Consider the following 72,089-nt stretch of genomic DNA (forward strand, 5'->3'; position numbering starts at 1 on the left):
TTTAAATCTCAAATCAAATCAACCACAATATTCATCATTACTTAGCCACATCTTTTACTTCCATCCATTAGAGTAACTTAGATTAGGAATTTCTATTACTATCAACTAGTTATTTAGAGTAGGATTGATACCTTGCTAGCCACTATACTAATCAATATAAAATAGGCTAAATAAGATTTGCAAAAGATACGTAACACAAACAACGACAAAATAATTACGTGTTTCATGCTTTTTCAATGGCGCCTCTGCCCGCTCTAAATTGATTAGGTGATAGAATATTTAATTTAGATTACTTTAATTTAGGAATTTATATAATATAAATTGTATATTTAGCATAATTAGATTAATTTAGCATAATTCAATTAGATTTACATAGTAGAAAGTATTTTCATAAAGTTTAGTATTTGTTTAACAGAAAAGAACAGTACAGAAAACATATTTATAAATTTTAAAGAATTCTGAAATTTTACAGAGTTGATATGTACAGCATCGGTAATTTACTGAATTGTTTTTGAATTTTTAGTACTTGTCTTACCTGGGTAACTAACATCATCTTTGCAGTACCCCGTTTTCAGTTTTTAGGACGCAAGCATCTGTAAAAACAGTCAAGCAGAGTTATTTGCACAATATAAAAAAATCTAAATATTTTACAGGAGGAACCTCGATTCGTCAGGAGCTTCCAGTAAAAATTTGAGTATTGTTTGACCAGTTTTGACTACTTAACTAGTTGTTTGTTTTCAGTGTGTTTCTGCAGCTTTCAGGACCAAGGTCTCAGGAAGAACAGTCGAGAAAAAGGATCGGTAAAACTCCAAATAATCCAAACTTTTTACAGGATCATCCCTGACACGTCAGGAGACTCCAGTAAAACTTTCGTGATTTTTAGTGCTCTTTTACTTATTTATTCAATGGATTGTTTACAGTGTGTGCAGAAAACTTCTTCACTGGACTCTGCAGTATTTAACAGTACAGAAGAGGAACTTAGCAAGCTCTGATTGCTCTGAAATTTTATAGGCTACATCCTGGACATATCAGGTAGCTGCTGTAAAAATTTCCAAATTTTTGGACTTGTTTTTCTTGCTGTAACAGTAAGTACTTCTCTTCCACCGTGAATCTCCTGTTAGCGGTTTCATAATTAGCATTAATAGTTAGCATCATATAGTTTGATAATATAATTTAGTTAATTAAGTGCATATTAGATTATTTTATATAGCTTTATTATCTAGTGCATGAAAACTTGGTTTTGTGATTCACCTCGTAAACGTTTAATTAGAAGAGCTAATTCTTGTAACAATCTTCCAATTATGGTTTTGGAGGAGACCTTACCATCAAACTCAGGATCTGATTCTGATTCTGAAACACACACACCACTAGTAAACTTAGAGGATACACCAGAGAGAGTACCATTAGCCGCCATGGCTGATCAAAGAACTCTTAGCACCTTGTTTCAACTTATCGCAGTTCAACCATCGAACTGCATAGTGATGCCAGACAATAACAATAACTATGAGATTAAACCCACCATTCTTAATATGTTGCCAAGATATTATGGCAAAACAAATGAAGAACCGTATAATCATCTGAGTAAGTTCTTGAGCATATTAAGTACTTTTAAAGCACCTCATCTTTCCCCTAAAGAAACTAGATTAAGGTTATTCCCCTTGACTTTTGAGGATGCCGCACTACGTTGGTATAGATCCCTACCCTCTAATTCTATAACTACTTGGGAGCAACTATCACAAAAGTTTATGAAACAATATTACCCTTTACGTAAAACTGAGGCCATGCAATTGGCTATTTCAACCTTCAAAGGGAAACCTAATGAAGAGTTTCATACAACATGGGATAGATTTAATGATTTACTTGTCCGTTGTCCACATCATGGTTTTGACATACTTAATATAGTACATTACTTTATAAAAGGTCTTTCACCTATGAACCGTCAGTTAATTGAATCAATGAATGGAGGAAGATTTACTAGTCTTACTCCTGATGAAGCCTACACTTTTTTGCAAAACTTTTCTGAGAGTTCTAAGGATTGGGCTAATGGTAGTGACCATGAGGACATGGCACGGGTAGATAGGGGGATGAGTTTTAGTAAACCTGGTATGTATGAGGTTAAAAACGAACTCAATGAGAAACTTGAAGGTGCCATTGCTAGTTTATCCACAGGAATTGAAACTTTAAACAAGAAGTTTGATTCATTTACTTTAAATTCTCCAATGAATAATCAACCTCAACAAGCAATGAATGTCAACCAATTTTGTGAAAATTGTCTTACTATAGATCACGACACCTCAGTTTGCTCTATGTTTGTTGCTCAAGGTACTAATGATGTTTGTGCTTTTAATACATTCAAAAGACAGGGTTATCAAAATAATTTTAACAACAACAACAACAACTATAACCCAGACCTTAGGAATAACTCAAACAATTCATGGAGACAAAACATGTCTCCACAGCAAAATCAATATGGTTTTCAAGGTAATCAAGAGAACAATAGGCAACAATACATGAATAATAGAGGCGCAGTAGCACCTTCTCCACAGTATTACCCACAACAACAACAACAACAAACAAACATGAATAGAGAATTAGCCATAGATCCTATGGCTAATTACCAAACCCAACCCAATACCATAGATGAAACCATGAAAGCTTTAGCTACCAAGACCGAGAATAAATTCAAAAGGATTGACCAAAAATTTGATGTTATGACTCAACAGATGAGCCAACAATTCAATCAGATACTAGCTAGTCTAGCAGACAGACCCAAAGGAACCTTACCAAGCCAACCTGAACAAAACCCAAAAGGTAGAAATGTTTATCAAGTTGAAAGCACCCCTTCATCCGCATCCACAGAGGGAGTTAACTCAATATCTACCCTTAGGTCAGGAAAGAAAGTAGATAACAAAGTTGACACACCTGATTCTGATGAAGTTGTTATAACAAAAGATAAGGAAAAGCCAGTTGAAACTGAGAAAACCAAAGAGCAGGTAACCGAAAAAATTCCACCAGCACCATTCCCCTCTAGGTTAAAAGATAACAAAAAGGAAACACAATATAATGAGATCATGAATATTTTTAAAAATCCACATATCAATATTCCTTTTCTAAGCACAATTAAACAAATGCCTTCCTATGCCAAATTCATAAAAGACCTAGTAAAAAAGAAAACAAATATCCCAAAAGAAGTTTTCCTTGCACAAGGTTGTTCATCTTTTCTACATAACCAAGCCGTAGTAAAACATAAGGACCCCGGTAGTCCTACAGTTATGTGTAGAATAGGAGAGGACTACACTGATCAAGCATTATTGGATTTAGGTGCTAGTGTGAATTTATTACCTTACTTAGTTTATAAACAACTAGGGTTAAAAGACTTGAAACAAACAAATGTTAGACTACAGTTAGCTGATAGATCTATTAAGATTCCACGAGGGGTAATAGAGGATGTGATTATCAAGGTCTCTAATTTTTATTACCCCGTTGATTTTATAGTTCTTGACACTTTACCTACAAATGGAAACCAAATTCCTATCATTTTGGGTAGACCATTCTTAGCAACATCAGAAGCTCTAATAAATTGTAGGAATGGGAGCATGACAATAACATTTGGGAATCTAAAAGTGGAAGTAAACGTCTTTAAGCTTATGAAACATCCTGATGATACCGAAGGGGTAGATGATATGTGTATGATTGAGGAATTAGCATCCGAAACATTTGAACAAACTTATCCATAAGATCCACTGTTAATGTGCCTATCACAATTAGTTATTGATTATGAAAAGGATAGTGTTAGATGTCAGGTTAATACGTTGCTAGATGAGAACATTCCAGGTGCATCTAATAAATTTAAAGAAAAGACACAGGATATAATTGAACCACCTATATTAACGGAACCACCTAGGCATGAGTTAAAACCTTTACCTGCAAACTTAAAATATGTGTTCTTAGATGAGGCAAAGGAATTACCCATTGTGATAGCTTCAAACTTAACTAGTAAACAAGAAACTAAACTATTAGAAATTCTAAGAGAAAACAAAGAAGCTATAGGATGGTCCATAGGTGACATAAAAGGGATAAGTCCTTCAGTTGTCCAACATAGAATTCACCTAGAAGAAAATGCCAAAACTTCTCGCCAACCACAACGACGTCTAAATCCGAACATGAAAGAAGTGGTACTTACAGAAATAATTAAACTTCTAGATGCCGATATTATATACCCAATATCAGATAGTAAGTGGGTTAGTCCAGTACAAGTAGTACCAAAGAAATCAGGTATAACGGTTGTAGCCAACGATCACAATGAGTTAGTGCCTACTAGAGTGCAAACCGGATGGAGAGTATGTATTGACTATAGAAAGCTAAATAGTGTTACTAGAAAGGATCACTTTCCCTTACCTTTCATAGACCAAATGCTAGAAAGATTAGCCGGCCAAGCATTTTACTGTTTCTTAGATGGATACTCTAGATATAACCAAATCCCTATTCATCCTGACGATCAAGAGAAGACTACATTTACATGTCCCTTTGGAACATTTGCTTATAGGCGTATGCCTTTTGGCTTATGTAACGCACCTGCTACCTTCCAGCGGTGTATGATGAGTATTTTTAGTGACATGGTAGAAAAATTCATAGAAATCTTTATGGATGACTTCTCTGTTTTTGGACCTACATTTGACGATTGTCTACACCATTTATCTTTAGTCTTAAAAAGATGTCGTGACACCAACCTAGTACTTAACTGGGAGAAATGTCATTTTATGGTAAAACAAGGGATTGTTTTAGGTCACTCCGTGTCTGATGCGGGTATTGAAGTGGATGGAGCAAAAGTTGAGTTAATAGCTAAACTCCCTGTCCCAAAATGTGTAAAAGATATTCGAGCCTTCTTAGGACACGCCGGTTTCTACCGTAGGTTCATTAAGGATTTTAGCAAAATTGCACGGCCTTTAACAAGTCTCTTAGCCAAGGATAGTGATTTTGAATTTGGGGAAGATTGCCTTACCACATTTGAACAACTTAAACATGCACTCACAACCGCACCAATTATCAAACCTCCTGATTGGAGATTACCTTTTGAAATTATGTGTGATGCATCCGATTATGCCGTAGGAGCTATTCTAGGCCAAAAAGTGGACAAAGTACCTTATGTAATATCCTACGCCAGTAAAACACTTAATGATGCCCAAAGAAACTATTCCACAACTGAAAAAGAGTTGTTAGCTATCGTCTTTTCCCTTGACAAATTTCGTTCGTACCTTATTAGATCTAAAGTTATAGTTTATACTAATCATGCGGCGCTTCGCCACTTATTAGTTAAACAAGATGCTAAGCCACGTTTAATTCGTTGGATCCTTCTTTTACAAGAATTTGACTTAGAAATCCACGACAAACAAGGAAAGAAAAATGTAGTTGCTGACCATTTATCTAGGCTAGTGTGTGAGTCTCTCGTAGAATCCCCACCTATTCGAGAAAACTTTCCTGACGAACACCTCTATAATATTTCACAAGTACCATGGTATGCTGACATCGTGACTTATTTAGTGACAAATCAAATCCCATCTCATTGGACCAAACCAGAGAAGGATATTTTCTTTGTCAAAGTAAAAGATTATTTTTGGGATGACCCCTACCTATTTAAGTATTGCCCAGATCAGATAATCTGTAGATGCATCCCGGAATTTGAGCAACAATCTATTCTATCTTTTTGCCATGACCAAGCTTGTGGTGGGCATTTCGGTTCAAGAAAAACCACTGCTAAGATTTTGCAGTGTGGATTTATTGGCCCACCATGTTTAGAGATGCTATAACCTATTGTAAAGCCTGTTCTAGATGCCAACATTTAGGAAAAATAACCAAACGAAATGAATGGCCCCAACAATCCATTCTCATATGTGAAATTTTTGACGTATGGGGTATAGACTTCATGGGCCCTTTTCTTCAATCTAATGGTTTTCTATACATCCTAGTGGCAGTTGATTATGTGTCCAAATGGGTAGAAGCCGTAACAACAAGGACCGCTGATCATAAAGTGGTCGTAGATTTTCTTAAAGTGTATATTTTACCTAGGTTCGGAACTCCTAGAGCTATAATTAGTGATAATGGCTCGCATTTTTACAATCGGGTATTTGGAAATCTAATGTCTAAGTACGGCATAACACATAAAGTTGCTCTTCCATACCATCCACAAACAAATGGGCAAGATGAAGTTTCGAATAGGGAGATTAAAAATATTCTAGAGAAAACAATTAACCCTTCAAAGAAAGATTGGTATTTTAGACTTAATGATGCTTTATGGGCTTATCGTACTGCGTTCAAAACTCCTATAACTATGTCCCCTTATCGTATTGTCTATGGCAAGACTTGTCACCTACCTGTCGAACTAGAACACCGAGCCTATTGGGCTGTTAGAGCCATGAACTTTGAATTAGATAAGGCTGGAGAACAAAGAAAGCTACAGCTAAACGAGTTAGAAGAAATACGGAGTGACGCCTATGAAAGTTCAAAGAACTATAAGAAAAGAACAAAGCTAGCCCATGATAAACAAATTTTAAGGAAAGATTTCTACTCAGGTCAGAAAGTTTTACTCTATGACTCTAGATTAGAATTATTTCCAGGAAAATTGCGGTCTAGATGGTCAGGTCCTTACTTTGTAAGAAACGTTACACACCATGGTGCAATAGAATTAGAGGATCCAAAACGAGGTACTAGTTTTAAAGTAAATGCACACCATTTAAAACCATTTTTAGAGCTACCTACACAAGATATAGAGGAAACTTTACTTATAGAACCAATATACAAAGACATACCTGATCCGGAAAACAATCTATGGGATAAACTACCCACGGTGTTGCAAGATTATATCCTTGTACTAGCAGAACCAGTTACAATAAACTCCATTCATTTCTTATTTTCTGCCACTAGAAAATGAAGGATAGAGCAAATCAGACCACATTAGAAGATGAGCCTAATTTAGTTAGGGGGGTAAACTTAACTTTCCCCTCTCTGTGTCGGCTGGCGACATTAAACTTAGCGCTTATGGGAGGCAACCCAAGTAGTTTAAATAGATAGTAAATGATTCCTTTTTTTTTAAAAAAAAATGGTGATGTTGTGCATCATTGTTATTGTGTGCTTATATAAGGTAAAATTCTTCTTTGTTTCGAACAAGTTAGGTAGAATCCTTTTTAGTTTCGGAACCAAATCCTACTCTAAGTATCCATCTAGTTAAATGGGCCTAAATACCATAAAAAAACCCAACAACTAGGGTCTTAGAAACAAAAAAAGAAAAAGAAAAAACGATCTTCTTCTTCTTCCAGCCGCACCACCACTCCCTCATTAATGTAACCACTTCACCACACCCATCAACAGGCGTTGCAACCTCCAGTTATACCCCAAATAATCATTACCAACTCTTGCTAATCGGCAAGAGCTGCTGCCGCTTAGTACAAAATCGATCAAATTCCGATTTCATGGTGAATCTACAGTAGTGATTCCGATTATGAAAACTCTCTTGATGGCGTGGTGAATCTGTTTCGCTTTTGATAAGGAAAACAAAACCATAAATTAGAAAAGAGAGTTGAGTTAAATTAATTAGAGATTGGATTTCTGTCTTTTCTTTTTTGTTGGCTGTTGTCGGAGGAGAATGGGCGAAACGTGAAGGTAGTCAGGGGGTATTGACCTGTGAGGAAGGAATGGTGCCGTAGTAATACTTGTTAGGCTTGAAAGATTTCGGACAAAAAAGTTTTTGTGTACAGGACGATTTATTACTGAGCAAGTATTTGCAGTATTGTTCTTGTGGTGTTGTTGTGTCATCTTACCCTCTGTTTGGCCGTACACATTACGACAACTCGAGAACAAGTTCGCAAGTAGTTGAACATGACGACCGAACGAAAGATTCATGCTGAACTCTGTTATGGAGAGTTGTTTGATAACAATGCCATGAACGGATTTTTTAAACAAGAATGTGAAAATCAGGGTTGGGACTGTCTCTTTTATTCTAATGGAGACAAATATCATGAAGGTATTGTTCGACGTTTCTACGACTGCAGAATCGATTATGAAGAGGTGAATGGGAAAATGGAATTGTATTGGGATAATGACTCTGAACCCACCATCATCACTCCTGATTTTCTAGTAGAAAAAATGGGAATTTCAGCACACTATGGACCACAAACAAAGGCAAAACAATCATGTGATTATCGAGTCGTGCTTGGAGAAAGAGTAGAAGTAGATTCTGCAAATCGTGTCCGAGTTTGCTCCCTTCAGGTGAATCAAATTTTGACATATTGTTGGATTTGTTAATGTGATTGGGTCGAGTAATTTTTCTACAATCTATGAACCTGGGGGTCATATCCTATTTATGTTAATGAAGAGGGATAGCAAAATTTGTTTGGGAAAGACTATAAGGAAGAATATTATGGAGAGGAAGAATGCAAATCATGGGTATCTCATCCTTCCAGCTTTTATCACTAGGCTTTTGTGCGAGTTAGAATTGTTTAGTGCAGAAATAGTTGAGGCAAAAGGAATAGAACTTAAAGAAGGACAGATTCCCAGGCAGATTTTACACTGTCCACCTGGAATTTGGGAGCCTAGTTTATTGACAGACGAGGGTGAACCAATTTTTGGTATGACACCAGCTCATCACGACCCTGATTCACCACCTTCTTATTTTGAAAACACTAGTGTCTTTGATGCTCAAATGGATCCGAATGTGCGAGACATGGGTTTAACACTATTTAGGGGTATGCACAAATTGTATAATTATCAGAAAAACAAGGAGGAGATGAGTATTCAGCGACATAAGGAGTTGATGGAACATATTCTTACGCTCCAGAACAACAAAGCTGAAACATCCGTTCAAAAGAGAGGTCGTCCAAAATCAAAATAGAGTCCTTTATCTAGGATTATGTATTCCAGTACTTTTTAATATGATCACTCATGTACTTGATTGTCTATTATGGTTTTATCACTCTTATTTGTAGGCAGAGACAAATCTTGTATTCCGTGCAACAATGAAACTATTAATTTAAGTTATTATTATTATTATTATTATTACTGTTATTCATTGCTTAAAATTTTTAGTCATGTCATTTGTACATGTGACTCTTACATTCTACCTCCACCTTTTTGGAGACGTATAACTCTATGGACATGCACATGACAAATATTTAGTCGTTGTAGTAATTTTAATCCTCACGAATCATTACACTTATTTCTTTTGTTTAGGATATACATTCTACAGATTTTAGCTGATGTAATTTTGCACGCATTTAAGGTAATATCCCTCCTTATCTAATCATTTAAATTATGGTAAGCTTTCAGTTATTTTATTTAGTCATTGAGGACATTGCCTAATTTAGTTAGGGGGGGGGGGGGGGTGAGAATCAAAATTTTGCAATATTTTAATTACAATATTTGGAAAGCTTATATGTGAATTATGGTGATTCTAGGTGAAAAGTATATTTTTATCGTTTAAACTGGCTAATGAAATTGGAAATTATAAGTCATAGTCAGGATTAGTAAGACTTTTAGACTAAGTTTCTATTACTAGAAATAGATCTCACTGATAAAAGTCTTAGTCTATAGTAAGTTCATATAATACACCACTAGAGGAATTTCAAATGAAAAAGCAACTTAGACTTCTACCAAACTAGAGGATTCTGCATTGGAGACTTGACTGTGAGACTTGAGCCTTTCAATTTTAATTTCTTGGAGAGTTTTACGTAAATCTGAGTCCAAGCTGACTCAACCATTTTTCTGTGCTTAAATTCGTTGTGTAGTCTCATTTATTCTTGATTTGGTCAATCACGAGGTGGCATCAACTGGGGAGATAGCCATTAGGTCTTGTAGTCTATTCAAGCAGAATATCATACTGATAAGTCAGGTAGTGAACCAATTAGCCTTTATCCTACCTAGTAGGATTATCATGTTAACCACTTTTGAGCCTTATATATTAAGCCTTTTATTCTTAAACCAATCACCTTGATAACCCATAAAAATAGAAGAATCCTAAATATTAATGTTAACAACACTAATACGTAATCCTACCGTTCTTATGGTTTAAATCAATTCTTCTTACTCTCAAAATATAATCATGCAATATAACGAGTAAGGATTCGTTCCACTCTTAACTCTCTAGACTTAAATTGAATTCAACTAATCAAACCAAAAGGAACAATGGTGAGAGTAATGATTTGATGTGAAATTTCTATACTACCATTCCCAACACAAGAACAATAATAACAAGTCATAATTTAATAACTAATTTAAATTTAAGTTAATCTAAATTTAACAATAGTCTAAGAATCAAAATGAAGACAACCTAATTTATGAATTTAATGAACAATAAGAACAATGATTCAAAATGAATTTAAATTGAATTTAAAACAACTAAATATAACTAAGAATTGAATCAATAATCTAAATTGAAATGAAGAACTAATATTTTATTCTAAAAACTAAATATGATTCTAAACTAACTAATTGAATGTAAAAAACTAGATTTAGATCTAAAAACTATTCTCTAATGGCTACCTTCTAACCTAACTAACCCTTAACAAAGAGCTAAGCTTTTGTTTTTATACTTTTAGATCCAAAAATTGTGCATGGGTTTGGAGCCATGTTTTGGGCCGGAAAATCGGGCCCAAAACCCAATTTCTTTAGTCCAAAATGGGCTCTTCAGTTGCAGTTGGCTTGAACAGATGTTTCGTCCTTTTTGCTCTTCTGATTGGGTCAAGGCTTGGACCATTGGAAAGCTCTTTCCGAGCCGGTCGTTTTGACATAAGGTAGACCCAATTCCGAGGTCTGAGTCCAAAGATACGGCTTTCGGAAATTCTGCTGACTTTGTGTGATGTTTCTGCCCGCGTTGACTTTGACTTTTCAGCTTTGACCGGGCTTTCGAAAGGCTTTGTCTTCTTGAATCTTGGCCTTTAATCATAGAACTCCTTAGCAACTAACCAACCACTGCTCCTTTATCTCGCTAAAGTGGTACATTTCTGCACATAATGGACTTTGAAGCCTGAAATGCATAAAAACACGTAATCAGTATTAACTCTTAATTATTATTCACATAATTGGTCTAAAAGTATGATTATTAAAGGGTTAAAACTATAGTTTTGGGCTCTTATCAAACCACCCCCAAACAGCATTTTGCTTGTCCTCAAGCAAATATGAGAAATTAGAATAAGTGACCAAAAATGGAGTTCTAACTACTCTCGTTTCGCTGAGTGCGATTGCATTTTCCATATGCAATAAGACCTTAAACCACTAGGAATTTCCTAGTGGACGAGTTATAGCCTCGTGAGAGTTTTCCAGTGAAGGTACTCACAAACTTCATCTATACTACAACGACTAAGAAATAAAACTATTGTTTCCTCATTCATGTATCAACTATCTATACATCTCACTAGCAAATGAATAAGAATAACCAAGTCAAAAACCTAAGCTAATATATGCATAATAATCAATCATCTACAATTAACATATATACAATGAGTAATACTATGAAATGTATGAACATGTCCGTTTCTGAAACTCGGAATAGCGTCCTTAAGTAGGTTCTCACAATAATAGTCAAGATACAACACTCTAATTTTTCCACTCAAGTTTTATTTACTCGGTCTTGTGATGGGCACACTTTACCTTACAATCTAAATGACACACAAGGAAGTCGGAGTCGATCAAACACATTTGCCACTTACTATCACACTAACCTATTCCCAATTGAGCTAGAGGTTTTTATTAGGTGTTGTGAGGATTAGGAAATGGTTTAAGAAGGAAGGAAATGGATATTCAAAAAGGACAAGTCCGAGATAATAGAGTCTTCATATTATGTAACTAGAGAAAACCTTGTTATTTACCTTTGCTTCTACACTTTGTTTCCATCCTTAGCCATATTTTTTTCTTTTTCCTTGGCTTTTGACTCATTTTATTCTATTTTTTTTGGAGTTTTTATTTTATTTCTATTTCTATTTTTCTTTTCTTTGGATGGAAACTTCTTTTCTTTATTTTCTGAAGCAACTAACTAATTTTTGTTTACACAGGTTTTTCTCTTCTTCTTTCTTCCTCATTCTATTCTCAGACTTATTCTAAATTGGGTAGGTTTTTTTTTTTTTTTTTTTTTGTTTTGTTTTTTTTAACAGGGTAACGGATTTGCGGGTTTATGAAAGGCTAAAGAAAGGCTCGAGGGGCTTACTAGCGGAAAATAATTCATAGGTTTGAATTTCTGGCTATATCGATCCAAAGAGGGCCTAAATTCTCGCTTAGGATATGGTTTGGTGATCAAGCAAGTGGACGTGTGGTTTCTCTATCCGGATTTTACTTCTCCCTTGTGTCATTTCTCAAATGTTTCACTCATATAAGGCTTTAGGCTATATTCTCACAGGATTTGTAGAATAAGTACTCTAGCCTAGATTTCAGAAACTTAGTGCTAACAATCATAGATACTCATGTAATATATTTATAGATAGATGCAAAGATTATTACCTACATATTAACCCAAGTTTCTAAAAATTATTCTAATGCAAAAGCTACGTGAGACTTCTAGATTATTAAGAGCATAGAGGAAGAAAACAATACCAATATTCCTAAGTGTATAATATAACTTATTTATTTATATTTTCGAATTTTTGAAATTTTAACTAGAAAACAAGTGCACATTATACATATCTATATCCTAACAGATGCCTTAATTATACGTGTTTCTATACCCCCAAACAAGAAGCATGCTTTGTCCTCAAAGCATTTAAATAAAGAGGGTAGAAAAATACCATGGAAACGCGTGAAATTCTGAAACATCTGCAAAACAAGGTTAAAACATACTAATATAAAAACTGACGCAACTCTATAAGAGTTCCAGCCATTATGGGGTTAACAGAGTTAAATAGCTTGGGACATAAGCAGACACTAACTGGAATTAAAAAACTTACCTTATCTCCCGCTTTTATTCATCATCCTCCTCATCCTCTTCTTCTATAAAGAAGTGAGGTTCCTTCGCGTCCTGCCATGCTATGATAATTTGCCAGGCTTCACGCCATTTATCATCTATGGTTGCTAACCTATTAAGCGCCACTTGGTCCGACGGGGTGTAGGGTGCAACCTGATGAGGTTGTATCCTCCACCCTTGCCAAGTCATTGCACGAAAAGATCAAATAATACTATTGGTGGGTCACACAGTGTCGACCGTAATCCAATCCGTGAAATGTGTACAAAAAATAGGGAAGAAACATAGCATAATATGGGAAATTAGAACAGGCATAAGAAGGTATTTATGCCTCATGCTATGGGCTCGTGCTAAACTAGACATCAAGGTTCTGGGAAGGTCATGACACATACGTCCCGTGGCTAAAGCAAAGAAGACGCTGCAAGTGGCATCATTCACAGAAGAAAAACGCCATTCCCCTAAAATGTTTAGCATGATCCAAAACATAACAGTTCCTATGTTCATGGACAGGCTACCAAAGGCGACGTTATATTCCCCTTGGTCCTCGATACGGAAAATGCCTGCCCCACACGACTCATGCAAAAACTCATAAGTGTAGACATGCATATTATCTACCCAATACCACCATGGGTCTTGTCTTTCAGCGGGCATAGCAAGTCCAAGAACAAATGCTAGCAAGAACCATAAGCGGTTCCCAGCCTACGTATGTGATCACCTCGCGAAACCAAGCACCATAAGTAGTGCTTTGGAACAAATCTTTGAAAGACTGTTCCGGTATTATTGTAGGAGATGTCATCTCAAAACTATGCTCTGGAACAGGTGCAAATGACCCGGGAACAACCCGCAGAAAACTGGAAATTTTCTGGTCTACAGAAGTCAGGGCGCAGGTGCGCTCCACTTGGGCGCAGGTGCGCCTCAGGGGTTTTTGACTTACAGTGTTTTGGGCACGAGTCACGCTCAACTTGGGTGCAGGTGCGCTCAGTGTAAAATTTTCAGAAAATGACTAGGGCGCAGGTGCGCTCCAATGGGGCGCAGGTGCGCGCGAGTTGGGCCCAAGCCCAAATTTGATTTTTCGACTTTTGTTGATTTTGCCGGTTCGTTACCGGTTTGATTTTTGCGAATGAGATATGGAAATGATCAGGAGAGAATTTCCAATCCAATGATCCATAAAACACTCTATTTTCCAACCATGGGTGACATATCAGAAAATGGAAAATGCCTCGAAGTACGTGTATGACGTAAGTTATGCGAACTAATAAAATCTAAATTCATAGATTATGTCAACCCAAATTGGAATACTATTAAACGGCCTAAGCAACTCTAATGGGACATAAAACATTCTAGGACGGAAGCACGAACACCCCACCCCCAAACAAATTTTTTACAATAGAGTTTAGAAAATTTGTTTTTTTGTTTTTTTTTTTGAAAGTGGGTCTTTTAAAGTCAGATTCCCGAGACTTCCTAGATTACTATGTTTATTGCTTTAAACTTTTTTACTTTTTATGAATTAGGTTTAATATAAAGGAAAACAATAAGCAATAAAGACATAATTCACACCATAGAGAAACATGACTCAAAAACCGAGAAAACATACAAGAGTGGAAAACGTGAATTATGTGAAACGTGGACTTAGGATCCGGTACTTACAGCCACACACTCCATAGGGAGGACCCGGTTACCTGAATGGTGCACTCACCAATATATGGAAATGAAAGGAAATGCACCAAACACCAAAATTGAGTCGTTTATAGTCATATACTCGAGACTTTATCTAAACATATGTATGAACATGCAGTTTATCATATATCAACAACCGAAATAGTTGTGGATCATTCCATAAATAAATATCACAGAAAACATATCCAAACACAATCAAGCACCAAGATTTCCTATGACGCAACCTAGTGAAATGAAAGCGAAGTCGGATAGACCTATAACGTAACCTAGCATGCACCTTCTTTTTCATCTTTGAACGAGAGGGTGTCCTAGTGAATAAGTGTGGAAAAGTGAATGGTTGTGGAAGATATGGTGGATATGGATAAGTTGTAGTAGAAAGGAATGGAAAAAATGAGGATGTGGGTTTAGCACAAAACTCATTCATGGTGTAGTTAGGGACTGTCTCAATTCTGAAAATGAAGGTGTCAAATGGTTTGTCCTTCTGAAGTATTTGTTTGCTAGGAGAATTTAAAAAATTATGAAGCACAGGAGAAACAAAAGGATCGAGTGCAAACTCGAGATTCCTTTGAAAAGGTAGAGGGCGAGGAACATTCGTGATGGAAGGTGAATGAGTGACATTGGGATGTGAGGTGGGTGAATGGTATTCAACTAGTGTTCTTAGTTCTATATCATCAGAGGCCTTGAGATATGCAAGACATTCCTCAATAGATGGGTAAGAAGAATCACTGGGATATAGGGTGAAAAATTCTTCTTCTGTCATGGCGTCAAGAGATGAGTGGATGTCAATAGGAGGGGACTCGCGAGGTGGCTAAAAAAGGTTATAAAGGAGTCGAAGGAAATCTTCCTCGATGTTATCTACGTCTAGGGAGTAGAAATTGTGATCCTTGTCTTCTTCCATAAGAGGGGTATCTACTAGTGTGGGGACTAAAGCGTCAGCCGCACTAATGTGAGGTACAAAACTCTCAATGGACTTCACTTCTCCTTCTATAGGCAAACCTAGTTGTCCCTATTTTGTCTAAACATGTTAACTTCTACAGAAAGATTTCCAAAAGAAAGAGTTATTGAGCCATCCCGACAATTGATTTGGGCATTGGCGGTTGCCAAGAAAGGACGCCCTAAGATGATGGGAATGGAATCATGAGCAACTTCTGTGTTGAGAATAACAAAGTCGGCTGGATAGTAAAAATCCTGAACTTTAACGAGAATATTTTCAACTACACCCTTGGGATACTTAATAGAACGATTGGCTAACTGCAAAGTCATTTTGGTTGGTTGAAGTTTTGTTAGACCCAGTTGTTTATATAAATAAAAAGGGAGTAAGTTAACACTCGCTCCCAGGTCTAATAAAGCAGTTGTTGTAAAGGTATCACCAAGGGTGCATTGTACCGTAGGACGACCAGGGTCCTTGTACTTAACAATTCCGTTATGTTCAGATAAAGAGGGATATTGTTTAGTTAAGAAGGCTTCGTGGGGTATGTTGGTTTTCCTCTTCTTGGTGCACAACTCTTTTAGAAACTTAGCGTGTCCAGGTAGACTTTTTATAGCATCTAGAAAAGGAAGGTTTATAGTCAAATTTTTAAACACTTCCCTAATCTCATCAAAATTCTCGTCCTTTTTAAACACAACTAGTCTTTGGGGATATGGTGTTTTATCGCTATTTTTAGCAGAAGGGATAAAAGTATTATTAGTCTTTGCTTTATCTCTAGCCGTTTTCCATCTAGGTGTCCATATTGGAACCTCTACCGGTGTAGGGTCTTCACTTTCTATTATTGGGTCTTGTAATGTTTTCCCTTTTGGTTGTGGTTTAACTGGTACTTCTACAGTTGTAGGGTCTTCAGTTTCTATTATAGTATTTGGTATGGTATCATTTTTAGTTTGCGGGTAATCTTTAGGCATAGTCACTTGGTTATCAACTACTCGCCCTGAACGAAGGGTAGTGACTGCCTATAGGTCCCCTTGGTTTATATTACCATTACAGTAAATACTGTTTATTTCAAAGGCGGTGTTTGTTGACTTAGGATTAGGCACTGCTTGACTTGGAAACACGCCGGTTTGGTTATTATTTTGGTTAGAAGATATGTCAATAACCTTTTGGCACAAAGACTGCATCATTTGCATCGTTTGTTTCATCATATTAGAGTTTTGATCATGCTGATCTTTCATCAAGTTAGAGTTTTGTTGCATAATTTGATTTTGTTTTTCCAACAAGGTCACTACTACTTTGTCTGTAGATGGTTGTATTGGAATTAAAGCTTGTTGAACGTTCATGTCTTGATGTTGATAGTTCTGGGTTATGGGTACTAAACCTCTATTCTGGTCACCTAAGTTCCCTTGTCCTTGATGTTGAGTTAACTGGTTGAAGTGTGATGGTTGTGGTGGTGTTTGTGCATAGACAAGAGGATAATAGAAGTCGGAATGCTCAAGACTACAACAAACATTACAACGAGTAGAGTTAATGTTCATGACTGGAGTGGGTTGTTGTTGAACAGAGATGGCATCTACCTTTTTAGTGAGGGCATCGATAAGAGTTTTAAGCTCGGGATCATGTTTAACCTCAAGAGAAGAAGGAGAGGAGCGGGAGGAATCGTTACCTCCCCAATTGTTGTTCTTCTTAGATTGATCTTCTAAGAATTTATAAGCCTCCAAGGCTCCTTTACTAAGAAAACTACCCCCAGTCATGATATCTAGAACCTCCTTATGATAATGTGAAAGCCCCTTGAAGAAAGCACGAACAAGCGTGTCTTTCGCAAGATTATGATGCGGGCATTCAATGAGAAAATCAGTGAAACAATTCGAGGCCTCTAAAAAGGATTCATGAGGATTCTGGCTGAAGAAATGAATCTTGTGAAGCATTTCATCTGTCTTCAGTGGTGGGTAAAACTGTTCCATGAACAATTGAACAAGTTGAGCCCATGAGTCCACAGAGTGTGGCGTTTGGGCAATTAACCAAGACGCCGCCTTATCGGCTAAGGTGAAAGGGAATACCCTCAGTTTAATTTGTTCCGCACCAACCGTAGAATGGTGGAATGTTGTTAGGACTTGTTCAATTCTACGAATGTGCTGATAAGGCTAAACCATGAAAAACGGGTAACAAATTAAAAATATTTGGGGGGATTCGGAAATCCCTCACTGGGTCTGCTAGAACGATTCAAGATTTGAAGCTATCGCTCAAGGCTTTGTAGAAGTCAGAGAGAGGAGTCTCTCTTTCTTCAGCCATTATATCAGGTAGTGTGTGTGGAATAGTAGCTAGAGGTGTAATAGGTGGTATACTAGATAGACGTGTTTGTCGACGTTGCTGTGTAATTACGTTAGTTGTGTTTCTTTGACCAGACCTTAATCTCATGCAAGACTAAGTCGAACTTAACTAAACATGCAACACTCCAAACAATTCTGATATACTAGTAGAAACCTCTAACTGGAGATGCGAGGTGTGGAAGAAAGGAATACCTGATTGCGTCCTTGCTTCGCTTACGAATAGCGTCTTGTATACGCGATCTCAGTGTTTGTATGATGTTAGAAACACTGAATGACTTGAAGAAATGAAAATTTGGAACAAACCTTCACCGCAGTGTTTTTCTCTGTGAATCCGCAGCCCCTATGCCTAAAACAGTGAACAGTTCTGAAAATTCAAGAAATAAGAATGAAAAATTAAAAGGGTGGGTGGGTAGAGAATGGGGGATTGCCCCTTGGATTCAAGCAATTGAATTCTTGTCTTGAACGAGATTAAGATGGCAGCGGCGCCATTTGATAACCCATAAAAATAGTTAAAACATCAATATTAATGTTAACAACACTAATACGTAATCCTACCATTCTTATGGTTTAAATCAATTCTTCTTACTCTCAAAACATAATCATGCAATATAACGAGTAAGGATTCGTTCCACTCTTAACTCTCTAGACTTAAATTGAATTCAACTAATCAAAGCAAAAGGAACAATGGTGAGAGTAATGATTTGATGTGAAATTTCTATACTACCATTCCCAACACAAGAACAATAATAACAAGTCATAATTTAATAACTAATTTAAATTTAAGTTAATCTAAATTTAACAATAGTCTAAGAATCAAAATGAAGACAACCTAATTTATGAATTTAATGAACAATAAGAACAATGATTCAAAATGAATTTAAATTGAATTTAAAACAACTAAATATAACTAAGAATTGAATCAATAATCTAGATTGAAATGAAGAACTAATATTTTATTCTAAAAACTAAATATGATTCTAAACTAACTAATTGAATGTAAAAAACTAGATCTAGATCTAAAAACTATTCTCTAATGGCTACCTTCTAACCTAACTAACCCTTAACAAAGAGCTAAGCTTTTGTTTTTATACTTTCAGATCCAAAAATCGTGCATGGGCTTGGAGCCATGTTTTGGGCCGGAAAATCGGGCCCAAAACCCAATTTCTTTAGTCCAAAATGGGCTCTTCAGCTACAGTTGGCTTCGACAGATATTTCGTCCACTTCTGCTCTTCTGATTGGGTCAAGGCTTGGACCATTAGAAAGCTCTTTCCGAGCTGGTCGTTTTGACATAAGGTAGACCCAATTCCGAGGTCTGAGTCCAAAGATACGGCTTTTTTGAAGTTTTGTCGACTTTGTGTGTCAACGCGCCCGCGTTGACTTTGACTTTTCAGCTTTGACCGGGCTTTAGAAAGGCTTTGTCTTCTTGAATCTTGGCCTTTAATCATAGAACTCCTTAGCAACCAACTATTGCTCCTTTATCTCGCTAAAGTGGTACATTTCTTCACATAATGGACTTTGAAGCCTGAAATGCATAAAAACACGTAATCAATATTAACTCTTAATTATTATTTACATAATTGGTCTAAAAGTATGATTATTAAATGGTTAAAACTACAGTTTTGAGCTCTTATCACACCTCAAACCTAACTCCAGACAAGGAGTATACCCCATATTATTAGCCTTATCCATTTTTCTGAGGATTTCTAAAGAACTAAAGAGAAAGCTAGAACGAAGAAGATTTTGAAGGAAATTTTACCAAAGTCAAATGAAGAAAATCATTCCTTTTGCTCAAAGAAAAAAAAAAGAAATATAAATAATTGAGCAAAAGTAGTGATAAAGTTCAAGTGTTGCAGTCTACAAGTGAAAAAAATTTCCAAGAAGGTCAAAAGCAAAAGGTCTTTAGTATATTCTCAGAAATTTTTGAATCCTTTTTACCCTTTTCTTGTTAACCTGTCCTAAGCCCCATTTTAATACCCAGACTTATCACTAAAGTATGATATAAAGTGTAGAATAGGTGAGAGGATGCTAAAGTGAAGGACCCGACACTTCAAATGTGATTGACATTCTTTCCATGAGACTTTATTTATATATTTGAAAATTTCTGTCTTTTTGACTAAATATGTGGGATGTTCTACTTTTTACTTATTTCCCTGCATATGGAGGTAAAATAGAAAAAACTTATCTGAGAGATTTTTTGTGAGTGTATGAAATGGTGAGATTTGAAGTCAAAATACTAATCCAAAGGTGAGGTAGAAATTCTGTTGCTTGGAAAGGAGAAAAAAAATCAAAATGGTTAAAAATGAATAAGCTCTAGTTAGGATGATTAGTCAGTCTTTTCTATCTTTATGAATAGAACCTTAGCCTAATGTTTTATGATCATGGGTGTGATAAGTAGTAACTTTTTGATTTAGACATTTTAACTGAAAAAGTTGTTTTCTCTAGATTTCACCATAGTTCATATGTAAAATTGATTTTGTGGGTATATCAACTGAAAACCCTCACGAGGCTATAACTCGTCCTTTAAAGGTAACTTAAAGGTTTAAGGCGTTGTTGCATATGGTAAATGTAACCGCGATGCTTGCGAAAGTGAGTTAGTTTATTATTTAATTAGTATTGTTAGCTTTGAACACTTCTTTAGTATAACATATATTTGCTAAGAGACTAGCAAAATGCTAGTTGGGGGTTGTGATAAGTGCTCAAAAGAAATGATTTATAACCCCAATTATGTGTATGTTAGTCTCCATTTTATATTTAAATATTCTAATACGATGCAATTTGATTTTTTGCAGGTCAAAGAACCTAAATGTAAAATATGGAGGGAAAAGAAGTCAAACAAGTCAAAAAGGAGTCACTGGGAATTACAGCTAAAGTCCTAGGGCAAAAATGTCATATTTGTCTCCATAAGTGCCAATCCTAATGGGACTCTGAAAGAGGATAATAATTGAGTTAGAAGAGTCTTCAATATGATCTCAAATCCTTAATTTCAACTTCATAGGAAGATGAGATCAACATGGAAAAGAAGTCAGAGTTTCACAAGAATTAGGAAACTGAAAGCTGTTAGAAGCTACAGCTTCGGAAATAGCCTGTAGGGCAAAGTGGGACACGTCCAACTTTGGTCCAATCGAATTTAACTTTTCCAGGATTGCTTCTAGAACGATTACAGAGAGTTTGACACCAAATAAACATAGGATTCGGATCTCTATCCAGACGAGCATGTAAGCCAATATATAAGGCACAAAAACCTCAGTTAACATCATCTAGGAAATTTAGTGTTTTCATCTTAGATCTAGAATTAAGAGAGAAGAAAGTTCAGACCTTTTCACCATTAATAGCTATAAAGATGATTCCTTCTCATATTGTGTTCATAGCATAGTATGAGGAGCTAATCTCCCTTCTCTTGGGAGGGGAGATGAAGCATTTTTCTTATGTTTTAGTTTAGTTCTTCTTCTATCATGTTTTAGTTTAAATTCCTCATTGAGTTTCTTTTTATTCATCTATTGATCTAATGCTCCTGTGGAGGTTAGGAGATCTTAGGGTAATTCATGATTGTGTAGAGCCAAATACCACAAACCCTAGATTCTTTTCTTCTAGTTTTTAGTGTTCTAGTGTGATGATTGGATTCTTTATGACACCTCAATTAGTTGTATGGTTAATGCCACATGTGGATTTTTCATGGCACCTAGAGTTGTATATTGAATGCCACTTAAAGCACAATTTGGTTAGATAGAAGATATCATTGGAGATTGAAGAAGTATTTGATGGAAAGATAGAAAGCACGTTGAAAGCCACATATTATCATCATGGTTATGAGCATAAGGTTTGTAGGTATGATGAGTTTCTATTGGTGATTTATATTAAGCATGATAGGTAGATCTATTAGACTAATTCTATGATTTTGGTGGATTCATCTCTCCCAAGATATTCTCTCTCTTGATTCATATTCATATATTTAAATTAGTTTATTTTATGCATAGTTTAAATCTCAAATCAAATCAACCACAATATTCATCATTACTTGGCCACATCTTTTACTTGCATCCATTAGAGTAACTTAGATTAGGAATTTCTATTACTATCAACTAGTTATTTAGAGTATGATTGATACCTTGCTATCCACTATACTAATCAATATAAAATAGGCTAAGTAAGATTTGCAAAAGATACGTAACACAAACAACGACAAAATAATTACGTGTTTCGTGTTTTTTTACAAATCACTCATAGGGCATAGAGTCCAAATGGAGAGAGAGACGGTGGAGGGGGTGAGCCCTTTGCTGATACAAGGCTAGAGAGGAGCCTGGGTCAAGATTACGCATGGGGCATAGAGTCCAAGTGTGGAAAGAGACAGCGGAGGGGATGAGCCCTTCGCTGATACAGGGCTAGAAAGGAGCCTGGGTCAAGATGAGTGGCCCCATGAAACTTAATGAAGCCATAGAGCCCACGGAGTGGGATGATCCCTTCGCGGATGAGAGGCGCAAATCACTCATGGGGCATAGAGGCCAAGGTGGAGAGAGACAGCGGAGGGGATGAGCCCTTCGCTGATACATGGCTAGAAAGGAGCCTGGGGCAAGATGAGTGGCCCTACGGAATGTAATGAAGCTATAGAGCCCGCGGAGTGGGATGAGCCCTCCGCGGATGAGAGGCGCAAATTACACATGGGGCATAGAATCCAAGTGTGGAGGGAGACAGAGAAGGGGAGGAGCGCTTCGCTGATCGGAGATTTGAGGGAGTCGTGGACAAGATGAGGTGCCTCGAGCGACCTGAAGAAGCCTAGGTGTCCGCGGGGCGGTACAAGCCCTTCGCGGAATAGAGATACTAATAACACGCGGGGCATGGGGACTGGCTTACAGTTGATTGAATGGCCAAACGAAGAGAAAAGGACAGTGCAAACGCTACATGTGTTTAAGACAAGGAGACTAGACCACAGAAGAAAGGTGGGAGGGGGAAAGATTGTGTGTAGAGATACAGTGTGATTCAAACGAGTAGCAAAGTCAAGAGATAAGGAGATAACTAACATACCAAACAAAATCAAACATCACATGAAAGAGATTAATATCTAGACACAAACAAACACAAGTGTACTGCAATTAGTAGCCGAGATGGGGTAAAAGTGACTTATTACAAAAAAGTACGAAAAGAGTAGTTCTAGTGCATCTCAGAGGGAGAGTCAGTGTTGGACGTTGCAGTAATGTTCTCCAAGGTTACGGTAGAAGGCTCATCTATAGCCGCGGCAGGGTTAAAGATTTCTTCATGCACCGGGGAGTGGGGAAGGGTCTCGGTGGCCGTAACTTCTTCCCTGGAGTCCTCAGGGGAGGCTACCACGGAGGTGGTAGGCCTATTAGGAAGAAGTCGTCCTTCTTGTGTGAGTCGGGCAAGCTCCTCCTGGATCTTCTTGGTTACCCTTTTGTCAGCAAGAAGCTTGAAGCGTTCGCGAAGGGCAGCCATATCATCTTGTTGTTGTTGTAGTAGGGCGGCGGTAGCATCTTTATGCTCTTTATGGAGGATGTCAATGGCAGCTTGGTGTTATTGAGCTAAGGCAGACAGATTTAGCTGATGTTGTTCAAGGAGCATTTCCCGCTAACGACTCAGGCAGTCATTGACCGTATCCATGTACTTCTGGTGAGAGGATTCCGCGGACTGTAGTTCATCCTAGGCCTTGAGCTTAGCCAAGTTAGCAGTTGCTAGATCGGATTGAAGCCCTGTGTAGGCAGCCTTGAGACCGGAAGGGCCATTGAGTTCTTTTTCCAAGGAGGCCAACTTGTTCTTGGCTCTGAAAAGACCGCGGATCATGAAAGAAATGTCCAAGCTCACCTAGAATCAGAAAAAGAGAGGTAAAAAAAAAACATTGGGGTGAGAGAGGCGATGAATGTAACGATTCCCAGTTAGTGTACAAAGAGGTACGGTGCTGATCAAAAGAACCCCCATCGGCATAGGCGATGTCCTTAGGCAGATGGGCATTGTAGAATAGGGAGTCCGCCCTAGGCGATGTCCAAGGCGGAGTCAGCTTTTGTTACTCGACGATTGCGCATGTTGAAGATGGGACAAAAGTCCTCTACAGGAGCTGATTCAGAGACCGGAGCTGCCGGTGGAATTGGTTCTTTGCCAGGCCGGCGTACACATGGGGAAGAGACAGCAGGTTGAAGTGACGAGGTGGGGGCAGGTTCTTCAGACACAGAAGTTTGCAAAGCTACAAGGGCTGGTTCTTCAGGGGCTGATGTCCACTGCCTCTTGGACGGGGGCATTTCGGTAGGAGTTCGGTTGGGGATACCTTTCTCACATCATCATTATCAGAGTCGTTGTCAAACAATTTCTGTTTACGAACATCCATGTCGTCAATGGGGGAGTTGGGAGAGGTGTACTGGTCATCCCAGTTGGAAATGGAGTGGTGTGAGGGGATGTCGTTGGGGGCAGAGGATGTGGGAGAATCACGAGATCTAAAGGAGGGAGAGGAAGTCCGAGGATGATGGTGGTGGGAGGAAGAGGCGTGGGATCTTTTTCTTGTAGGTGGAGAGGCTTTGGGTTTCCACTCCTTGGGAGGCGGAGGGCGGTAAAAGGGAGATGAGAAGCCGCGGAAAGTTTGTGGACTGGGGATTTGCAACATCGGGGTGGTTGTGGTAGGGTGGATGCCTACGTGACTGGCTTGAAAGGGACTGAGATCGCGGAGTCTTTGGAAAATGGGACAAGAGATGCCAGAGTAGAGCTGGGATTTGGAGTCTGGCTGCCAACCTGGGGAACAAAGAAGAACAGCGAGTTAGAGCATGATGGTAACAATGTAATAAGAGAGAAGAGAAGAACAAGGATACTCACCACGGGCTACGAAGGTAAGGTGGTTAAGATTTAAATCTGAAGGAATGTCCGCGGACAGAAATTGTCCTGATAAGTATAAAGGGTAGTGGTGCCACACTTTGTCGGAGGATGTAATACGGAGCAAGAGGGGTAGCTTATGAGGGCGTACACAAAAAGACTGGTAACCCACACCAACGTCTTTAGTACTCTTCTTAATGAAATAGTGGGAGAAGATGTCGTGGCTAGTGATTTTAGGTTCGCCGATTTTATTGTATACATTCGCGGCATACATAGTCCTCCAAAAGTTCCCTATGCCTTGACAGGGGGGAATGTTGAAATGATTGCACACCTCGACATTCAGGAGAGTGAGGGGCAGCCGTAGACCGGCAATAATTTGACCCACTGTGATTACAAGGTACCCCAGACGGCGGAGAACCAAGTGGGGATATTGGGTGATAGATTGCACATGTTCTAAAGTTATGTTGGCTGGAATGCCATAAGCTGCCCTAATTGCGTCCAAATTAAGGCGGTGACATCTCAAGGGTAGAGGTAGCAAAGAGGTTGTGCGCCCGGAGGTGGAAGGGGCCACTGTAGGGGCAATAGGAGGAGGAGATGCTACTCTATGTGAGCGAGAAGTGGAAGAATCGCCGGAGTTAGAGCTCGACATCGGAAAAACAGAAGGACAGACGCAGGGTATGAACAAGAATCAACTATTTAGCCAAGACAAAAATAAAGGAAGCCTAGAAAACGTACCAACTGAAGCAAAGAGAGTGGTTATGTCTGAGTCGAGGTCCGGAAGGATGAAAGAACCGCCTAGAAGCCAAGAGAGTGCCCACAAACTGGAAGTTGATTGGAGAAGAGGAAAGGGGAGAGCAGTGGAAAGTAAAGGGAGAGGGGAAAATGAAATGAGGAAGAAGGAAAAGGAGGGGAGTTTAAATAGGGGAGGGGTAAAAGTGTAATTGCTGGGGTTTGTGGAACTCGAGGAGTCAGACGGACAGTCTAGCTAGCGCGAGACACGTGGAAGCGCAAGGTACGAGGGGCGGCTGAAAACGTGCATGATGATTGTAGCCCACTCCACACGCAAACCAAGAAAAAGCAGGGTCGGTGGAAAGAGAATAACAATGAGAGTTCTTGACCCCGGTTCCATTAATAGGACCGCAGAGTCGAGATGGGGCATTTGTAGTGGCACAATATGGGAAGATTGGACTGAGTCCGCGGTGCAGGGGATAGGAGGCAACATAAGGAAGAACGCGGAGGAGCAGCGAATCAAGACTACGGAACCCTAGACTGCAGACGTGGCAGGCGTACAGTCGAAAGGAGAGCCATGGGATAACAAGATAGATGGGCGGTCCAGATAGAAGGAGGGGGATATAAAAAGAAGAGGAAGGGGAGAAAAGAAGAGGCTGCTGGAGAGAGAAAAAAGGGGAGGAACAGTGAAAAAGAGAAAGAAAAGAGAGGCTTAGTGGTGAGATATTTTAGGTTCATACAGAATCCAATAACAGGCAAATCATTGCGAAGCTTCTGTCGAGATTTTACATTTTCTATTTTCTATTTTGTACAATGTTAGTCTAACAGGTAAGTTTGTGACTTTCATTCTTTAACAAGTAAGTCAACTATTCAATGATGGTCTTCTAAATTTAATCCCTTAATGTCACCTCTAATAGGTCTGTTATTGAGTTGGTGATTAAAAATGTTGTAATAGAGAAACTGGAAGGTCGTCATGCGGAAGGTTTCATGACTATGAACCATTGTGAAATCCTACCGCTGATTGGATTTATAGATGCTATTGTCACTTATGAATTTTAAGTCTAAGGTAATCTATTTCACTGACTTTATATGTGTTAACTAGAAGTTGTGTTTCATCATACATAATATTTTTGGCAATGAATTGGGTTCTTTAATTCTTTAGTCTTCTATGTGCTATAGAGCAAGAAAGCATGACTTAGTGACTGCCCACTTTCCGATTGCGTTCTTATTGTTATTTTTTTTTTATCTTTTATTTTTGTGTGTTGGTATAGCCCTATAGAGCAATAAATCATGATGTCAATCTATTCATTTAGGTTTTTCTGTGAAGGTAAAAGAGAGTTAGCTGTAAGTAATGGAAAGTAGAAAATGACGTCATATATATATTATACAACCAGCGTGTTTGTAGAAAATCATTTTTCATTTGCCTATGGTCATTAAATGATTTTTGTAATACTTTACAATCAGCATGTTTGTTTTTCGTAATGACTATATAAGCTATATTACTATATTCATACAGGGATGTATGTCTTCATTGATTTCTCATGTAGTTATACAGAGACGTTTCGAGCCTCATGTAGTTCATTAGATATGAAGTATCAAGTAGTATTTTGCTTTTTATGTCTTTTTCTCTTGAGCGACAAAAATAGAAAAATAAAATATATATATAATAACTAGAGGTTAGTACAGGGGCCATGGTCAAATGATCGTAACAGGCACCACACTCAACTGATGATTCAAATGACATTCATCATCGACTCTTTGAAGTTGCTTTAGAGTATCCACTAAACTGGGACGAGTTTGGTTATGTAGATGCCGACTAGATAGTATTCAATTCGCTTTAAGGTATTGATATCTTATACAACTGATGGACTGTTTGTGGGACAGTATTCACTGTAAGGTTTTTTCAGAAGTTTTGTTTATGGACACGAGACTTAATCTTAGCAGTGTCAGAATAACATATGGGGCACAGTGATGGACTACTTAGAGATATGAAATTGTGTCTATTTGGGTTTATGAAATTGTAACCTTACTGATGTTTGATGAAACTAATTTCAAAATAGCGAACAACTTGACAGAAGTGGGGAAGTTGAGACTTATATTGAAGCCTGTTGGAGTTGATCATGAAGATAGTGTATAATGGATGTACAATTTTGCAATTAAGGAGTATGAAGTAAATCTAGATAAGATATTTATGATGAATACTTTTAAAACATGTAGCAACTCTTGGGCATGCTTCAGTAGTCAAGAGTATAACAAAGCATTTCAATCACTAGGCTATCAGGTATCCAAGAAGGAAAACATAAGTCTCAAGGGATTTTTTAGAAGACAATTCAAATTAGCAAATGTCATCTACTTTCATAAGATGACTGATACAAGGATAGGCAATCAACAGAACTCAGTATATTACATGGTATACCATTACATAATAGCATAGTGCAAATATATGTATTCATAGGTGTATCTTAGTAAGCTTATGGAATCTGAGATTAAGTGCAATCGTTATACGGTAACTTGAAATTAAGTCAAATTTTTTTTATTCCTTTAGTTCAGGTAGAAGTCGAAAGAATACATGTATCTTTATGTCATATTTGGAAGTATAAAATGATTATTTGTGGCTGTTATGCATGATTATTTGTGGCTGTTTTGGTTTTTAATTGATATTTGGAAGTATCTATTATAAAGCTTGAAGAAGAGTGAATTGTTTGATGTCATATCTCTACTCCTACATACCAAAATAATCTACTCATTAGAGAATAGAAAGGTAAAGTATATACATTGTCGTGATAACAATTTTTTTTTTAATTTTCTTTGATGTTCTTAAATCATGCATATTCATTAAGTTCATTAATTTAGACAAAAAACAGAAGAATAACTTCTTAATGAAACCCAAAGTTAAAATCTTTTTCTCTTCCCTCACCTTAGTCCACATGTTACGCTATTTTTTTATTTTATTATTATTATTATTTATTTATTTATTTTTCAGATTTCATATTATCTTAGAGTCCCAACAGGTCTTCATTGAGGTGTTTTACCATGTAATGGTAATTTAAGTGGCAACGATGTTCTTACTCGACAATGTGGATTTGATCAGGTACGTCAACAACAAAACCTATTACTATTCTCTCTCTTTCTATTGTTAAAATTTTCATTTGATGTCCACTTTATATGCTGTAACTTATTATGATCACTTAATCTATGGTACGTCTGTCATAGATGAGGGAGAATAGTAATGAAAGCATAAAAGGGCAAAAAAGGGCACATATTCTTAGTTTTATGAGTCGTGATTCGTGATTCGTGATAAGTTTTAGTTTTTGAATGGGTAGTTTCTCGAACTACCAAGTAGAAGAATTGGAATGTAAGGCCATTGTGCATTAGTTAGTGTGGTTGTTAGAATTTTTATATTAGTATATGGTCCCTGTGTTATCAACTCAAAAATAGTTTGGTTTGTGTTATTGTAGGTTTGTAAATATTTATATTGATCTCTTATTGCTTTAGCTACATAGGACTATGGGAGTGTTGGTTCTGTTAGTACGTACATAATAATGTTAGACTGTTAGTCATTTATAGGATTAATTAGTCCTAAAAGCGATCGGGAAATAATGGAAGAAGGGTTTGCTGCTACCTCAGCGAGTTCGGGAATGACTGTTGTTGGCTGACCTTGACTTGGATCAGGAGTTCAACTTTTTATTTTTTCCTAGGTTTGAAGAAAAAGTGGCAGTTTCCAACTTGCGCTACGAGTAGAAATCACCAGGTGTCAAATTTCCCGGGGTGGAAGGGAAATGGTGGTTGTTTCCCTGAAGATGCGCAACTGATTGTCAAAAACCCAGGATTTTTTTTTTATTAAAATGGCTTTTTCACTCATAAGACGAATACTCTTAGTCCTCTAAATAGGAAGATGAGTAGCCCTAGGGAACTGAAAAGTGAAAAGCCAATCTCGATGTGTAAAAGCATTACTACTTTTTTTTATCCCTTATCGTAGTTAACTGGAATAAGGCAGTCTGGATGCTATCAAAGAGCTAAGGAGAGATAGAGATAAGCAGGGAAAGGGGACCTAGCACTCTTAATAAAGATACGTACCATATAGTGAGGGATGCCCAGGGGAAGCTTGAACTTATCTATTTCAATGAGGAGATCGTAGTATTTATATAGCTAAGCGAATGTGACTTTGTGCTTCCCCCATGCTGACAATGACTTCACATTTCTTTTCATATATAATTAATAGAAATTAAATTAGTTTGCAGCATTAATGGAACTACAAACAAGAACTACCCAGCCATCAGGATTGGTCTTACTTGAATATTAAGAAATATTAGTTGTTCACGCCTTCTTAACATTTACTCAACGTGTCGATGCATGCCTTTGGCAAGAATGTGAGAAATATTATCTATAATCTTTCTTTGTCATTGGATTTCAAATGTGATGGACAAACTACCTCATATCCCCCAACACCTAATATTTATGCCTATTTGAATAGAAGTTGGCCTTTACCTATGGGAATACCAGTGGCATTTGTATAAACATATTGCTCTTGATGTGTAAGGCTTCTACAACGTCAACTTCAGACTTCTAACGCAACATCAACTTCGATTTCTTGAATTCAAGTACCACCAGTATGTCTCCACGACCACATCTTATTTGATCTACGTCATTTTTGTTTCCCTGTTCTTTTAGTAGTGAATCTTCCTCACGACTCCATAAAACGTCTTCTTCTTTCAAGGTACTGTTATAACATATTGTTCTTGATTGCTTAGAAGATTCTTAGATTTTTATTTATGTGCAATTTTAAGAGTTGGAATCTGCTTTTGGGATTATTATTTTAAATCATTACCGTGAAGTTGTGAAAAATAAAAGGGAGAGGCACAAATGAAAATTTACAGTTCGGAATTGTTATTATACATTGCATTTAAATTGTTTGACAAGAAATAGATAACAATTTAAATGCGCAATGTAAACAGTCAAACAAAGATTAATTTTTTGCAAAAATTTGCATATCAATAAATTACGATGAATTTTTTCAACCACATCAAGAATGAGTGGTTATTTTTTTTGGGTGAATATAAAGAAGTTGGGTGTAGTAGTGAAACCAATGGAAGGTTATGGTAAGGTTTTGGCATAAGTATTGCGATTCAGTTGATGGGTCGAGTTCGGTTAGGTGTTCTTGATACTGAGTTATGGACACTTGATCCTAAACAAGCTAAAAGGTTAGAATTGTGACAAGTGTTTTTTTTTATTGGATGCTTCAGATTAACCATCTGATAACCTTGAAGGTGATATGATCTTGCTTCATGCACCTATTTTTTTGTATGGTTTTACAGTTGGTGTCGTATATTATTGTTTTCAAGTACTTTAATAAATAAAACTTTTATATTCTCTACTGATCTATCATATTTTTTGTTATAATTATCAGTTTTATGTAGGCAGTTTTATCTTCTCGATCAGATTTTTATTGATTATTTCCTTTTGGTTCCCGAAACGGTCGATTTAGACGAAACTATGAAAATAGACAACGAAAATTCTAGCTATTAATTAAACTTAAGTTCATTAAAAATTCCCTCCAAAACATAATAAACTTAGGCATTGTGTTCAACCCATTGCCATTGCATTGTCTTCTAAACATTATATTTTGAGGTATTAGGTTCTCACCATTAGACGTCCATTAGAGTTTGAGGCATAATGGTGTCTTCTCAAGCAATTCGAGAACATGCAGAGATAAATCAGCTGCCATTGTCCACAACAATATCATACATTTAAAATCATGTGCACCATTTTATTAATCTGCTAATGATGTAGTCTTCAATTACTACTTATGGAACAATGCAAAGTTGTTGCAAAGGTAATATATACTTTGCAAAGTTAGTGGCAGAGATGAGTATTGGCATGAGCTATTGCTCCTTTATTAATATTGGCACATGTAGGATAATACTTGCTCATAAATTATTTTTTGGTAAGTGATGGTTAATGAAGTTATTTGCTTTTCATCTTCAGAGGAGAGGTTTATGCTTGCAAATCAGGATAACCAAGTTAAGAATATTGATTGTGTGTAAAGAACTAAAAAATAGGAGACGCACCCAAAAGTTTGAGACCTTGAAGGACATTACACCATATTGCAGTTTATATTGTGATGGAATCGTGCAAAGGGGGGGGGGGGAGAGTTGTTTGATCAGAATGTTAAGAGTATGGTTATGTTCATGCATGTGTTTATACTTTATACCTGAAATTATGTAATTATTAGGTTATATTTTGATCATATCTTGGATAATTTAGTTTTTTTTTTTTGATTGCTATTATCATTTCTTTATTTCGGTGAGTGTATTTCACACTTGATTTGACCGTTTTTGCACTATTAAAACATTAGCAACTAGAGACTCTATAGCAATAAATTCAGAACAAGTTGTGTTAGGATTTTCCCGTTGGTAATTATAAGTTTTGCTTACAACTACTTAACTGAGGTTGGGTTTTGTTTTCTTTAAGTGGAAGTAGCATTTTGTAGTTTTTTTTAAGAATGAGTGAGATAATGGTTGAAATGCAAACTTCAAACTTTTTTAAAGTCTCTTATATTTTTAAATAAATTTTGTTTCAGGGCGGACATAAAAATGAAGCTATTAAACAAACCCTTGAAAAGGAGATTGTCAAAGGACTTGGAAGTCTAGGTAGAGAGTCTGTAGGTATGGTCAGTTGAAGTACAAAGTACAAACAAAAGGTTCAGTTGAAATTCTTCCACTTCAAGAAGGAAAGGTAGTTGCGCCGCACTAACTCCATCAATAAGCACAATCTCATCATGTCACTAGATTGAAGGTAATACCAGATGGTAATCTACACATGAGCTATACAATTATCTAAGTTTATCTGCAGTCGCACTACTCATTCCTTTCATTATAAAGAACGATATATTAACAGTCTAAATTATGGTTGTTGAAGAAATTTATGCTGCGGATTGGTCTTTGTTAAACACTTCTTATTCGTTATTGAGATAAGATTTAATATACGGTGATGTTTATTTCTTGAAGGTAAAACAATTGGTTTGGTATTATGTATGAACTATGAGCAATTGCTACATGAATATGTAGGGTTAGATGGTTTTGTTGAGGTTGTTCTGGTAATGTAGGTTACTTGCATTGTATAAGTTGTGTATTAGGGTTTCTGGAATGTGGTTTGTATATTTATAGTTTTCTTCTTATTCGAGGATTGGTTACTTGACTTAACTGGCATTGGTCGAGATGGTTAAGTAGCTGGTTCTATGAATCAGTATATCTTTTAGTAGTTGAATTTACGATTGAGGTATGAGGTTTTATATTTGGTTTGAATGTATTCTTATTAAATTTTTAGGTTATGACAGGTTTTATATTTATGAAATGTCGAAAATACAGAGGAGACTATATCGAATTTTTTCCAGAAAAATCACGTATCTTAGGTATATAACAAGTGTCTTAGCAGGCTTAGGTATCCTAAATATCTCCTAATCACGCTTAGGTTTAAACTATGGGTTAATAACTGAGTGAGGACGTCCAACTGTGTTGGTTTATAAAGTTATTAATTATTTATTGGTCAATATTTTATCCATGTTTATTAAGTTTACTTAAATTGGATGGAAAAGGTTGAAGCGGGGTTGAGTTGTAAAAGGCTATGCGCCTTTAAAACGGTGGAAGGAGCTCTTTCACAGTGTACACTTAGCAGTTCTTCTACTACTTATTCTTATGTCCCATTCTAGAAGGGGTGGTGAAGCAACTTCGGAAGCCTAAACAAAGATTTCTTTGGGGAGTGGAGGAAGAGTAGTCAAAATTGCACATTATAAGATGGAGCGACATGTATCATATCTGTTGGATCAAGCAGATTGTTTAGAAAGGAGATTTTTCTTTGTGTGCCTAACGTTAGTGTATCTCTGTAAGGAGATCATTGGTTAGTCTCAAAGGGCTTGACAAATCAAATACTAAAGTCAGTCCCTGATGGATAAACTTGAACTCGAGAAGGAGAAAAAAAGAAAGACCAACGCTGGCTAATAAGTATGTGGACTTGGTTGATCCCAATGGTCCAATTGACCCATTTGGAAATCAATATATGAAAAACGAAGGAAATTTTGTTTTGGTGACGAAAAAAGTACAAGGGCAGATTGATCTGCTTCAAGTGATTGATTCATTGCAGTACCTCAAACACCAGTCTCATGTCACTAGATTGAAGGTAATACTAGATGGTAGCCTACAGATGAGCTATACAATTATCGAAGTTTGTCTGCAGTCGCACTACTCACTCCTTTCATTATAAAGAACGACATATTTCTGGATTTAGGCTTTGATAAGAAGAAAATTTATGTTGCTGTGGGAAAAAACTGCAGTTTCTTTTCTATACAGCATGAGGTGTGGCAGCAGGCTCTACTGTAAGTGTAAGGTATGCGTTATCGATTGATCAGACTCAAAAACCATGGAGTACTGCTTTAAGGGAGATAATTGAGTGACAATTTTTTTTAGCTTATTAGTTGAACTTAGTTCTTTGGATTTGGCAATTTTGGTTGTCATAAATGCAGACATTTTATGCTGGCCTTTTTTATTGTTACCAATTTTTTTTTGAAAATACATTATTTTTAAATATTCTTCTGGGTTCTGGAACTTTAGGACGATGCTATGGAGAAGGCAATCAAGAACAAAGTTGCCAAAGCAGTTGTGCCAGCTATCGATGTCATGTTTCAGGCATTAAGGTTCATAGTTTGTTGTGTTTTCATTGTTGAATATGTACTTTACGTATCTACCTCTCAATATGTGGACTGATTGGAAGACACTTAATACTATCTTTTTGCCACTTGGCTTTTTGTGTGTTTGTGTAGTGACTTTGGAGCAAAAGTTGTCCCACCGAAAAGAATTTTGAAGATGCTTCCTAAACTTTTTGATCACCAACACCAAAATGTCCGCACATCATCCAAAGGGCTGACGCTTGAGCTTTGCCGTTGGATTGGGAAAGATCCAGTATATAGTTGTTGTTTTATGCAATATTTTATTAGTTTGTCCCAAACTATGTTAGTAAAGACTGAAACTTTAAATTATACTGAATTAAGTAAATAAGTTTTCAGGTTGATTATTTATTTTCTGGAGTGTAAGATGTGATCACAAACAATCTGATTTTGATGATTGTGAAATTGGGTGTTTGGTGCACCTTTAGCTATTTGTTTCATTGTTTTTGTCACATGACTGTTTATGAAAAAAATTTTAACTTTGAAATTGATGTTATTAGCAATGTTTGGTTAGTTACTTACAACTTTGTCAAATTTAGTACAAAAAATGTTGTATAACTGAATAAAAGACTGGCAAATTTTTTGCTTCGGTATTATTAGAATGTCATGCGTTATATAGAAACTTTAGTGTTTCTAGCTTACTAAATGAAAAATTAAACTAAGGCTTGCTTAGTCTCAATTTCAGTATGTGAAGCATTAGTTGAGTTGCAATTTAATCTGCATTTAACATGTCGTGGCATCTAATCGCTCAAGTTTTATGAATTATGCAACACATAAAATATTGGGCATTTAAGATAGCAATGTAGTATAGAAGTGTTATTTGGATAATATACTATACATTGGTTTGATTGTGATTGTAATTGGTGTAAAAAACAAATTCATGTTAACAAACGTTCTTTGGTTTCGTAAAGATTGTATGCACTATAGGCTTTATATCAAATGGACCTTGGTTGAATAGAACAAACTAAATTAACATCACAAACTGTATAATAGAAGTTAAAAAATAATAAAAATGTTAAACCCATAATTTATAGTGGACTCTGGGCTTTTAAATGATTAGCTATCAATGTAGTAGGCCCTCTAATAAATATATTATTTATTCAAGTAGACTTTGGGCTTTTAAATGATTAGCTATCAATGTAGCAAGTCTGGCCATCGGCTGGGCAGAATGGCTAGTACTATATTAAACTAGAGTACATCTTATGTCATTACGTACAACAAATATGACATATGACATCACTAATTTTACATCACTTTCAGCAAAGTGATGTCATATGAAAACTATGATATCACTTTTCTCAGCATGTGATGTAATAATTGTCACAATTGTTTTTTAACATCACTTATTTCAAAAGTTGATGTAGTAGAGTTGTACAACATCATTTTAATAAGTGATGTCGTGATAGTGATGTAGTAACAGTTTTTTACGTCACTCACTGTGTCACTTATAAAATGATGTAATATCTATGTATTCAACATCACTTTAAAAGTGTTGTCACTCACCGTGTCACTTATAAAGTGATGTAATATCTATGTATTTAACATCAATTTTTTGCCAAGTTTTTGAAATCACTTATAAAGTTATAATATGACTTCCAGAAGTATTATTATTAATATACCTCATCTTAATTAAGTTAATTAGTTAGAAAAAGACTATCAAAAAAATTAGGTTAAATATAAATGAAACAAGGCGCGCACTTGGTTTGCTAGACTAGTCGCCCTTAAACAAAAAATAAAAAACAAAAAACCGCGATATATTTCTACTGAATATATTTTGGTTTCCCTAGTTAGAATCGAAAGATTAGGTTAAATAGAAATTAAACAGCGCTAGTTTGCTCGACTAGCCCTAAAACGAAAATTAGACACTACACTAGAACAACTATTTTGTAACAGGGTACGTAGATTTTCCAACTAACGGAAATAATTGTTACTGTAACACACATATCGACCACAATCGTTACAAAAATCCCCGAATTAATATTTAATTATATGGTCACTATTATGGTAACACTTTTATCCGCGAGAAAAGAAAGGGGAGAAATAAGCAAACCAAATTAAAAGAAAAGTAAAAAAGCAGGAAAAATTTGTTTTTTTTTTATGCGAAGGAAAAATTTGTTCATGCTCACATCTTTCCCCCTTCTATTTTTCGGGCAACAATTGTTAGCCAAATTCTAATTTAAGTTCGCCTCTTTTTTTCGTTATCAAGAGAAAAACCTCTCTCTTAAGAACCTTAACTTCTGTAAACATCTTCTTTTTTCGGGTTTCCTTTTGTTATCTTTTCCATTTTCATTTTATTGTTATCTTTGTAAGTGAGGGGCGAGCAATTGTCGATGAGCCAGGTAAGGTTACTTTCAATCCGTGTTCTTCAATTTCCGTTTCTTCCATCACCTTAGATTAGAAAATGTCGTTTTTTTTCCTAAAAAATCACTTCTCTCCTTCTTTCATTTCACTCGGTTGGTTGTTGCAGAATTTTATGGAGGGTTAGTGTTACTGCGTTACCCAACAAACGGATCAATCCTACACAAAGATTGATCCTTCACACTAGACAAGACTTCAACACCTCTCAAGTAATATCCCAACGCTTCTCATTAACATTTTAACAAGCATATAAAGTAAATATAATAATGCAAAAGAGAACCAACCACAAGACAAGGATATATCGTGGTTAAACAATTTGCCTACATCCACATTTGGCGAGATCCAAGCTTTACTAGAAGTCCGTGAGTAACAGATTAAAGCTCTCAATTCATTCACAAAGAATGAACACTTCACTAAGAATTTCTCTTTACAATCTCTCTTTCTTTCTTTTTGGAAAAGTTAGGTTTTCCAAAAACTGATTTTGTTTTTATACTAAAAAAAAAAAATCGCTGGTTAAAGGCCCGCGAACAAAAGACACGCTTGGCGCTTTTTGTCTGCTGCTGGCGCTTGGCTGGTCGAAAAGCCAAACATATCTTTTTTCTACATTTCTCCACCTGGTGAGGTTTTTTTTGAGCTGGCCTTCGGCCGTGAAAGGGCTGGCTGATCGCCAAACATTAAAGGCTGTCGGTGAGGTTTGGAGAAACAATGTAACCAAACACTTCTCGAACTGGCATTTTGAACAAAAACCCACAAAATGCCCACGAAGAAGCGTCATGCCCACAAATCACAAAGAGTGTCATGCTCACCAAGAGCCACCCACAAAGAGTGTCATGCTTTTTTTGTCATTCACCAAGAGCCACCCACAAAAGAGTGTCATGCTCACCAAGAGCCACCCACAAAGAGTGTCATGCTCACAAAGAGCCAAACAAAGGGCCATGCCTACGAAAAGGCATCAATCAACAATGCATGAGCCTCCACCTGTACCTCCAACCAATGTTGGAACTCAACTCCATAGAGAACCTTCTACAACCCAAAACCCTTTTTGCCTTAGGCAATGAAACAAATTCCCAAGTACAAAACTTGTTTGTTCTCTACTTCCTTCCTTGAAACTATCCGCTCATCATCTTCAATATTTCCAGTCCGGTTTAATGCTTTTTATCATGCCCGCACTTCATAACTTGTTTCACACTTCTCTTTAAGCCAAAATTTTCGAGGTTGTTGTAACTCTTCTTCTTGTTGAATAGTTCTCTTAAATATCTTTTTCATCCTTGGGCTTCAAGATATATATCATGGCGTGTATAATCATCGATGAAAGAGACATAATACCGGTTACCTCCTTAGAAGCCACTCTAGAAGGTCCCCAAACATTGATGCACAAGAACCTTGTCACCGAACTTGAACTTCTGCCATAGAATGCTTTGAGAATCCCACTTGGTTTCTTGACTCGGACAATCCCTTTTGGCTTTTTCGGTATATGCCACAATTTTTTGCACTTAGAATCATCACTACATGTTGCTACATCACTTATCACTTTGTACTACCCAACAAAGTATACAAGTTTATTGACCCTTTAATGACTAAAGAGCCACTAAGGATCTTTAGGACTCCACCATTTCCCAAAAATTTTCCAAGGTACCAAGAGAAATAAGGTTCTTCTTTTTCGGGAACATGCCTCACATCGGTTAAATCACTTTGCATCTTGACCCAGATAGTTCCAATCCCAAGTCTTACAAGCAACGGCGGAACCTCCACTCAAGTTCTCATAGGTAGCAAACCACTTCCTATTTGGACACATGTGGTAGGAACACCCGGAATCAAGAAGGAATGTCGGTTCTTTGTATACACCGAAAGACTTACATCATCCCCGTGCAAGACTTGCTTCACTAACATCCTCATTCTCAAACTTACCACTCATCTTGTTACTCTTTTTTCGGCTAGAGCAATCACATAGATAATGCCCCTTTTCTTTGCAATCAGAAAATGTACATTTTTTACCCTTCCACTTGCTTGTGGAAGTCATAAAATTCGACATCACCCTCGCCATCTTTTCTTTTGCTTCTTTATCAAACTTCTCTCTTTAAATTAGCATTTGTTGCAGGAATTTTATGGAACACCTGTTTAAATTGAGGCACTATGGTTCTTTACCAAAACTCTGCGGAAACAACGTTACCCATGACAAAGCGGATCAATCCTACACAAAGATTGATCCTTCACACTAGACAAGACTTCAACACCCTCCAAGTAATATGGAATATAAAGTAAATATATTTCAATTTGAGCTTTACTAGCGATTACAAGAGCTCTCAATTCACTCACAAAGAATGAACACTCAACTCACTAAAATCGGTTCTTTTTCATTTTTTTAAACCGATCGAAAAAGCAGAAAAAATGTCTTTTTTCTCTACAGTTAGTTTATTGAGGACAACTCAACGGTGGAATTTCAATTTGATAAGCTCCTCAATCGGTTCTCCCTCTTTCATTTAACGGGGATTTCAATTAATTTGTCTATTTTAATGTTGAACAATTATCTAAGTTATCATTTTTTGAAAATCCATTCTGTATATGCACCTTTTTAGTTCAGGTCATGTGTAATTTCCTATTTTTTTTTGGCTTAAATAAACTAGATTTAGCTTTGTAGTGATTGGTTAAGAATGTACGTCTGTATGTTTTTTCAGGAATATGCGAATGTGCAAAGGAGGAATGGAAAATATATATAAAAAAAGAGGCAATGGAGTGCTTTCATGTCACCATATGAGGACAGATATGTGTATGTAAAGTTTGTGGGTGGAACATCTGGTCCCATTAGAGTCTCTGTTGAACAAGGTAGAAATTTATCTCGTTGCTCTTTTCTATTTAGACTTTTAGCTTATTTTGGTAACTGACATTGTGCCTCTTACTTTGTTACATTTTTTCAGCAATGGGCATCTCTACTGTCTCGTTTTCGGAATTTGATCTTTCAATGCTATTTGCACCCATAGTTAGTGAATGGGTGCCATTTTATTATAATAGCAGTTCAAGGGCAGTAGGAGTTTGCTTGTGGTCTTGTTAGTTTCTTCTGTTTCAGGTACATATGATCTACAAGTATCCTTTGATTGATTTTGTTTTTTTCGGAAATTTCTTCAGAAGTCAATTCATTTTATCAGACATTGATTTCTACAAGTTATGTAGCTGAACACCTTGTCGATAATGAATTTATAGTTTTTTTGTCAATGTTAAAATATTGAGAACCATATAACCTAGAAGCCCAAGCTGATCGAAAGGCACAAAATATACACGGACAAGGGAATATACACAGCCACAACACTTCAGCTGAACACACGCTATATATTCCCCTTAAGTCTTGGCGCTAGCCTACCTGCAAGCCCGACCTTGTTGAATCCAGCGGCCTAGTGCCAGTTAAGAACTATTTTCTCCAAAAGCTGATTTGATAGATAGAGCACCCTAGTATTTAATAAAACAATTGCTAGTTAAGTCGGGGAAAATGCACACATGACAACACCCTTAAGACAGGAACAAACCACAGCTAGAATCATCTAATTCTATATTGTGAAACGGTAGAGTTGGTACTTGAAAATTACTTTTTTTTTAGGTAAAATAAGAATATCTTAAGCAAATTTAAAAGACAAATATCTGAAGCAAATGAGGGATTATTTTCAAATAGTGTAGTCATTAAGACTTAACTTTTTTTACTAGACCTAGTGATGTAATGATTTTAGAAGCTGTTTATAATGTGGTTGCTGACATTTGAATGCATAAAGTTCCAGCATCTATTTCCTTATTGCTTTATCATTCATTTTACCTATTTATACTTGGAAATAAATATTTTTTTATTCGGTTTGCTTGAAATGCAGAGTATGAAGGGGACCTTCTACCATGTGATTTCTACATCTTTGATAAGTTTGTTACCTTTTAATGTTGAAGCTGTGTTATATCATCTCATTTGATCTTTAACACATTATTTTATCCTTGCATTTGTCCTTTCAGCTTGGGATTTTGGTCTTTTTCTTGTGCACTACTTCTCTATACTAATCAATTCCATTCTCGTAAATTTCGGGCTAAGTAAAGATAAGTACAACCCTGTAAGTCCTTCTACTTCCTCTTATCATATAATTAAGATTAAATTTTCTGGAAAGTTTCTTCTGCCCATGCATTTAGACCTTCTTTTGGCTCACTGTTGGTACCTGTGTTTGGTATGTCGTTGTACATAATTCGGATGCTTACTATCTTACACAATTTTAAATTATTGTAGTAATCTTAGCATCATTGTACTTCTCGTTTGGGTTACTGGTTTGAATCATGACATTGTAAATATGGGGGTGTTCAGGGTATGACTGGTAGAAATTGATGAAAACACACACGCACACGAGCAATCCAGTCCTTTAAAAGCAAGAATATTCATGTTGTGCGCGTCTTTGCTGGGGATGAGCATGTGGTGGCACTTGATTCTAATGGATATGTTAGTATTCATACTTATCAGTTGACATTCTGTATACTTACATGATTGGCCCGTTGACATTGTCCTAGTAACAGCTAGAGCTCTCTGTAATGGTGGAATTTGTCCTTGTGAGTTACTTAAAAAAACGTGTCCTCTAGAGCTGTTGCTAGCTTTATGCCGGTCCCAATTCAAGCCCGGATAAAGGAGGATGGGAAAGGGAAAGAGTCTTAGACTCTTCAATTATGTAAACCAATCTGGTACGTGCTTCTTATATATATAGCCACATTTTTATGCACACATTATAGCCACATTTTTCACATACAAATGAATTAAGGTATGGTTTTTTGTGGAGATGATCTCCCCACCATGAAGATCATTCTCACAAAAAATTATAATATTTGGATATGTCTAACCATGTAAAAATTAGTGTTCATTTTTGAGCTTTTTATCTAACGGTCCAAACATTTTGGGAGCATGTTATAAGGTTAGATTTCTTTGAATGAGCTGAATTTTTGTGAGCATGTTCTCCATGGTGGGAAGATTATATCTACAAAAATGCAGCCTTTAATTCAACTTTTAAGTCCACGATTTTGCTTGGATTAATTTACAGTATGGCTAGAATGTGGCTACAGTGAATGTGCCTCTATCCTTCCCGATATATATATATTTTAATGTCAAATGGTTGATTATAAACTTGTCTTGTGCTTTCATTCCATACAAAACAATAGCTTACATGAAGCGTGCCTAAGAGAATACACCACATACAGGCACGAAGTGAGTTTTATACTTATTCTTTTGTTCCCCTTGCACCTGAAATTGATTTTTTCCATAAGACGTGCTATGAAATTGGGCTTTTTACCTTCTATGCAGATACCTAATGGACAATCAGAATCAAGGTCAGGAATTTCATGGTATCCGGCTGTCTCAAAACCAGGTTATTGTGTTCTTTTCCATTATATGCTCTTTCTTGGGTAGTTGTAGGGAATCTGCAATAAGTACATTCAGTTGGGTTACTATTACACGCACTTCTTGTCTTTGTACATGATTTACGCCAAATTAGGAGCTTGTACATGACTTGGGTCCAATTGACAGTGTGCATGTTTGCATGTTCTCGTGTTCTTGCATATATTATTACTATTTCACTTTGTTTGTTTATTTTTGCATACGTTTGAGGGTGGTTGTCATGATATAATACGTCGGAGCTCTATAGGATGGATTGACAAGCTTTCTTCTATAAATGAATTATGACAGATTACCTCTCTTTTATGTAGCCAAAGGTCTGACCAAATTAAAATATGACTTGTTGATATCAAGTGAGGAAGTGTGCTACCCTACCTATATCCTTGTGTGGATCTGTTCCAGGCATCCATTAGTAATAGCTGAACTGACTTTTTCTTTCTCAGGCTGTCTCAACTTTCTCATTAATCTAGTTTTTCTCATTGTTGTAGCTGAATGGTTTAAGGATGAGATTGTTGCTTGATCAATGAGATTTTGTAGTAATGTAGGTTGACTAGTCGTTAATGATTCTTGATTTTGTAATATCTGATTAGTGTGTTTGGCGAGGCTTGTATATATAAGATTCCACTGTCATATATGTATGCTTACACGAAATTTTTGTCTTGTTGTTGCTTATACAGGTGTTAGTATTTATGTCTTGGAGACTTTTGAAGGAGTTTGGGATGTGCCTAATTAGCTTATATTGAACAAGCACGGATATCAGTAAAAGGCATAGCTACGAGACTAGCATGCAACCTGATGATTGCACATATGGCATCGTGATTAGTTAAGCTTTAGTTTTGTTATACCATATCGTTGTACGTCTTTAAAGCTAGTTAGCTTGTATTTTGACAATATGTATAGATTAAATTTCAATATTGTCCATGTACCATTCTAAATAAATGAGTATTTTGGTGTTTCGAGCGTACTAGTTAGTACTAATGACAATATAATGGTATATTTCTTCTATATTTGCTGACTAATGGCTTTATTAGGATTTCTATTGGCAAATGTAATTTTTTTATTTATAATTTTTTGGTTACTATGACATCACTTTTACAGTGACTTAAGTGATGTCTATGTTCCATTCTCACATCACTTCCAAAAGTGATGTCAAAACTAACAACTATAATATCACCTAAACAGTGATATATATTTGAATAACGTCACTTTGAGTCATCACTTTCTAAAGTGATGCATCTTTACCAGATCACCAAAAAAACAATGTAAAAGACCTACCAAATCACTTGTTGGCATCAACAAAAAAGTGACTTTAAAAACCCTGACTTTTCACGTCGCCACCATTTACATCACTTTCAAAAGTGATGTGGTATAGTTTTGACATCACTTATGAAGTGACTTTAAATGACATTTCTGTTGTAGTATAATTTCTTTCCTAGGTGGCACATTCTTAAGGCATAAGTACGCCACGTAGACACTCTTAATTAATCATAAGAAGTTTCCTAATACAATATAACTCTAATAAGTCAACCAACATCTGACAAAAAATTTTATATGAGTCCAATTAGAAAACATTGCTAAATGAACTCCAAAAGCTTATGTTAATAATTATCAGTCATTGAATTCCTCACAAAAATTTAGGAGATGTGAATTTTAGAAATGATTCCAGCAATATGGCCGGGTCTAAAACCTTGTATATATAAAAGCTCGCGCATATTCTCTTTTCTCACCATATCGCTCTATTTTCCAACCCAAACAATATTAGTGGTTCCTAAAAAAGAGGAGGTCTTAATAATTAGAAACACCTCCCCAGGTTTGTTTAAATCTCCCCAATCTATTCTTAATTTTCTATGGCCTCCTCAAATTAAAAAAAAAAATATAACAAATTAAATAAACCTTATACAAATTCTACTGAAGCTGCGATTGTAGAAGCAGCCATGCTCTGTTGCATTTTTCTCTACAGAAGAGTGAAATATTCGAGTAAATCAAAAGATGGGGTTTCATGAATCAGGTTTTCAACCAAACCCCTTTTCTTCATTTTCAATATTTGGTACTCTTCTTTTTTGCGCACGCTTTCCAGCCATTTCAAAAGGCAAGAATTAAACATAAAGGAATTGAGTAGATACCTCGAGCGCCGATGTTTATTGGAGATGGGAATTCAACTTTGAGAGGAATGAAGTTACGGTAGGCGAAATTAGATTTGTAAGGTGTTTACTGGAGATGGGAATTGAACTTTGAGAGGAATAACGTTACGGTAGGAGAAATTAGATTTGTAAGAAGAGTGAATTTCAGTAAGATTTAACCCCAAAAAAAATCATTCTAATGAAGATGATGAATGATCGACCTTGAGATGTCAGCTGATGATGCAGATCTTATTGGAAAACCAAAAAGGAAGGGGTAAAGTAGGGTGTGGGTTGAAGTCTAATGGCGAACCCAAACATATATAATCGGTAAAGCAGGGTAAAGCTCCTTACAATGATGATAATTTATCTGTGAATTCGGAAATTGATAGTGAAAAGGACAGGCAGATCAAAGAGAGGCAAACATTCATCAAAATAACATGAGTAGTCGAACTACCACGTCCTATAAGAGCATGGGACAACATGATGAAGTGCACACTTCAAAGAAACTGTAGAGGAAGCTGAAGGAAAGACAAATAGCCAAAAGGTGTGCACTCCTTACTGAAAATTTTCAATATAGTTTGTGCCTTTGTCCTTACTGCTTTTTAATATGTCGGTACTTATTTTTTATAGGCCCTGTTGTATGTTATTTGTTTATATTTTTTTTCCATTGGTATGGGTCAATTATTTGTTTCCACACGCTAATTTTCTAGCAAAAGATTACGGCTTCCTTTTTCCTTTTACCTTTTTCTTGAACATTTCAATACCTTTCCTAAAATTGTTGTGTGTGTATTTTTCTATTTTTTTTGGTGTGTTTGATTTGTCGAAAATTAGTTTCCTTAAAAGTGAGCCCTTCAGTTGTAGGATTGACATACTTAGGAAGAGAATAAGATGACTTCATATTCATTGTAGTTGGACTTTGAATTTTCTTCAAATGTGCTTTACCCTTTGATGTATTATTTTTTTTAGTTTTAAGGGATTAACAATTTGCTTTGAATGCTAACAATGTTCGATTGTTTTGCATGTTTCCTAGGTCCCGATTGGAGGATGCTACAGGCTTATTGATGTACCAATGACCAATTGCATCAACAATGGCATAAACAAGATAGTCATGAAGTTTCAGCTACCACGTTGCATGCACTCATAACTTTGGAAATGATGTGAACTTTGGAGATCGATTTGTAGAGGCATATATATGATGTGAACTTTGGAGATGGATATGTAGAGGTATATTACTTATTGCAAAAGTAGTGCCTTAAAATAGATTATTATTATTATTTTTGAATAGCTAGAATGTTATTCTCTTATTCCTTAAATCCACTTCTCCTGAGTGAAGGTAGGAAACTAGGATTCCAATCGAAGACCTCGGGTGCAACCTCCTAAGGCTTTACCAGTAGACCATTGGACATTATGTTAGAGAATGATAAGGACCCACTTTTAGATATATCTTCAATGACTTCTAATAAGGAGCTTTGGCTTATTCAATGGCTAGTTAATCAAGTAATTATGTCTTTCCACTTATTAATTCTCCCTTTTATTTTATTTTTATTTATTTTTTAACTAATGAATAAGGAGCTTTGGTACGGTTTTTTTAGACTACTGATTTTGATGTGCAAGAGATAACACTCCTTCTAAGTCTTTACCAGTAGACCATTGGACACTATGTTAGAGAATGATAAGGCCACTTTTAGATATATCTTCCAAGTTTTTACCAGTAGGCCATTGGACACTATGTTAGAGAATGATAAGGACCCACTTTTAGATATATCTTAAATGGCTTCTAATAAGGAGCTTTAGCTTATTCAATGGCCAGTTAATCAAGTAATTATGTCTTCCCACTTATTAATTCTCCATTTTTTTTTTTTTTTTTTTAACTAATGTGAATAAGGAGCTTTGGTACGGTTTTTTCAAACTACTAATTTTGATGGGCAAGAGATAATACTTAAGTTGCAAAGGGATGAAAATTTTGCTAGCTTTGAGACTTTATCGAGTAAGATTAATTATATTGTTTGTTGTTGTTTTTTTTGCTTGAATTTGTGGGTTTTAACTTGAGGATAATGACAGGGAAGTCTTACGAGTTAGTCCTGTTTGCTTCTCAAGTACCGGATGCTATGGTTTTCAATCTTCAGCGTCAGACACAAAAGTTGGTAAGTTAGGTATGTTATATCTTTACATATGGATATGAGTGTGTTTATTTGTATGTATACTCCATTGACTAAGGGTTTGAATTCCTTTAGATTCCTTTGAGTCCTCTGTTTTTTATGCTTGCAATAGTCTTTTAGGATATTATTCTAAGGAATTTTGTAGAAAAGGAGATTGAAAGACTCAACATATACTAATGACTCAAAAATATTTTAACAAATTCACCCTGCTTTGTTTCAAGAGGGGGAGGGGGTTCATATACCAATGAGTCAATACCTTATCTATTATATTGTTTGTTTTGCTTCCTACATTTGTGTACCAAACTAATATTGCAAAAATCCAGATATATATTATCGACAATTATTGATTGTTTTATGAAGTTGCAATTTTAAATCTTTCCTAGGTGGTATTAATTCTTTTGGGCAAGCTACCAAGAAAATGGTTTAAACTGTGAGTTCAAAGATGTCTATGAAGTTTGCAGTATGAAAATGTGTATTAATACCTAGGTCAATCTGGTTTCGGTGAAACCATTGTCTTCTGCACATAACCACTAAAACCAATCTATTGAAAATACTTTTGACCTATGTAATATAATAAACACATACATCAATGGTTTGGTGCAATGATTGAGGAAGAAGAAACGGATGCTATCTCCAGTTTGATATCCAATCGTCTATATATTTATTGTACTAATGTTCTTTTTAATGATCATGTTGTACCTTGATAACTTATCATTTCTTCTGTGTATCCTTTCATTGTAATGTAGAGGATCCAAGTGCTATACCAGTTTTCCGTAGTAAAGGAAGAAAACAATGCATAACTAGATCTTGGAACTTTCTTGGATTGGAGCAGAATGGAGAAGTTCCTGCTCATTCACTCTGGAAGAAACCGAGATTTGGTGAAGATACAATCATTGGAAACCTTGAGAATGGTGATTAACTTTTTCATTTTTATTTTTTCGTTCCAAAGAATTCCGTAGAAGATAAATCCCCATAAAAAAATTCCCAACAAGCCATATAGAATAATCGAAGGCTAAGCAGTAAGGCACAACTAGTGTGCATTAATATTGATAAGAAATGATTTTGCTTGATGCGTGGAGCTGATTAACTGTTTCTTGGTTACCTTAGAGTTTGTTGAATTGAGTCAATGGGCGCCTTTGAGTTCATAATCCGTCATCAATTCACTATCTTCTTCTTCACAAGGTTGAAAAACAGTTTAAATCTAAGTATATGCATTTTGATACTAATGAGTTTTTGATTAATCACCAAAGTTGTATTTTTTTTTTTTATTTCCAGGAATGACTGTCTCTCTTTCTTATTCAGTTATTCTGGCTTGCTCTCATTGGGTAAGCTCGGTTTTTCATGAAAACAAAATGCCACCCAAAAAAAAAAAGATTTTATTATATTTAAGTGATTGAATTGAGTTGTTTCATTCTAGAATAACTGCAAATCATGTATATCTAGATATTGAAAAATTAATTGTTTGTGATGGTAGAAAGTTATGTTTTCAGTCGTAGTTAGTTAGTTGATTTTTGAATTGGTCCAAACTATTATAATATATCATCAGGCACATATATTTGCTTTTCCATACTGATTTCTTTGAATGCCATAAGGATCAACATCTTGAAATATTTGTTTGTTTTCCTTATGAAACATCATTTGGATAAATTGTGTAAGCTTGAGTGCCCTTCATTTTGTTTATTGTTGATATGTAATTCATGGGTTTCTGTTTGAAATATTGAATTTTATGTTTATATTAGGTGTTAATAATTGTGTTTTATGTGTATATCTCAGGTTCCTATCAATTTGGTTCTTATATCATTATGGTGTTTTCTTCTTTTTAAAGTTATTAAGCTTCTCTATTCATTTTTCGTGTTAATAATTGTGTTTTATGTGTATATCTCAAGTTACTATCAATTTGGTTCTTATATCATTATGGTGTTTTCTTCTTTTTAAAGTTATTAAGATTTCAAATGTAAAATTCCACAAAAGAAATTTCTAGGTACAAGATCATACCGTTCCATTGCTGACCAACATCCTATTGTGAATCTTCTACAAACGCAGGAACTTGCCTATATATATGTTGACCAACCTGTTAGGAGTGTGCTTAAGATACCACACTGTTGTTCCTATGTTCAGCAACAAACTGACGTGAAAGTGCGTCAGTGTCAGGACAAGTGTTTCATTGTTGAGCACCAACCTGTGGAGTGGTTATTTCGGATGCAGATACACTATTCTAGTTAATGTCATAGAGCATTCACCAGGATGTCATATTCCTCATTATCAACATCTGCAACAGTTACACATACTTGTAGGTATGATTTTAAGCATCATGAATTATGAACAAATAGTAAGCGTAAAGCCCTAAACAGTTCATATTTTAACATATTCATCCTACCATATGAAAGTTATCCTGAAACAAGGAAAGTGTGAACTATCTCACTCTCTTATAGGTAAAATAGCTTTAATACGCAGGATACTAGCATCTGCACAAGGTCAAACCTTAGCACCCCAATTTGGTAGTCAGTTGCAAGAGTAGTAGCATTAAGTCGTGGAATTCCTTAACCATCTCTAAGACCATCGAACTGGGGTGCTAAGGTTTGTCTTTTATCTTCGTTTAACAGAATCTTAATATTTGAGGTCATATATTGGATTGAAGCATTGCATGTTCGATCAGAACGTGATGAATTGGCATATCCTTCTTGATTAACCCCTCCTTTGTGTGGAGCATTATGTGTTCTAATTTGAGGTAAGGTGGTAGATCCTTCTGCATTACCCATTTCAACAGTAGTAGCATAGAGTAGTGAACCTCCTTGACCTGTAGTGAAACCACCACTTTCTAGGTTGTGGGTAGTAGTACGAACTACAAAACTGTAAGGATGACTCCTGGAGCCTCCGGGTTCAGTACATTGTAAGGATGACTCCTTGATTAACCCCTCCTTTGTGTGGAGCATTCTGTGTTCCAATTTGAGGTAACATGGTAGATCCTTCTGCATTACCCGTTTCAACAGTAGTAGCATAGAGTAGTGGACCTCCTTGACCTGCAGTGAAACCACCACTTTTTAGGATGTGGGCAGTAGTACAAACTATAGAATTGTAAGGATCATTCCTGGAGCCTCCGGGTTCAGTACAAACTACAGAACTGTAAGGATGACTCTTGGAGCCTCTAGGTTCATTACGAACTACAGAACTATAAGGATGACTCTTGAAGCCTTCGGTTTTCATTACGAACTACAGAACTGTAAGGATGACTCTTGGAGCCTCCGGGTTCATTATGGCGTGGACTGGTATTTTGAGTACGTAAAGATCCACCAGCCCCTTGAGAATATGCTGTGGGCGGTCTAGGCGGTCTACCGCATCCTCTTCCATAATGGTGGTCTCTTTGTGATGTGTTGTTATTAGTTGCATCTCCAGTTGTAGATTCTTTTGACATATCCATCCTTAAAAACAAAGAAATAAGCTCTAGACCCTCTCAGCACCTCTTTCCAGACACTAGGAGAATCAACCTCGAGTAAGAAGAACTCTGCAATCAGTGACATTTGAAAGAAAAAGGAAAACTAAAAAACAATCTAATGGAAACTAGCATAAGGTGTTGCAGTAAAGAGATTATAGGTCCTTCAGCTATTTGATTCAAGACTAAATGCCTGTAGCATTCTTAATAATGAAAATTTCTTTAAGGCAGGGCCAAAAGGGTGATCTTATTTAAGTTTTGAGCCAGGGACAAAAGATTAAGACAAATTTTTTTGGAACAACATTGTTAAATCTTGCATAATATGCATCAAAATTTGGGAAAGATGATTTTGAAGTTAGCGTGCCTCTGACTTGCAAGTGGTGATGCTGAACCTAATCCTTCTATATGTGTATGTGACTCCTCCTGATATATTTATTGTATTTCTTGAGTTTTCTGTTATGACATTGTGCTTTATTTTTGGGAGCTTATTTTTCAGGTTAGAGCACAATGTCGAGAAGTGACAATAACCTATTTTTCGTGTTAAGCCTTACAAGTGGTTCCTCCACCCCCAACAGTTGAGAATTCGAGAAGTGACAATGAAGAGTTTGGTTTAGTAGCTCTTAAACATGTCAGGCTTTTGGAAAAAACTCTCGAGTTCAAAGACATGAAAGATCTAGATAGCTTCACCATTGGAGTGAACGGTTTGACCATAGATTTTGAGTTCTCTAAGAACAATCGAGAAAAGTACTATGAGCTCTGTTGGAGTCAAGACACTTTCCTTCACGACAATCTTCGAGAATGCATCAATATTAAGTTAGTTGCAGGAGCAATTTCTAAAACTGTAGATTTTGCTGATGCTATAAAAGCCAGCAAGCTTAGTACCCCTCAACAGGACTTTGCAGCATGGGAGAAGACTTTGGGAGTGCTTGTGAAGCTTGGCATGAAAGTATACTTTTTACATGCAAGAAGAGGCAACAAACTCATTCCTTCACAACAATCTTCGAGAAGGGGCATCAATATCAAGTTAGCTGCAGGAGCAATTTCTGAAACTGTATTTGCAGCATGGGAGAAAACTTTGGGAATGCTTGAGAAGCTTGGCATGAGTGTATACTTTTTACGTGCAAGAAAAGGCAGCAGACTCAATGTGCTATAGAATAGCGATAGAGCAACATCTTGAAGAATAATAACCTATTTTCTATATGTGTTTAGGACTCCAATCGCAAAGTGTTTGTGCACCCAGGCTTAATGCTGCAAGTAACATTTCATTTGCTTTGTTTATTTTCTATTTTTAGTCAAGAAAAATATCAGTATGGAGGTATCTTAGAGATGCTACTTTCTCTTTGTATTTTACTTTGGAACTTTGCCAATTTATACTTATGTGTTCGATGTTTTTTATTAGCTTTTGATGGAAGTGTATGGTCACCAAAGAAGAACAAACGGTAACAGAAATGCAAGGGCAAGGGTGCAGGAGAAGTGGACTTGAACTTGAATCAAGTGTTTGGTTGAGGGAACGATAGGAATATATGAAAAAGTGGAAAAAAATAGTGGCTTAAATCATTTCTACTTTCCCACCAATGGAATTTACACTAAATTGTTCAAATGCATAGGTGTCGTTAGAGTTGTTACAACTTCATAATTGACTCCAAGTAACACTACGATGCTCGAACAAGGAAAGAGAGAATAACCCCGACTCAAGGCCATACATTAACACATATCTAAGCACTCGAACAACGAAAGAAAGAAGAACCCCGACTCAAGGCCATACATTAACACATATCTGAGCTTAGGTAGCACTTACTATACGAACTGAGAGAGTCATCAATACCATAGTGAATCAAACCAACATAGTGAGGAAAAATTATAGGTAATCACACAACAACTGTGTTATAAGAGTAGGAAAAGTTGTAAAGACCTCTTTGATTCTCAAGAAACAGAGAAAAAAGAACCATGTATTTACAATCCATTTGATGAAGAAACTAAACCAATAATACAAAAATAAAAAGATTTGAATGTAATTTAATTGTTCAAAATAATCAACAATATCCCCTCGAGCCTCTAGACTGATAAAGCTCCAACCTAGCTTTGGCCTCAGGCAACAATGTTTCAATTAATAGAAGGATCTTGCACCATGAAGATTTGCTTCAACACCCATTCGAGTACTGAGAGTACCTCGACCTGTGCCATTGCCTCATTGTCAGGGACATGAAGTGCAATGTAGCATAGAAGAACCAATGCTAAAATTTGAACAATTTGGTCTCCAAAATAAACCAGTTGTGTCAAGTGCATTGCTCCACCTGCACTGATAATGGCCTTGGAATGATCAAGGTGGAGGTGATTATCGGTACAAGCAAACTTCATAAGAGCAATAATTGACTCTCTAGAAACTTCTGGCTCCCTATCCTCAAGTAATTTCACCAATTGCCCGATGATCCTTACAATCATCATCTTATAATTGATAATCATGACCATATTAGAGACTCCTAAAAAAAGTAAGGCTAAATAATTAGAAATACCTCCCTAAATTTGCTTAATTCTCCCTAATCTATTCTTTATTTTCTATGGCCTCCTCAAAATAAAAAGAAATATATTCTACCGAAAACCTATTCACTTATACACATTCAACCAAAAACCTATTACTATACTCAACCAAAACACTTCCTTACCGTTTCTATACTCAACCAAAACCTGTACATTGTTCACCAAATCAGGTACTCTTCTTACTGTTTATGTTATGTTTGATTCGATTTTTTTTTGCTTGGAGATTATAAGGTACTTAAAGTAGTGGGGGACATAGTTCAGCACCTTCCTCTCAAACTATCAAAGAACACCGATATATTCTTTTTTTTTTTGCTTGGAGATTATAAGGTAGTCAAAGTAGTGGGGGACTTAGTTCAGCACCTTCCTCTCAAACTATCAAAGAACACCGATAGATTTTTTTTTTTTCGTTTCAAGATTATAAGGTAGTCAAAATAGTTGGGGACTTAGAAATTCCACGATACTGTTCAGGGATGCCTAGGCATCAAGGGTCGAAACTTGAAAGTACATGTGTGAGAGGCTTAAATGTTTTTGTCCCATGCATAGGGTTAGTTGAGAATCAAAATAGATTATCCATAACATAATTACACTATATGGAAAAACATACAGGTAGATTACTACGCAAAACAACTTACAATATAGATGCATAACAGAAATTGACATGTTTATCAATTATGAAAACCCACCTTTCACTGAATGGAAAAATGACGAAGAAAAAATAAAGAGAACAAAATATGTATAGGGTTTGTACGAGGGGCACTATTCGTTTCAGTGGACAAAAGCCTATTTGCCATTATTTTGTTGCTTTGGGTCAGATATCCAACCATGAAATCTAAGATTGCAAAGTGAAGCATTGTGCGACCAAATAAAAACATTCTTAAAAAATCCTCTGACCTCCTTTAGAAGAAGATCCAGGTGTTAACATAGCAACTCACTTAAACTGCTATTTGATTGTTCTGAAAATGTTAAGATCATATGTAAATACCAACGACCCTGAAAACATATATCTGGTTGTGAGAGGATCACTGATCAGTCCGCAAATGTTCGCTTTATTACCTTTACAATGCTTCAAATATGCCCTTCTTATGCTTAATGAACAGACAACTTATAGCTTTCGCTAAAATTTGCAGGATACAGGCCATTTAGGATGCATATTCCTAATACGTGCATTTTGACACAAAAAAGATGGCTATATACGTTGCTTGGGAAGATTCCAGCTTAGGAGCAACAGTGCCGGAAAGTTAAAATCAAAAGTTAAGTCAAGGACTCAAGACTGGAAGTTACTGACCCAGGGACCAAAAGCCAATTTCAAGACTTCTAGTGTATGGGCTTAGGTCAAAAACCTATTAGTTTGTTTCTAAAAGGAAGGGTATGATTGTAAATGGTGTCCTATATAAACCAAAGTTGTAGACAAAGATCTTTACCCTAGATCTAATCTTTGGTCAATAGGAGTAGGTTAAATGTTTTTAATTTAAATTGTTATTTACTTATTTTCCATTTTCATGTTCTTTAGTGTAAACCAAGTTCTTAATCAATTCAATACAAGTTTTCTTAATCATTTCTATACAAGTTTTCTTCATCATTTCAATACAAGTTTAAGATTGAGAGTAATTCCAAATAGGCATAAGAGACTAGGAGAGAAGATTTACAAAGTTTAGTGCTTCATCCATTAAAAACCATCCTCTAAAGAAAGAGTCTAATATGAACAACAAAACCCTTTCCACCACTACCAAATACTCTTTTTCAAATGGCGTCGCCGTCATGGATTCATATGGGAAGAGAAGATGGAGAAAAGCAACAATCATTGAACCCTTCTTCTCAATCTTCATTTCAATTTTTTAGTTTTTTTTTTTTTCTAATTTTCGTTACTGATGTTTCATTTTTGTGTGTTTCCAGTACATTTTTTCGCAAACGGAGCCCGAAAGTAGCACAAGACGAGTCACCGGAACTTGCTGTAGAAAACAGAGTGCAAACGGAGAAAATTAACCCGCACCGCACCTGTCACACGCGCGCCCACGAATGAAATGCACCTGCATATGTCAGACACTCGTCCGTGTACTACATGCACACACGAACCATTACCCAGCGCCCACAAATGACACGTGACTGCGCCTCCTTTGACCTGCGCCGCGCCTCGTTTTTATCAGATGAAGATTCTGTTAGCTAGGAATCTTCATATGTAAGTCCACTTGAATTTACCATAGTCTATTTAATTCAACTGTTAGTAGATAAAAATTAGATAAATTTACAAGTTTTTGAGTTTTCAAAAACTAAAAATTTAATTAAAAAACATTTTAAAAATTAAAAGTTTTTATTAATTAAAATGAATTAGTACTCATCAGCAAGGTTAAATGTTAGAATTAGTTTAGTAGCATGTTTAGGTCTTAGTTTTCATTAATTGTTGTTTATGCATGATTAGTGATAAGTGCCCAAAACTGTAGTTTTAACCCTGTAACAGTCATACTTTTAGACCAATTATGTGAGTAATAATTAAGAGTTAACACTGATTACGTGTTTTATTGCATTTCAGGTTTCAAAGTCCATTATGTGCGTAACGTGCCACTTTTAGCGAGATAAAGGAGCTAAGGTCGGTTATTAAGGAGTTCCGTGATTAAAGGCCAAGATTCAAGAAGACAAAGCCTTTCCAAAGCCCCGGTCAAAAGCTGAAAAGTCGACGCTGGTGAAACAAAGACACAAGTCGTGAGAACTTCCGAAAGCCGTATCTTTGGACTCAGACCTCGGAATTGGGCCTACCTTATGTCAAAACGACCAGCTCGGAAAGAGCTTTACAATGGTCTAAGCCTTGACCCAATCAGAGGAGTAGAGGTAGACGAAAAGTCTGTGGAAGCCAACTGCAGCTGAAGAGGTCCTTTTGGACTGAAAGAATTGGGTTTTGGGCCTGATTCTCTGGCCCAAAACATGGCTCCAAGCCCATGCACGATTTTTGGATCTGAAAGTATAAAAAACGAAAGCTTAGCTCTTTGTTAAGGGTAGCTAGTTAGATCTAAAATAATATAGATAATTCTAGATCTGTTTTCATTAATTAAATTAAGTTTTAGTTCCATTTTCAATTCTTGTTTTAGATTAAGTCTTTGAATCATTGTTCTTGATTGATTAGATAAATAAAATAGTTATTTTATCAATTTCGAATTGTGTTATTTCAATCTATTGGATCTAGTTTTAATTATTGTTGGTTACCATTTCTTAGTGTTAATTAGAATTTAATCATTGTTTAGTTTAGATTAGTAAATTTCGAATCTTGATAATATGTTTAGTTTAGATTCATATGGGAATGATTGCGGAATGATTCAAGGCTAAAACCTCCATTAGAGGGGTTGATAAAGCCTTGATGAAAACTTGGTGGTATAGTGTAGAAGCATTGTAGAATCTATTCCAATCTAGAAGGTCGTGTTTCGCCATGAGAATGGGTGGACGACCTCACATGCTAGTTAGTACTCGGTAGAAATGCCATGAACACTAGGGATTAGAACTCGAATTTCTTGCCGTAAGAACGTAAGAATCGAGATACAAGAATCTATGCTAGGCTATTAAGTTGGATTCGAGGTGGATTCAATTCCCCTCTAATCCTTTATCTAGATTCAAAACAATCACATCTCCATAGCATTCATAGTTAGATTCAACATATTCAATTTCAGTAAGTATCGTAGTATATCACCTTCGTAAAGCTCTCATTGACTTGAGACTGGTTAATTAGATTAGAAAACAATTCCATGCTAGAGCACTAGGAGTGGAACGAATTTGTTACTCCACTCTATTTCGATAGACTTGAGAGTAGGAAACTTTGATAAATTAAGATCAAGAGATAGTTTAGTTTACTTACGTTTTGAGTTCATCGTTCATTTCGTAGGTAAGCTATTCAATTTTATCATTTATCAAATGGCGCCGCTGCCATCTTAGTTGCACTTTAGCATTGTTTTCATAATAGAATTAGTCATTTTTAAGTCCCATTAAACCCACCCACCCTTGTTTGATTAAATGCATCTTGTGGTTATTCGCTTCAGCCGTTGAAAAATTCGGGACAAAATTACACCGAGCGATCGCGCTTATAAGGAGCGCTACCGCCTCTATACCGCACACGAAGCGACCACCATATAAAAGCGACAGCGGCCACTTATGGACTAGGAGCGCGATCACGCTTCTATGCGAAGCACTCGCGCCTCTAAGCAAAATTTTACGGATTTCTACAGACGCTATTCATAAGCGAAGCAAGGACGCTATCAGGTATTCCTTTCTTCCATACCTCGCATCTCCAGTTAGAGGTCCATACTAATATATAAAGATTGTTTGGATTGTTTTCGTGTTTAGACTTAGACTTGCATGAGATTAAGGTCTGGTCGGAGAAAAACACCGAACGTAATTAACTGTCAACAAACAAACATATCGAGTATACGAATCACAACACCTCTAACTATTATTCCACCAACCATACCGACATAATGGTGAAGAAAGAGAGACTCCTCTCTCGGACTTCTACAAAGCTTTGAGCGATAGCCCTAAATCTTGCATCGTTCTAGCAGTAATTGGGGATATTCGAATCCCCAAACATATTTAATTTGTTACCCGTTTTTTCATGGGTTAGGCCATGAAAAACCTTACCAACACACGCGTAGGATTGAACAAGTCCTTACAACATTCCATCATCCTACGGTTGGTGCGTAACAAATTAAACTAAGGGTATTTCCTTCACCTTAGCCGATAAGGCGTCTTTGGTTAACGCCTAAGCCTAAGCTTAACTCGTGGACTCGTGGGCTAAACTTGTTCACCTATTTATGGAACATTTTACCCACCCCTAAAGACGGATGAAATGCTTTCCAAGATTCATTTCTTCCCACGTAACCCTCATGAATCATTTTTCGAGGCTTGGAATCGCTTTCACCGATCCGCTTATAGAGTGTCCACACCATAACCTAGCTTAAAGACACGTTAGTGCGTGCCTTTTTCAAAGGACTTCAACATCACCATAAAGAAGTCCTTGACATAATGAATGGGGGTAGTTTCCTAAGTAAAGGAACCTCAGAGGCTTACAATTTTTATAAGAACAAACTAAACGCAATAACAATTGGGGAGTGATGATATCCCCCGCTCGCTAGTTCCTCTTCAACAGCTTAAGGTCACGGAATGTTTGAGATGAAACCCGATCCAGAACTTAAAAATTTAATCGAATCTCTAACTAAAAAGGTGGAGGCTATTTCTATTCAACAAAAGCCTATCCCCGTCATGAATGTCAACTCCAACCCATGTAATTTCTGTTTGAGTCCTGAGCACCCTGACTCCTATTGTCTTCTCGCCTATGAACAACAACAATCAGAGCAAGATAATGTTTGCTCCATTAATAACTATCCTATTCCTAATGCCCCATGGAGACAACATCCCAACTTTAGTTGGCGAAACAATCAACAAGTTACAACTCCAGGCTTTAATAACCAAAATGTTAGGCAAGCAAACAACTATAATCAAGCTCCACCTAGGCAAGGACAGGGACAAGGTCAAGGAAATTATAATAATTATAACAACAAAGCTTAAAACCCGACAAGGTGTAGCACAAGGTCAGAATAATTATAATAGTTATAATACCAATAGAGGTATCGTTTCGGTTAACAATAGTAACTATCACAACCCACCCATTAATAATCAACGTGAGATAGTTCCAGTTGCACCACCTGTGACTACTACACCTACACAACCGGACCGTATCGACGCCTTTATACAGGTTACCCAACAACTTTTCCAATCAATGACTCAATCAAACCAACATATATTACAATCCATAAATCAGGGCATACAACAGTTAGCCCAAGAGAAAGCCCAACCAAAAGGCGTGTTTCCAGGACAAGCAATACCCAACCCTAAAACAACAAACACAGCCTTTGAGGTAAACGGTAATACTAGTACGGAAACGACAATAGTAGGTGACCTAAATGACATCACCACTCTCCGCTCTGGAAGAGTGGTTGATAACAAAGTAACTATGCCTATAGTTACCCCATCAGTACTACCTACACCGGATATCGAACTAGATACCGAAGTAGAAACTGAAGAGCCTACCACTGTAGAAGTACCAGTTAAACCACAACCTAAGAAACATAAAGTCAAAATTACACATCAAGTCGAGCCATACGCTAAATATAGAGCTAAACCACCGTTCCCCCAAAAATTAGCCATGCTAACCAGGGATACAAATTTTGAGGAGATTAGGAACGTTTTCAAGAATCTAACGATAAACCTTCCTTTTCTCAAAGCTATTAAAAAGCTACCTAATCACGCTAAGTTTCTTAAAGAGTTGTGCACTACTAGGCGTAAGACCAACATACCTAAAGACGCCTTTTTAACTGAACAATTCCCAACTCTATCCGAAAATAATGGAATTGTTAAGTACAAGGACCCTAGTCGCCCCATCAAAATGCACCTTAGGAGATTCCCACACGACGACGCTTTATTAGACACGGGGCGAAGTGTTAACTTACTCCCGTGATACTTGTATAAACAAATAGGTCTACAGGAAATGCAACCTACAAAAATAACGTTGCAATTAGCGGACAGGTCTATTAAGTATCCTAAGGGTGTAGTGGAAAACGTGCTTGTTAAGGTTCAGGATTTCTACTATTCTGCTGATTTTGTTATCCTCGATACAGAAGTCGCTAATGACTCTGTACCGATCATCTTAGGGCGCCCTTTTTAGCAACTACCAACGCACTTATTAATTGCCGCGATGGTAAGATGTCCTTATCTTTTGGCCATCTCACAGTTGAGGTAAATGTTTTTAAAATGATGAAACAATTACCAGATTCGTCTATAGATGGGGAGGTTAGCATGATCGAGAGTTTAGCTCAAGATTATTTTAACAACACGTTTCTTGAAAACAATATGTACAAATTCCTTTCTTTTGGAAAGTCAGATTTTGTAAATGACTCCTACTTAGAGGAAGTTAACACCATCCTTGAGTCCACACAAGTTGTAGACCCTGCGGTTGCTCCTTATACTGAGTATGAAGACTTGCTACCTAAGCAAGTATTCATTATGCAAAATGAGGACCCCGATGAAACATCTATTGATTTTCCTTCCACCCCAGTGCTTAAACCCCTTCCCCCAGAGTTAAAATATATACAACTTGATCCGGATGGTAATCATCCTGTAATTATATCTTCTCTGTTATCTAAGGATGAAGAGACACGTTTAATCCGGGTGATTAGGGAACATCGGTCTGCGATTGGTTGGTCCCTAGCTGACATTAAGGGAATTGACCCTAATGTTTGCACTCATCGTATCCATTTGGAGGATAACGCGAAGACTTTCTCGCGAACCTCGGCCTTTTGAACCCCGCCATGAAAGAGGTGGTTAGGGAAGAAGTCTTTACGATTACTCGACACGGGTATCATATACCCAATCTCGATAGCTTAATGGGTCAGCCCCATTCATGTAGTTCCTAAGAAATCAGGAGTTACCATGGTTCAGAACGAAAGGGTGACTATGTTGTCACAAAAGGTCCTATGAAATGGAGGATCTCAGATTGATTACGTGACGTTTAAATGCTATGACCCGAAAGGATCACTTTCCTTTACCTTTTATAGATCAAATGCTCGAACGCCTAGCTGGTCCTGCTTTTTATTGTTTTCTGGATGGCTAATCAGGCTATTTTTAAATTATTATTGATATTAATGACCAAGAAAAGACTACCTTCACATGTCCCTTTGGAACGTATGCCTATAAACGAATGCCTTTTGGCCTTTGTAATGCTCCCGAACCTTCCAAATGGTGTATGCTTCATATATTTAGTGACATGGTAGAGCTTTATGAAAGTTTTCATGGATGATTTTTCTATCTATGGAGACTCCTTCACGATCGTTTGTCTAACCCCGCCTAAGGTTTTGACAAGGTGTGAAGAAAAGATCCTCGTTTTAAACTGGGAAAAGTGTCATTTCATGGTGAAAAAGGGCATAGTACTAGGTCACATTGTATCTAGTGATGGAATCGAAGTAGATAAGGCCAAACTAGATAAGATAGCGACTCTACCTAAACCACGGACTGTCCGTGATATTAGAGCCTTTCTAGGCCATGCAGGTTTTTATAGGTGATTTATTAAAGACTTCTCGAAAATAGCTAGGCCTTTAACTAATTTGCTTTTGAAAGACGCAATCTTTGATTTTAATTTTAACTGTAAGCACGCTTTTGAAACTTTAAAAGCTGCCCTAACCTCTGCACCAATTATACAGCCTCCTGATTGGTCTAAACCTTTCGAACTCATGTGTGATGCTAGTGACTATGCAGTTGGTGCAGTCTTGGGACAAAAACTAGATAATAAGTCCACTGTCATTTATTATGCTAGTAAAACATTAAACGATGCTCAACGAAATTATTCAACTACAGGAAAAGAATTCTTAGCCTTCATTTATGCTTTAGATAAGTTTTCGGTCCTTATTTGATAGGTTCTAAAACTTTAGTTTACACGCGGACCATGCAAATTTTTTAAGTACCTTCTTGCAAAGAAGGATGCTAAGCAGAGATTAATCCGATGGATCCTTCTCTCCGCAAGAGTTCACATTAGAAATAAAAGGACAAAAGAGGGGTCGAAAACGAAGTTGCCGACCACTTATCTAGACTCACAAACGATGATCAACCGATTCGAGTCCATACCGGACTCTTTTTCCCCGATGAGCATCAGATGCCATTTTTCAAAGCACCATGGTATGCCGACATTGTAAATTACCTAGCGGCTGATGTTATGCCTTATAATTGGTCAAGAAATGAACGTGAAGAAGTTTTTGGCCAGAGTTAAGTTATACCTTGGGATAAGCCCTACCTTTTTGAGTATTGTGCGGATCGAGATTATTCGTCGTTGTATTCCCGGTGGGAATATAATGAAGTTCTATCGTTCGCCAAGACAAAGAGTGTGGTGGACATTTTAGTGGGATGAAAAAACAGCCGCTAAAGTTCTTCAATGTGGATTTTATTGGCCTACCCTTTTTAAGGATGCCCAAGTGCATTGCAAGACGGTATAAGTTGCCAACAACTGGGCGGGCTTAATTATTTAAACGTAATATGATGCCATTAAATCCAATCTTGATCGTTAGAAATTTTCGACGTTTGGGGCATTGATTTCATGGGTCCTTTCCGGTTTCCCATGGTTTCATTTATATTCTAGTTGCCGTGGACTACGGTCTAAATGGATAGAGGCCCTAGCTTGCCGTGAGAGAAATGACCATAAGATCGTTGTATTTTTATTAAAGAATATATTTTCTGGCGGGTTTGGCATTCAAAAGCCATCATTAGTGATGGTGGAACACATTTTTGCAACAGAGTTGTTGCATCCCTAGTGAAAAAGTATGGAGTTACACACAAAGTAGCAACTCCTTATCATCCACAAACTAGCGGACAAGTAGAAGTTTCTAATAAGGAAATCAAAAAGATTTTAGAAACAACTCAGTAAAACCCCGATAGGAAAGATCGGTCAAAGCGCCTATCGAATGCTTTATGGGCGATAGAACTGCTTTCAAAACTCCTATAGGTATGTCTCCCTTTAGACTTGTTTTTGGGAAACCATGTCATTTGCGGTTGAATTAGAGCACCGCGGCTCGTGGGCTATAAAAGCCTTAACTTCAATATTGATGAGGCGGTGTCAAACGAAGTTGCAATTGAATGAGCTTGAAGAAATCCGTAGCGATTCGTGACGATCTCATGAAGGATTATAAAGCTAACATGAATCGCGGTTCATGATAAGCATATCTTCGCAAAGAGTTAAGAAGTCGGTCAAAAGGTTTTGCTTTACAACTCCCGTCTACATATTTTCCCAGGAAAACTAAAAACCCGTTGGTCTGGCCCTTTTCTGGTTACTGAAGTCACCCTTTACGGGGCAATCACCTTGGTAAATCCAAATGACAACAGTACCTTTCAAGTTAATGGTCAACGGTTAAAACATTTTCATGAACTTCTGTCCCCTGATGTAGAGGAAGTCTTTTTACAGGACCCTGTCTATGAGGACTGACCTTGTCGTTGGGTGTACTTCCTTTCACTCCCAAATAGTGGTAAGTGCACCATTCAGGTAACCGGGCCCTCCTTATGGAGTGTGTGGCTGTAAGTACCGGATCCTAAGTCCACGGTTAACATAATTCACGTTTTCCACTTTCGCATGTTTTCTCGGTTTTTGAGTCCTGTTCCTCTATGGGGTGAATTATGTATTTATTGTTTTTCATTTTTCTTATAATATACTAATAAAAAAAATAAAAAAATAATAAAAATATTCTTAAAATCATAGAAATAGCAATCCAACAAGTCTTGGGAATCTGACTTTAAACGACCCACGTTTTAAAACAAATTTTGTGTTTAAAAATTTGTTTGGGGGTGGGCAATCGATCTTTCCATCGGGATTGCTCGAACTTTCCATTGGTGTGCTTAGGCCCATTAATTGTAGTTCAATTGGGTTGACGTAATCTAAACTTAGATTTCCTTCGTTCGCATAACTTACATCACACACGCACTTCGAGGCGTTCTTCCACCCTCTTATACGTCACCCATGGTTGGAATTGAATGTTTTATGGATCATTGGATTGGAAATTCTCTACTAATCATTTCCATAACTCATTCGCCAAAATCAGGCCAGTAACGAAGCGGCAAATTGAATTTGAAATTGCGCGAAAAATCGGAAAATTTCGGAATTCAAACTGGGCTTGGGCCCAACCCGCACGCACGTTGTGCGTCTCCTTCCTTCCCAAACCCACACACAGTGTTTCCACTTCAATCCCGCCGGTTACAAGTTAAATAAATTTTGGAAACCAAAATAAAAAAATAAAAATAGAGAGAGGGAATAAAACCTAACTACACCCACACAAAGGAAATCAAATCCACCTAAAATCTACTCTAAACCATTAACACCACCACCCCAACTCCGAAACACAGCCACCAATTATAGTTTCCACCACCACCACCACCGCCACCTACGTTGTTTTTAGTAGTTTTCTTCAAAATCGCCCCCCCCCCACAGTCTACAAACCATTAGTAGTCTAAGAAATTTCAATGGCGCTACGACGTAGAATTTTGTTTAAACACGCCGTTTGTTTCCGATAGTTTAGGCCATTTTACGACGCGGAGATGTTCAAGAGACATTGGAACGGACTGTGGTACTCAACCGAGGAGTTCTATCACTATGATTTGGTAGAATAGTTTTATAAAAAAGCAGAATTGGAAGGGGATAGGATTTTCATAAAGTTAGAGGAACGAGGAGGGAAGTAACGCGGTTGTTGTTTATCGAATCTGTTAGGAATTATGCTTTGAAAGCAACCTAGTAATCCATAATTCAGGAATCCCAAGATAATCGGAGTTCCCGCTTTGATGAATGATACTGTCGTGGAGGGTGAATACAATCCGACATCCCATTCGTCCACCGGATCATTCTCGAACCAATCAACTGGCTGTAGCTCAGTGGATTGGTAGGAACGTCCTCGGGAAAGACAAAGTCAATGATATCGGCCTGCAATGTCGGCACGTTCTCTGGATTTTGCAAACAAAGAAGTATAATTTCTGCATCCTCGATTTAATGTTTAATGTAATTCGAGGAGTAGGGTAGAGCTTAGCGCCTCTTCCCGTATTGATCACTAGGATCATGCTCTCCTTTAGAGCTATCGCAAGATCTGCTCCTATTAAGATCAAATTGCATTCTAATGTAAGTATGTATACGGATTGCATCCAAGAGACTTGGCCGTTGTCTGAAGAAAAAATGGTTGAGTCAGAGGATGAAAGGGAAGATATGACATGTCTGGATGAAGATGCATTAGATAAGTGTAATTCTAATTTAGAACGCATGCAAGTGTTGCAAACTGCCTTGCGGTGCATTTATGGTATTTGTGGAGATATCCGAGATAGACAGATGGTAGTTCAAAAGAAGCAAGGGAACCTTCAGACGAGATTTGAAATGCTCGAAGGGGTTCTAGACGATATCTTGTCTAACATGGAGACTATCCACCAAAGATCAACAAACCCAAGATGCAAGACTTCGGTGCCGAGATGGAAGCCCAAATAGCTTTGTTCCGAATAGAGATGCTCTGACGATGCCACCCGTGGAGGACTCTGTTTCAGTCGAGTCCGACAGGCATGAGCGTCGTCGCCAAAGGACAGATGGTTCAAGCCAATCTCCATCCCAGGGCCCATCATCATCACAAAACTAGGTGTTCACCCCAGTTGGAGTTCACTGTTATTTCATAATTTCGTTTTATTAGAAGGATTTTAATTCAGTAGTTAAATTTAAATAGTAATGTGTTTATTTAATGTTGTTTGGATTTATATTTTATTTTATTTTTAATATAATTGGTTATTTTCGAGTACTGCTTGTTTTATCATTTATCCCACCTTGCCGACTTGTTTGGGGGTGGAAATATTTAGACCGAGCATAAGTCGTTATATGATCATATATATGTTAAGTTGTCTTGGAGGAAAGGTTGATAATTTGGCCGATAACGGCATACCTATGACTTGTGTGGTGGTAGCATGAAATCTAGGAGAGTTTAGAAGTTACTATTCTAAATCCAGTATGAAAGATACCAGGATTTTTAGGAAATCATGAAAATGGCTTGTTTCCGTTTTCGGTTTTGGGAATTTTCCTATTTCCGGAAATTGCCTTCAAACAAATAGGGAACTTCCCGATTCGTTTTGGTAGCTCATAACCTATTTAAACTCCCTTCTTTCTACACTAACAAACCACAATACATCCCACCATCATCCTACACCATCCACTCCAAGTTTTACCTTCTTTTTGCTCTAAACTCCGGTTTCGGCGCAGCTTTTGTCGAGCGCTTTTACATTTACATTTTGAAAAATTTGTCGAGCTAGCGCTGCGCCTCCTCCTTGAGACTTCGGCGCCATAACACTGTAATATCATTTACACAAGAGCGCGAGCGCGCCCTACACGAGCGCGCCCGCGCCCTGCCTTCTGTGAACGCGGATATTTCAAATTTTCAGAGGGTCATTCCAGGATTTTTGTGAAACTGTTCAAATAGTAGTTGAGATGACATCTCCTATAGTCATACCTGAACAGTCTTTCGAAGATGTGTTGGGCACCCGCACCTATGGACATTGGTTCGCATTAACGGGATCCCGCGAAGTTAGGATGGCGCCATCTACCGGTAAGTGATGACGATTCATATTCACCACGACTTCATCGCTTATTTCTACGACCACGTTAAATTCTATTGTAATGTCGGGATGGAGAACAATTATTCTCCGTCAGAGTCGTCGATGACACGACACATAAATTCAATAAAAATGTGGTCGCTTTAGTTAATGGGTTACCAATACCGATCCCGTTTCACACATGGGCATATATGACCGATAATGCATACCAGATGATTATACATATTTCCATGAGTATTATGGGGGAGGGTATTTCGAGTAATGGACCAGGGGCTTATATAGCATTGCCCTTGGTAGCCTTTCCCTAAACGTAGGCACCACCATGTTATTCATCCCGATGAATATTTTGGGGAATGGCGTTCATTTCGCAAACAAGATCGCTGGTAACATTTTCCTCGCTTTAATCGGTGGACGTCGCCCGATATGACATCCCCGAAGTTTTAGTCGCTAGTCTTAAGAGAGCCCAAAGCATGAGGCATAAGTATCTTCTTATGCCTGTTTTGGTAAGCCGCATCATCGCGAAGTTGTTTACCTGAATTATGTGCAAGATTCACAGATTGGAAAAGGGGTGAAGTCATGAGACCCACCACCGGGTGGTTCGCTCATCATAATAATGACTTGGTCGGGATGGCAGGTGCACCCTCATTTATTGCCCCAGACATCCCATCGCATACGATAACACTTAACAGGTTAGCATTAGTCGATGATAAATGGCGGCAAGCTTGGCAAATTATAATGGACTGGCAGGATGCGAAGGAACCTCATCTCGTTAACGAGGAGGAGAATGCTTAAGCGGGAGATATGGTAAGTTTTTAGTTTCAGTTAGTGTCTGCTTATGTCCCAAGCAATTTAATTCGGGTAACCCCATAATGGGTGGAACTCGTATAGAGTTGCGTCAGTTTTTATTTCCTATAGTAGTACTTTCTAACTTTGTTTTGCAGATGTTCCTGAATTTCACACGTTTCAATGGTATTTTTCCTACCCTCTTTATTTACAATACTTTGAGGACAAAGCATGATTCTTGTTTGGGGGGCATAGAAACACGTGTAATTAAGGCATCTGTTAGGATATAGATATGTATAATATGCATTTGTTTTCTAGTTAAAATTTTAAAAATTTTCAAAAATATAAATAAATAAGTTTATGCTATACACTTAGGAATATTGGTATTGTTTTCTTTCTCTATGCTCTTAACAATCTAGAAGTCTCAATGAAGTTTTTTGCATCGTAATAATTGTTAGAAACTTAGGTTAATATGTAGGTAATAATCTTTGCATCTATCTATAAATATATTACATGAGTATCTATGAGTGTTAGCAGTAAGTTTCTGAAATCTAGGCTAGAGTACTTATTCTACAAATTCTGTGAGAATATAGCCTAAAGCCTTATATGAAATAAACATTTGAGAAATGACACAAAGGAGAAGTAAAACTGGATAGAGAAATCACACGCCCACTTGCTTGATCACTATGCCATATCCTGTTTAGAATTTAGGCCCTCTTTGGATCGATATAGCCAGTAAATTCAAACCTATGAATTATTTTCCGCTAATAGTCGCCCTCGAGCCTTTCTTTAGCCTTCCATAAACCACAATTCCTTTACCCTGTTACAAAACAAAACAAAATAAAAAATTCAACTTACCCAATCTAGAATAAGTCTGAGAATAGAATGAGTGAATAAAGAAGAAGAGAAAAACATGTGTAAACAAAAATTAGTAAGTTGCTCTTTAAAAAGAAAAGAAGTTTCCATCCAAGGAAAAAAAAAAAAAAAAAATAGAAATAAATAAAAACTCCAAAAATAGAATAAAAGGGAGTCAAAAGCCAAAGAAAAGAAAAAGAAAAATATGGCTAAGGATGGAAACAAAGTATAGAAAGAAAAAAGAAAATAACAAGGTTTTCTTTAAGTTACATAATATGAAGACTCTATTATCTCAGACTTGTCCTTTTGAATATACATTTCCTTCATTCTTAAACCATCTCCTAATCCCCCATGAACACCTAATAAAGACCTCTAGCTCAATTAGGAATAGGTTAGTGTGATAGTAAGTGGCAGATGTGTTTGATCGACTCCCGCTTCCTTTGTTTGTCATTGAGATTGTAAGGTAAAGTGTGCCCACCGCATTAATCGGAGTAAATAAACTTGAGCGGAAAAATCGAGTGGTTTTTGTCTTGACATTTATGTGAGGACCTACTTAAGGACGCTTATTCGAAGTTTTCGTAAAACTAACCTGCTAGGCATTTCATAGTATTACTCATAGTATATATATTTGTATCATAGATGACTGATTATTATACATATATTAGTTTAGGTTTTTGACTTGGTTATTCTTATTCAATTGTTAGTGAGATGTATAGATAGTTGGGACATGAATGAGGAAAACTATAGTTTTATTTCTTAGTCGTTGTAGTATAGTTGAAGTTTGTGAGTACCTTCACTGGAAAACTCTCACGAGGCTATAACTCGTCCACTAGGGAATTCCTAGTGGTTTAAGGCCTTGTTGCATATGGTCAATGCAATCGCACTCAGCGAAACGAGAGTAGATAAAACTCCATTTTTTTGGTCACTTATTCTAAATTTTCATCTTTGCTTGAGGACAAGCAAAATGCTGTTTGGGGGTGGTTTGATAAGAGCTCAAAACTGTAGTTTTAACCCTCAGAATACCATATACTTTTTTAGACCAATTATGTGAGTAATAATTAAGAGTTAACACTGATTACGTGTTTTATTGCATTTCAGGTTTCAAAGTCCATTATGTGCAGAAATGTGCCACTTTAGCGAGATAAAGGAGCTAAGGTCGGTTATTAAGGAGTTCCGTGATTAAAGGCCAAGATTCAAGAAGACAAAGCCTTTCCAAAGCCCGGTCAAAAGCTGAAAAGTCGACGCGGGCTGAAACAAAGACACAAGTCGCCCAGAACTTCAAAAGTCAGATCTTTGGACTCGCACTCGGAATTGGGCCTACCTTATGTCAAAACGACCGGCTCGGAAAGAGATTTCCAATGGTCTAAGCCTTGACCCAATCAGAGGAGCAGAGGTGGACGAAAAGTCTGTGGAAGCCAACTGCAGCTGAAGAGGCCCTTTTGGACTGAAAGAATTGGGCTTTGGGCCTGATTCTCTGGCCCAAAACATGGCTCCAAGCCCATGCACGATTTTTGGATCTGAAAGTATAAAAAACAAAAGCTTAGCTCTTTGTTAAGGGAAGCTAGTTAGATCTAAAATAATATAGATAATTCTAGATCTGTTTTCATTAATTAAATTAAGTTTTAGTTCCATTTTCAATTCTTGTTTTAGATTAAGTCTTTGAATCATTGTTCTTGATTGATTAGATAAATAAAATAGTTATTTTATCAATTTTGAATTGTGTTATTTCAATCTATTAGATCTAGTTTTAATTATTGTTGGTTACCATTTCTTAGTGTTAATTAGAATTTAATCATTGTTTAGTTTAGATTAGTAAATTTCGAATCTTGATAATATGTTTAGTTTAGATTCATATGGGAATGATTGCGGAATGATTCAAGGCTAAAACCTCCATTAGAGGGGTTAATGAAGCCTTGATGAAACTTGGTGGTATAGTGTAGAAGCATTGTAGAATCTATTCCAATCTAGAAGGTCGTGTTTCGCCATGAGAATGGGTGGACGACCTCACATGCTAGTTAGTACTCGGTAGAAATGCCATGAACACTAGGGATTAGAACTCGAATTTCTTGTCGTAAGAACGTAAGAATCAAGATACAAGAATCTATGCTAGGCTATTAAGTTGGATTCGAGGTGGATTCAATTCCCCTCTAATCCTTTATCTAGATTCAAAACAATCACATCTCCATAGCATTCATAGTTAGATTCAACATATTCAATTTCAGTAAGTATCGTAGTATATCACCTTCGTAAAGCTCTCATTGACTTGAGACTGGTTAATTAGATTAGAAAACAATTCCATGCTAGAGCACTAGGAGTGGAACGAATTTGTTACTCCACTCTATTTCGATAGACTTTAGAGTAGGAAACTTTGATAAATTAAGATAAAGAGATAGTTTAGTTTACTTACGTTTTGAGTTCATCGTTCATTTCGTAGGTAAGCTATTCAATTTTATCATTTATCAATTAGATTAATATAATATCATATAAGTAAGTCAAAACACAAAAAATTAATTAGGTTAAATTCAAAATAGTTTAAGCTTTGGAAGTTTAGTCTTTTGGTTTAAGTTTACTTACCAAGAGTTGGGAATTCAACCAACTTGGACCGGTTGGATGTGCGTGGCACGAAAGAGTAGTACCACGTGTGCACATCACAACCCAACTTGGGGGTTGAAGTTCCAATCTTTGACGAATACTTTCCAAACTTTAACGTATTTTGTTTAATTAAGGAAATAGTTAATTAGTTAAACTTAGTTACTTTTCGTGTTTACCGCTTTCATAGTTTTAAGCCCACGAAGGCAAATTTGTTTTAGGCCCACGAAGGCAATCAATTATAATTTATTGGCTTTGCCAACATTTTGACCCGGCTTGTGGGTCTTAGTTAGATTAAATTTGTAACCGTAAGGAAAAGCTCGAATGGTGGGTTGACACGCAAGACAACAAACACTTCGTCAACCCCACCACGTAACCTTCACCCCAAGGGTCGTGTACACACACCTTAAGAGGTAATTTCTAAATCTCATCGCTATAAAGTGTAAGAGGATACTTGTGTGTTACTAAGAATGCTTAGATGATTGTGTGATTTACATTTCAGTCTCGTCATTACATTTAAAGCTAAGGCTAAACCGAGCCCTAAAAGAACAAAAAGTGAGATTAAGACCCACTTTAGAATGGATGATGTGTGGAATGTTTGTTACATATACCAAATTAAAAAGATAAAGTCAACCAAGTAGAGCCAATTTAGTCACGTCCATCAGGACAAACATCTAGCACGAACAAAGAGAGTAGTAAACTACCAGATTCTAGTGGACCAACCACCTTCCTTACTCTCCTCCCTCATAAATACCGTGGGTGAGATTCTTGGTGGCACACAATCTGGTGAAGTAGTGATTTTCTCCCTTGACTCGTGTAGTTCCCAAAATCCAGTTTTGCACCCACTGTTAAATTCAAACAAGGCATAGTATGTAATCTACAGACATTGCATGCAAACTTTTTAAAAACTTCAAAGCTACAAACAAATTTTGCCATTTGAGCATCCAACACATTTGTCTGCGCATGTAAGTAGATTCTAAAATAGTCTCGCAATTGTGCATGAGACTACGCTCAGGCTATACCAAGCTTAGCGTGTTTAAAACTTACCCACGTAGGAGAGCTTGTCGATCTCGACATTCTCCTATTTTTTGTCTCCCAACTATTAGGCTAGCGGATGAAGTAGTTCAAGCTGAAGAGCCTCTCTCTAGTTTCTACACACCATTACAAGATGGACCTCCGTCTTGTATACGACTCACATAGTTCAATTGCGATTTCCACATCCCACCTAACGTGTTCAATCTCTTACCCGTCTTTCACGGTCTCGAACACGAGTTACCATACGAACACCTACGCCGGATACATGAGGTCTGCAACACGTTTAATCATCCGGGCATTTCTGATGTTCAAGTTAAACTGAGAGTGTTTGCCTTCACTCTAGCTGGCAAGAGCCATGCATGGTTTCTATTGCAGAAGGCCGATTCGTTCGATACATGGGAAAAGGTAGTGTTGTCCTTCATGAAAAAGTACTTTCCAGCGAAGAAAACAGAGGATATAGTAGCCAAGATACAGTTCTTCAGACAGAGTTCGAGTGAGACATTCTCCGAAGCATGGGATAGATTCTCTAACCTGCTCCATTCATGTCCTCACCATAAATTCAAAAAATCCACTCTTGTCCAATATTTTTTCAAAGGAACGTCTTCTTCAAGAACACAAAGTCACACTGGATATCATGAGTAATGAAAACTTTTTAGATAAAGGTGTTACAGAAGCTCTAACCTTTCTAGAAGACCAAGCAGAAAAGAGTACTCTTTGGGGCGACTCAAACAATTCTAGAACACCCTAGCCCAGAACTACCAAAATCCACCAATCAACAACCAAAGAAACTTAGTACAAGTATCCCAACCTACTAATGTCCCATTAGACAAAACATCTGAGATGATGCTATCCTTGATGCATTAGCAATCTCAAATCTTGGTGTCCATACAACAATCTCTAAGCCACCTAACTCAAGAGAAAGCCTAGAAAGGTGTATTCCCAGGACAAGCAGTTCCTAATCCTAAACAAGTGAACTCAGCCATGGAAGCTACAATCACCTAAATTCTCTGTTACGTGATGTATTTCCAATCTTTTCATTCCCTTACATTTGTTTCTTTAGAGTATGTCGGGGCAAAACGTTAACCCGACACTCCCGATGTGATGATGATTTCCGGCGCTCGAAGATATGGGGATTGGGATTTTTTGAGAAAGAGACTGCACCAACGTTAAGGTTGCCTACGCACCCGTGTGAAGAAGAATCCGGATCAAGTCTCTTAAACGAAGTTCGAGGATGTAGAAGCCTCCGTGATATATAGCAATCCCCGCCTTTGGCGGCCAAGAAAGGGATTCTCAGAAATGATGAATCCTAGTATGATCCTATCTAAAATAGGATCATTCCCCAAGATTTCATTCTATCCTTGCGCAAGATCTTATCGGATTGCACTAGGATTTTTAGCTTCCGCGGATCAGATTATTGGATCAGAATCATCCGAACGGATTGGATCCATGGATCTGGGCCACTCGGATGGGCCCTGGACCTGTTCTTAACTTTGATGGATTCGAATAACAAATGATCCGAAAGTGTTTACTTGGACAGCCACTAGACTGGTCCGCTGCTGGGCCCATATCCGG

General features: G+C 36.9%; 1 protein-coding gene and 3 long non-coding RNA genes across 9 annotated transcripts in view; all 4 read left to right on the plus strand.

The window, feature by feature from the left end:
• LOC147523150 (uncharacterized) overlaps nucleotides 1-992 on the plus strand; it is a 4,683-nt gene extending 3,691 nt beyond the window's left edge. The window contains exons 4-5 of the mRNA XM_086569673.1: nucleotides 755-800; nucleotides 921-992. Coding sequence (XP_086425799.1) covers nucleotides 755-800; nucleotides 921-992 — 118 coding nt within the window. The remainder of the gene's footprint in view (nucleotides 1-754; nucleotides 801-920) is intronic.
• Nucleotides 993-32,096: 31,104 nt separating this feature from the next.
• Nucleotides 32,097-34,356, plus strand: LOC147523151 (uncharacterized). Its single transcript, XR_015196014.1, has 3 exons — nucleotides 32,097-32,197; nucleotides 34,009-34,091; nucleotides 34,218-34,356. It is a non-coding gene; the product is annotated as an uncharacterized LOC147523151 (long non-coding RNA).
• A 1,774-nt stretch (nucleotides 34,357-36,130) lies between these two features.
• Nucleotides 36,131-42,829, plus strand: LOC147523152 (uncharacterized). 5 transcript variants are annotated; one of them, XR_015215907.1, is made up of 8 exons: nucleotides 36,131-36,460; nucleotides 38,863-38,943; nucleotides 39,155-39,302; nucleotides 39,395-39,543; nucleotides 40,331-40,376; nucleotides 40,464-40,558; nucleotides 41,785-41,848; nucleotides 42,552-42,829. It is a non-coding gene; the product is annotated as an uncharacterized LOC147523152 (long non-coding RNA). The 5 variants fall into 5 exon arrangements; XR_015215910.1 differs by adding an exon at nucleotides 41,643-41,688 and having other exon boundaries at nucleotides 36,152-36,460; nucleotides 40,331-40,558; XR_015215911.1 differs by having other exon boundaries at nucleotides 36,152-36,460; nucleotides 40,331-40,354.
• A 902-nt stretch (nucleotides 42,830-43,731) lies between these two features.
• Nucleotides 43,732-50,230, plus strand: LOC147523153 (uncharacterized). Of its 2 annotated transcripts, none has more exons than XR_015215913.1 (6): nucleotides 43,732-44,538; nucleotides 45,025-45,218; nucleotides 46,056-46,147; nucleotides 46,900-47,064; nucleotides 48,197-49,992; nucleotides 50,080-50,230. It is a non-coding gene; the product is annotated as an uncharacterized LOC147523153 (long non-coding RNA). The 2 variants fall into 2 exon arrangements; XR_015215912.1 differs by having other exon boundaries at nucleotides 46,056-46,138.
• Nucleotides 50,231-72,089: the final 21,859 nt, after the last annotated feature.

The sequence above is a fragment of the Coptis chinensis genome, chromosome 1, assembly GCF_015680905.1.
Source record: "Coptis chinensis isolate HL-2020 chromosome 1, ASM1568090v1, whole genome shotgun sequence".
In the NCBI taxonomy this organism is placed as follows: Eukaryota; Viridiplantae; Streptophyta; class Magnoliopsida; order Ranunculales; family Ranunculaceae; genus Coptis; species Coptis chinensis.